This window comes from Macrotis lagotis, chromosome X (genome assembly GCF_037893015.1).
Source record: "Macrotis lagotis isolate mMagLag1 chromosome X, bilby.v1.9.chrom.fasta, whole genome shotgun sequence".
NCBI classification, from domain to species: Eukaryota; Metazoa; Chordata; class Mammalia; order Peramelemorphia; family Peramelidae; genus Macrotis; species Macrotis lagotis.
The window spans coordinates 701287971-701345563 of NC_133666.1; the positions used below are offsets into that span (position 1 = coordinate 701287971).

Genomic DNA, 57593 nt, shown 5'->3' on the forward strand with positions numbered 1-57593 from the left:
ATCTGAGCATGGGGAATAAAGATTCTCATAAATATTGAGAATGGCAACTCTAACAGAAAGAATATACCTAGCCAGAAATGATGGACATTCATGACCTATCCATGAGACTGCTATCTAAAGAAATGTAACTGACTTTAACCCCACTTGGGAGAAAGAATCTAATAACTCTCAGGAATTTTGACTCTATTAAATAGAATATACTGAACTAGAAGTGACAGACACTCAGAATTTTCTATGACTTAGATAGAATGATCTAAAAAACACTACCTCCTTAAAAGGGGGGACAGGAAAGAGACAGGAGGAGGGAGGGTATTGAATGGGGTAAATCTCATTACACTAAGAGGTACAAAAAACCTATGGTAATAAAAGGGAAGAAGGGAGCAGAGGAGAAACACCTGAATCTTCTTCTCATCAGACTTGGGTTAAAGTCAACCTACACATACTCAGTTAACTTATAAAACATCTAACCTTTCAAGTATTAAAAGGAGGAAAGGGGAGGAGGAATGGAGAAAGGGAAGTGGAGTGGGGGAAAAAGGGGGAAATAACAAAAGGAAGGGAAGGGAAAAGGGAAAAAAGGTAAAGGGGAAAGAAAGGGGAGGGCATGATATAGGAGGGCCAACACACTGAAGGGGGTGGTATTCAGAAACAAAATACTGGGGAATATGGAAAAAGAGGGGAAGGGGGAAAAATACAAGGGAAGAAAGCACAGAGGGCAATAAAGAATTAGTAATCATAACCTTGAATGTGAATGGGATGAACTCTCCCTTAAAATGTAAGCAAATAGCAGAGTGGATTAAAAACAAGAATCCTACAATAAGCTGCTTACAAGAAACTCATTTGAAGCAGAGAGATACATATAGAGTAAAGGTAAAAGGTTGGAGCAAAATATATTTTGCTTCAGCTTAAGTAAAAAAAGCAGGGGTAGCAATCCTTATCTCAGACAAAGCAGCAGTAAAAATGGAGAGTGTTAAAAGAGATAAGGAAGGAAACTTTATCCTCCTAAAAGGTACCATAGACAATAAAGTCATTTCAATACTGAATATATATGCACCCAGTGGGACAGCACCCAAATTCTTAGAGAAGCTGAAAGAACTAAGGGAAGACATAGACAGTAAAACTCTACTAGTGGGAGACCTCAACCCACTCTCAGATCTAGATAAATCAAATCATAAAATAAACAAGAAAGAAGTTAAGGAGGTCAATAGGTTTTAGAAAAATTAGATATGGTAAACTTATGGAGGAAACTGAATGGGGATAGGAAGGAATATAGCTTTTTCTCTGCAGTACATGGAACTTATACAAAAATTGACCATGTACTAGGACATAAAAAAACATGATCAACTGCAGAAAGGCAGAAATAGTGAATACATCTTTGTCAGATCACAATGCAATAAAAGTCATATGTAATACTGGTCCAAGGAGATACATTGTTTTTATTTTTATTTTTGCAAGGCAGTGGGGTTAAGTGGCTTGCCCAAGGCCACACAGCTAGGTAATTATTAAGTGTCTCAGGCTAGGTTTTAACCCAGGTACTCCTGACTCCCGGGCTGGTGCTTTATCCACTGCCCCACCTAGCTGCCCCTCCAAGGAGATACAGACCCAGAAAAAGATGGAAACTGAATAACCTCATTTTAAAAAATGAGTGGACCAAAAAACAAATTATAGAAAGAAATAACCATTTTATCCTAGATAATGATAATAATAAAACAACATACCAAAACCTATGGGATTCATTCAAAGCAACTCTCAGAGAATATATTATAGCTTTAAATGCTTACATGAATAAATTGAAGAAAGAGGAAATCAATGAACTAAACATGCAACTAAAAAAAATTAGAGAAAGAACAAATCAAAAATTCCCAATTAAATACCAAATTAGAAATTCTAAAAATTAAAGAAATTAATAAAATCAAAAGCAAAAAAACTATTAAATTAATAAATAAAGCCAAAAGTTGGTATTATGAAAAAACCAATAAAATTGATAAACCTCTGGTCAATTTGATTTAAAAAAAGAAAGAAAACCAAATTGCTAGTATCATAAATGAAAAAGGTGAACTCACCACCAATGAGGAGGAAATTAAAGTAATAATTCAAAATTATTTTGCCCAACTCTATGCCAATAAATTTGATAATCTAAGTGAAATGGATGAATATTTACAAAACTATGAGTTGCACAGGTTAAATGAAGAAGAGATTAAATACCTAAACAACCCTATCTCAGAAAAAGAAATTCAAGAAGCCATTATTGAACTTCCTAAAAAAAATCTCCAGGGCCTGATGGATTCACAAAGTGAATTCTACCAAACATTTAAGGAACAATTGGTTCCAATTCTATATAAACTCTTTGGGAAAATAGGGAAAGATGGAACTCTGCCTAACTCTTTCTATGAAACCAATATGGTGCTATTACCTAAACTAGGAAGAGTTAAAACAGAGAAAGAAAATTATAGACCTATTTCCCTGATGAATATAGATGCAAAACTCTTAAATAAAATCTTAGCAAAACGATTACAACAAGTTATCACCAGGATAATAAATTTTGATCAATTAGGATTTATTCCAGAAATGCAGGGTTGGTTCATTAGGAAAACTTAGTATACTCAATTATATCAACAACAAATCTATCAGAAAACATATGATCATATCAATAGATGCTGAAAAAGCTTTTGACAAAATACAGAATCCATTCCTATTAAAAACACTAGAGTGTGTAGGAATAAATGGACTGTTCCTTACAATAATTAGCAGTATCTATCTGAAACCATCAACAAGCATTATATTCAATGGGGATAGGCTAGAGGCATTCCCAATAAGATCAGGGGTGAAACAAGGGTGCCCATTATCACCACTATTATTCAATATTGTATTAGAAATGTTACCACCAGCAATTAGAGAAGAAAAAGAAATTGAAGGAGTGAAAATTGGGAAGGAAGAAACAAAATTCTCACTCTTTACAGATGACAAGATGGTCTACCTAGAGAATCCCAAGAAATCATAGGAAAAAACTACTAGAAACAATTAGCAATTTTAGCAAAGTTGCAGGTTATAAAACAAACCCTCATAAAACCTCAAATTTTCTATATATGTCTAGCAAGATACAGCAGGAAGAGCTGGAAAGAGAAATCCCATTCAAAGTAACCTCAGACAATATAAAATACTTGGGAGTCTATTTGCCAAGACAGACTCAGAATCTTTTTGAAAACAATTATAAAACACTTCTCACACCAATTAAATCAGATTTAAATAACTGGGCAAATATCAACTGCTCATGGATAGGTAGAGCTAATATAATAAAAATGACAATTCTACCAAAACTAAACTATCTGTTTAGTGCCCTACCAATCAAAATTCCAAAAAATTACTTTAATGAGTTAGAAAAAATTGTAAGTAAATACATATGGAGAAATAAAGTCAAGAATTGCCAGGAGCTTAATGAAAAAAAGTGCAAAAGAAGATGGCTTAGCCCTACCTGATCTAAAATTATATTATAAAGCATCAGACATAAAAAATGTTTGGTATTGGCTAAGAAATAGAGTGGTGGACTAGTGGAACAGACTAGGTGTAAAAGCAGGAGTGGATTATAGTAATCTGCTGTTTGATAAACCCAAAGAGTCCAGCCATTGGGATAAAATCTCACTCTTTGATATAAACTGCTGGTATAATTGGAAGTTAGTATGGAAGAAACTTAGATTAGACCAACACCTCACACCCTTTACCAAGATAAGATCCAAATGGTTACAGGACTTAGACATAAAAAAACAATACTATAGGACAAGAGAGCAGTTCTCCTACTCAAGGTAACCTGGAAAAAAGCAGAAAGGCTCTGGTCCCCGGGGTCAGAGGGGTGGCTGCCAGAGGGGTGGCCCACCAGAGTGAAAAAAGTTCAGCTTCCTGGAGGCAGCCTTAGGGCACAGGGAGCCCAGCTCACAGCAGCGGGGGAGTCTCCTGAGCTACACCCGGGGAGCACCAGACACAAATTGGGGGAACAGTGGGGGGGGGAGGCATGGGGGGGCCTCTGTCAGAGGAGCACAGCCCTCAAGGCACACAGGGAGCAGCCCAGATCCAGGAACAGAAGCAGGCAGAGCCTGTAAGCAGGAGCCCCCAGGGCATGAGCCCATCAAACCTAGGGAGGGGAGTGAAGAGAGACTGCCCAGATCAGGACTCTGGGGCTCTGACCACATTCAGATCCTGATCGCAGTCTAGCCCCCCCCCCCAATAGAACAGCAGGGCCCCACCACCACCTCAGCCCTGTGGCAGAGGGGAGCACATGTGGTCATTCACAGACCAGGAGGGAGGACAGCCTCACACAGAGATCCTTGTGGGAGTGTCCCAAAAGCTCAGGAAGCACCCCAAAACTAGGCTCAGGCTGGGAAAATGAGCAAGCAGAGAAACAAAAGGAAGACCATTGAGAAATATTTTGCATATGATTCCAAGAAGGATCAAAATACTCAGTCTGAAGATGAGGAAGCACAAACTCCTGCATCTAAAGACTCCAAGAAAAAACAGAAATTGGGCTCAGGCTATAACAGAACTCAAAAAAGACTTTGAAAATCAAAGAGGGAGTTAGAAGAAAAACTGTGAAAAGAAAGGAGAGAGATGCAGGAAAAACATGAAAATGAAGTCAGCAGCCTAGTCAAGGAAATCAAAAAAAAAAAAATGCTGAAGGAAATAGCATGCTAAAAACCAGCTTAGGTCAAATGGATAAAACAGTTCAAAAAGTTATGGAGGAGAAAAATGCTTTAAAAAGCAAAATTGGCCAGATGGAAAGAGATACGAAAACTCTGAAGAGAACAAATCCTTCAAAGAATGGAACTCAGGGAGACTGATGAATTTACGAGAAACCAGGATTCATTACTTCAAAACCCAAAAAATGAAAAATTAGAAGAAAATATGAAACATCTCATTGAAAAAACAACTGATATGGAAAACAGACTTAGGAAAGATAATTTAAAAATTATTGGAATACCTGGAAGTCATGATCAGGAAAAGAGCCTTGACATCATTTTCAAAGAATTACTACAGGAAAATTGCCCTGATATTCTAGAAGCAGAGAGCAAAATAGAAATGGAGAGAATCCACCGATCCCCCCATGAAAGAGATCCCAAAAAACCAACACCTAGGAATATTATAGCCAAGTTCCAGAACTCCCAAGTCAAAGAGAAAATATTACAAGCAGCCAGAAGGACACAGTTCAAATATCTTGGAGCTGCAGTCAGGATCACACAGGACTTAGCAGCAACTACATTGGAAGCTCATAGGGCTTGGAATACCATATACTGGAAGGCAAAAGAGCTTAGAATGCAACCAAGAATCAACTACCCAGCAAGGCTGAATGTCCTCTTCCAGGGAAAAAGATGGGCTTTCAATGAACCAGGGGAATTTCAAACTTTCCGGTTGGAATGGCCAGAGCTGAACAGAAGGTTTGATCTTCAGATACAGGACTCAGGTGAAGCATAGAGATTGGAGAAGGGGAAAATATGAGGGACTTAATGATGATGAACTTCATGTATACCTGCATAGAAAAATGATACTGATAATACTCATATGAACCTTCTCAGTTAATAGAGCAGGTAGAGGGAGCTTTTATAGTTGAAGCACAGGAGAAAGCTGAATTCAAAGATAAAATATGGTGTAAAAATGGAGTCAATAGAAAAAAAAAGGGAAATGTAATGGGAGAAAGAAAAAGGACAGGGGGAATAGGCCAAGATATCTTATATTAAGTATTTTATTACAATGAGATATTGCAATGATATGGAAGGGGGGAATGAGGGAATCTTCGCTCTCATCAGAGGTGGCTAGGAGAGGAAACAACATATATACTCAATGGGGTATAGGCATCTGGAGTAAGAAGGGGGGGGACAGGGGGAAGGGTGGGATGTGAGTGATGGATGAGAGGATGGACCATGGTGGGAGAGTGATCAGATATAACACATTTTCCTTTTTACTTCTACAAAAGGGGCTGGTAATGGATGGCCTGTCCAGGACCATAGGGCCAGATGGATGCTCAGCCTAAGGGGTGGTAAGGGGGGCTCGGGGCCTCTTGGCCCCAGGACCAGGGATCTGTCTGCTGCGCCATTCAGCTGCCCTACAGCAGGGTTAGAGTGAAAGGAGAGAGAAAATATTTTACATGGTAGTGGAGAAATACGAAAGGAGGGAATTGCGATCAGCAATGGCAACAGTGGAAAAATAGGGAAGTAACTTTTGCCATGGACTTACCATAAAGAATGTGATCCACCTCCGACAGAGCTGTTGGTGTTGAAACACAGAATGAAGCACATTTTTTATTATCATTATTATTTGGGGGGGTGCACCTTAAACAGGGCTGGGTGGCCTGCCTGGGGCCGCATAGCAGGGTGATCTTTGGGTGTCTGAGGCCGGATTCAGACCCAGGTGCTCCTGGCTCAAGGGCAAATGCTTTGTCTGCCACCCAGCCACCCCTACTATTATTACTATTATTTTATTTTGGGTCTTTTTTTCTTTTTTTTGGTTTTTGCAGGGCATTGGGTTTGGGGTGGCTTGCATGTCACACGGCTGGGTGACTGTTGGATGTATGGGGCCAGATATGGGCTCAGGTGCTCCTGGTTCCAGGGCTGGGGCTCCATCCATTGTGTCACCTGGCCATACCTACAATTATTACTATTTTTTTTAATTTTACTTTTTTTTCTCTCCCCTTTATCGCTCAAGTGAGTCTATATTTTGTGGGGGGAGGGGTATTCTGTTTATTCTTAAACAAGAATATTTTATTAATGTATAAAAAAAGTTTGTACAAGAAGAGAATAAATAAAAATAAAAAAATACTAAGAAGAGGGGCGGCTAGGTGGCATAGTGGATGGAGCACTGGCCCTGGAGTCAGGAGTACCTGAGTTCAAATCTTGTCTCAAACAACTAATAATTACGTAGCTGTGTGGCCTTGGGCAAGCCACTTAACCCTATTGCCTAACAAAAACCTAAAAAAAAAAAAATACTAAGAAATTCAGAGAAATGTGAGATTTTGAATGAACTAATATAATGCAAAATTAGCAATACCCAAAAAGTACAATGAAAGTAAACCAGAGGTTCTTAATTTTTGTATTATGAAACCTTTTCTCAGTCTGGTGAAGTCTACAAACACCTTTCTTGGAATGTTTTTAAATGTTTAAAAATAAAATATAAAGTTAACTAGTTAAAAAAAAACAATACTATAAGCAAATTAGAAGATCAAGGACTAGTTTACCTGTCAGATCTATGGAAAGGGAAGCAGTTTATGACTAAGGAAGAGATGGAGAACATCACCAAAAACCAATTTGATGATTTTGATTACATTAAATTAAAAAGCTTTTACACAGATAAAACCACTGTAACCTAGATCAAAAGAAATGTAGTAAATTCGGAAACAATCTTTACAACTAATGATTCTGACAAAGGACTCATTTCTAAAATATACAGAGAACTGAGTCATTTTTAAAACAAAAAGCCATTCCCCAATTGACAAATGGTCAAAGGATATGCAAAGGCAATTTACAGATGAGATCAAAGCAATTCATAGCCATATGAAAAAATGCTCTAAATCATTAATTGTTAGAGAAATGCAAATTAAAGCTTCTCTGAGGTACCACCTCACACCTCTCAAATTGGCCAGTATGACCAGAAAGGATAATGATCATTGTTGGAAGGGTTGTGGGAAATCTGGGACACCATCACACTGTTGGTGGAGCTGTGAACTCATCCAACCCTTCTGGATAGCTATTTGGAACTACGCCCAAAGGGCAACAAAAATGTGCACACCCTTTGACCCAGCAATACTACTACTGTGTCTATATCCTGAAGAGATGAAAGGGTAAAAACATTACTTGTACAAAAATATTTATAGCAGCTCTGTTTGTGGTGGCAAAGATTGGAAATCAAATGGAATAGCTTAGCAAACTGTGGTATATGTATGTCATGGAATACTATTGTTCTATTAGAAACCAGGAGAGACGAGATTTCAGGGAAGCCCGGAGGGATTTGCATGAACTGATGCTGAGTGAGGTGAGCAGAACCAGAGAAACACTATACCCTAACAGCAACATGGGAGTGATGACCAACCTTGAAGGACTTGCTCATTCCATCAGTGCAACAATAGGGAGCAATTTTGGGCTGTCTGCAAAGGAAGAGTGCCATCTGTTTCCAGTTAAGGAGCTGTGGAGTTTGAGCAAAGTTCAAGGACTATTCCCTTTAATTTAGAAAAAAACAGATATCTTATTGTCCGATCTTAATACCTCTTAGAATTCTTGTCTCTTCTCTAACAATATGATTTCTCTCTCATGACACCCAATTTGGATCAAGGTATAACATGGAAACAAAGACTGACAGATTACTTTCCATGGGGGTGGGGGTGGGGGAGGGAAGTAAGATTGGGGGGAAAATTGTAAAACTCAAATAATATCTTTAATAAAAAATAAAAATAAATAAAAAATAAAAAAGAATTATGGATCAATTCAGGTTATAGTCAGTGGACTGACTTCAAGAACCCTTTCAATTTTTGGATTTTTATTAGTCATTTTGGAATCTCTCTAAGACATATCTAATTAATATCAGTATACTTAGCCAAGAGAAACAATATGCTTCACAAATTTGCATGTCATCCCTGTGCAGGGGCCATGCTAATCTTCTCTGTATTGTTCCAGTTTTAGTATATGTGCTGCCGAAGTGAGCACCAAGAGAAACAATATGGAGAAGTGGACATAGAATTTGCCTCGGAATCAAGGAGATTAGATTATATTCATGTTCTTTGATCTTACCACCTTTAAGTAGATGAAATTCTTAGTATGTACTGGGGTTATGATTCAACCTTAAAAATCTCCTTTAGGGGCGGCTAGGTGGTGCAGTGGATAAAGCACTGGCCCTGGAGTCAGTAGTACCTGAGTTCAAATCTGGCCTCAGACACATAATAATTACCTAGCTGTGTGGCCTTGGGCAAGCCATTTAACCCCACTACCTTGCAAAATCATTAAAAAAAAAAAAAAAAAAGTAAACCACTGGCAGGAATAGATGAGGTGCAATAGCAGGAAACGATTATATTAATCTGTTGTTTGAAAAACCTACCATCCAGCTATTGGGATAAAAACTCTCTCTTTGATAAAAACTGCTGGGATAATTGGTAGTATGGAAGAAACTTAGATTAGACCAACACCTCACACCCTTTACCAAGATAAGATCCTAATGGATACAGGATTCAGACATAAAAAACAATACTATAAGCAAACTAGAAGATCAAGGACTAGTCTACCTGTCAGATCTACGGAAAGGGGAACAGTTTATGACTAAGGAAGAGTTGGAGAACATCATTAAAAACAAACTAGAGGATTTCAATTACATTAAATTGAGTTTTTGCACAGACAACACCACTGTAACCAAGATCAAAAGAATTGCAGTAAATTGGGAAACAATATTTACAACTAATGTTTCTGACTCATTTCTAAAATATACAAAGAATGGAGTCAAATTTTTTTTTAAAAAAAAAAGGCCATTCCCCAATTGACAAATGGTCAAAGGATACGCAAAGGCAATTTACAGATGAAGAGATCAAAGCAATCCATAGTCATATGAAAAATTGTTCTAAATCATTACTTATTAGAGAAATGCAAATTAAAGCTTCTCTGAGCTACCACCTCACACCTCTCAGACTGGCCAATATGACCAGAAAGGATAATGATCATTGTTGGAAGGGTTGTGGGAAATCTGGGACATCCAACATTTCTGGAGAGAAATCTGGAACTACACCCAAAGGGCAACCGAAATGTGCATACCCTTTGATCCAGCAATACCACTACTGGGTCTATACCCTGAAGAGATGATGAAAAAGGGTAAAAACATCACTTGTAGGGGTGGCTAGGTGGCACAGTAAGCACAGGCCTTGGTAGTCAAGAGTACCCGAGTTCAAATCCCGTCTCAAACACTTAATAATTACCTAGCTGTGTGGCCTTGGGCAAGCCACTTAACCCCATTTGCCTTTCAAAAACCTAAAAAAACAAAACAAAAAAAAATCACTTGTACAAAAATATTCATAGCAGCCCTGTTTGTGGTGGCAAAGAATTGGAAATGAAGTAAATGTCCTTCAATTGGGGAATGGCTTAGTAAACTGTGGTATATGTATGTCATGGAACACTATTGTTCTATTAGAAACCTGGAGGGACAGGAATTCAGGGAAGCCTGGAGGGATTTGCATGACCTGATGCTGAGTGAGATGAACAGAACCAGAAAACACTATATACCCTAAGAGCAACATGGGGGCGACGAAAAACTTGATGGACTTGCTCATTCCATCAGTGCAACAATCAGGGACAATTTGGAGCTCTCTGCAATGGAGAATACCACCAGTATCTGTGGAGTTTGAACAAAGACCAAGAACTATTACCTTTAACTTGGGAAAAAACTGATATTTTATTGTCTAATCTTGCTATCTCATATTTTATTTTTCTTCTTTAAGTATATAATTTCTCTCTCATCACATTCAGTTTGTATCAGTGTATACCATGGAAACATGTAAAGACTGACAAATTGACTTCTGTGAAGTGTTGGGGGAGGGAAGTAAGATTGGGGGGGAAATTGTAAAACAAAAAACAAAATCTTTTAAAAAAAGTAAACCACTGGCAAAAAGAGAAACAATAAAATTTGAGAGAGAGAGAGAGAGAGAGAGAGAGAGAGAGAGATTGGTCACAGCACAGTCCAGACTGCAACAGAGTAAATGGGTCAGGGGCAGTGGCAGTTTCCAGACCTCTTAGCCCTGGGATTGTGAAGGACAACTTGGAAGGTCAGCTCTGCTGCAAAGGGTCAGACTGGAACAGAGTCCAGGGCAGGCCTCTGCTGCAGAGATGTAACCCAGGAGACCAGGAGCAGACCCAGGGGATCTAATCAGCAGGGGCACCCTTGTTTTCCCCCTGATGTTACTGGGAATGTTTCTAGCTTATCCCCATTAGATATAAAGCTTATTGATGGATTTAGACAGTTAAGGAAACATTCCATTTATTCCTATGCTCTCTAGGGGTTTTAGTAGAATGCATGCTGTATTTTGTCAGCAGCTTTTCCAGTAATTATTGTGATAATCAATGATTTCTGTTAGGCTTGTTATTGATATGGTCAAATATGCTGAGAGTTTTCCCAATATCAACCCAACCCTACATTTCTGGCATAAATCCTGCTTAATATTTTCTTTCACTGTTTTTTTGACTCTTCTTGGTTTTGGTATCAGCACCATATTGGTATCATAGAAGGAATCTGGGAGACATTGAATGAGTTTTTACACTAGGAAAAGTACTTAAAACAAGGTTAAAAAGAAGGTATAAGTTGGAACACAATTTTCAGAACTAGTATTTCTGACAAAGGATTCATTTCTAAAATATATATAGAGAACTGAGTCAAATGTATTAAAAAAAAAAACCCAAATCATTCCCCAATTGAGAAAAGATAAAAAGATACACAAAGGTATTTCTCAGATGAAAAAATCAAAATCATCTAATTTTATGAAAATCAAACCATATACTCTTCTGAATAATTGCTTTACTGATTAGAAACATGCAAATGCAAGCATCTATGGGGTACCACTTCTCCTCTCAAATTAGCCAATGTGCAGAGAAAGGAAAATGATCAATGTTGGAGAGGATGTGGAAAAACTGGGATACCAATGCATTGTTGGTGGAGCTGTGAACTGATCCAACCTTTCTGTAGAGCAAATGGGAATTCTGCCCAATTAAAATTTACATAGCTTTGAGCCAGCAATACCACTATTGGGTCTATATCCTGAAGAGATCAATAAAAAGGGTAAAAATGCCACATGGACAAAAATATTCAGAGCAGCTCTAAGAACTGGAAATTGAGTGGATGCTCATCAGTTGTGGAATGGACAAAAAAATTGTGGTATATGTATACGATGGAATGGTATTGTTCTCAAAGAAATCACGAAGTGATGGATATTCAGAAAAGTCTGGAAATACTTGTATGGATTGATGCTGAATGAGAAGAACAGAACCGCAACATAAATCACACTTATGACAACATGGGGTCATGATCAATCATGATAGACCTGTTCATTTCTGCAGCCAATAATGCAAGACAATTTATTTAGAAAATCAAAAGAATAAATTTTTTTTAAAAAAGAAAAGAAATGCATTGAACAGAATTGATATCATTTGGCAGTTTTGCTTGTTTACAGTCTATAACACTATTTTGATATATAGTAAGAAGGTGCCTCTGAATAAAAGACTTTCCACATCAGTGACATTCTTAATGTTTCACTGTATTGTGGATTCTCAGATGTACAGTAAGATTGGCCATCTGAGTAAAAGCTTTTCCACATTGATTACGTTCAAAAGGTTTTGCTCCAGTATGGATTCTCTGATGTTTAGTAAGACAGTGCTTCCATGTAAAAGCTTTTCCACAATGATTACATACATAAAGTTTCTCTCCAGTGTGAATTCTCTGATGAACAGTAAGTCCTTTTTTCCATATAAAAAGCTTTTACACATTAATTACATTCATAAGATTTCTCTCCAGTATGTATTCTCTAATGTGCAGGAAGACTGCACTTCCACATAAAAGTCTTTCCACATTAATTACATTCATACAGTCTTCTCTCTGGGGTGGATTCTCTGATGTTCATTAAGACGGTACTTCTGTGTAAAAGTCTTTCCACACTGATCACATTCGTAAGGTTTCTCTCCAGTGTGGAAATTCTGATGCCTAGAAAGATGCTTTTTCTGGGTATAAGCCTTTCCACATTGATTACATTCAAAAGGTTTTTCTCCAGTGTGGATTCTCTGATGTGCAGTAAGACTGAACTTCCTTGTAAAAGTTTTTCCACATTGATTACATTCATACAGTTTCTCTCCAGTGTGGATTCTCTGATGTAAAGTAAGACAGTACTTCTGTGTAAACGTCTTTCCACATTGGTTACATTCATAAGGTTTCTCGCCAGTGTGGATTCTCTGATGTTCAGTAAGACGGTACTTCTGTATAAAAGTCTTTCCACATTGATTACATTCATAAGGTTTCTCTCCAGTGTGGATTCTCTGATGTTCAGTAAGATGGTACTTCTGTGTAAAAGTCTTTCCACATTGACTACATTCATAAGGTTTCTCTCCAGTGTGGATTCTCTGATGTTCAGTAAGATGGTACTTCCGTGTAAAAGTCTTTCCACAATGATTGCAGTCATAAAGGTTTTCTCCTGTGTGGCTTCTCTCATGAGTAGTAAGACTGAGCTTACACTTAAAAGCCTTACCACATTGATTACATTCATAAGGTTTCTCTCCAGTGTGGATTCTCTGATGTTGAGTAAGACTGCACTTCCTTGTAAAAACTTTTCCACAATGATTACATTCATAAAGTTTCTCTCCAGTGTGGATTCTCTGATGATCAGTAAGACTTCGCTTCCATGAAAAAGATTTTGAACAATGATTACATTCATAAAGTTTCTCTCCAGTGTGGTTTCTCTCATGTGTAGTAAGACTGAGTTTATATTTAAAGGCCTTTCCACACTGATTACATTCATAAAGTTTCTCTCCAGTGTGAATTCTCTGATGTTCAGTAAGACTGTACTTCCATGTAAAAGCTTTTCCACAGTGATTACATTCATAAAATTTCTCTTGATTGTGAATACTCTGATGTGCAGTAAGTCTGCTTTTTGATATAAAAGCCTTTCTACATTGATTACATTCATAAGGTTTGTCTCCCGTGTGCAATCTCTGGTGAATATTAAGATGCACTTTCTGAGTGAAAGTCTTTCCACACTGATTGCATTCATAAGGTTTCTCTCCAGTGTGTAATCTTTGATGAATATTAAGATGCACTTTCTTAGTGAAAGTCTTTCCACACTGATTGCATTTATAAGTTTTCAATCCAGGATGGACTCTCTGATGTGCAGTAAGGCTAACCTTCCCTATAAAAGATTTTCCACAGAGCTTACATTCATATGGTTTCTCTCTGGTTTGAATTTTCTCATGTGGAGCACAGAATTCCCTCCTGGTGAAGTCACAGGGACTGTCATTTATGACTCCTTGCTTCTGAGTTTCTTCCACAGAAAGGTTCAGCTTTCCAGTTGTCTCCTTCATCTCAAATCTGATAATTTCCTCTAAAAGAAACAAATATACTCAGACACTTCACGCACATTTATATTTCTATCCTCTTCCCACAATTGGTAGAACTCATTTACTTTTTATTTCCCTAGGTAAAGAAAAAACATACTTCAGCCTTGCCTGGGAAGAATCAATTAATTTTTGATGTCTGTAACTCATATCCAAAGACTTATTTAATTTATGAAGCATTGCAAACACATGCTCAGTGGTTACTGACAATAAACAGGTGATGCTGGCAGGGCCAGCATTCTCATGGCATTCAAACTTGGCCATGAGTTCAGAATGGCCTCTTAACTTGAGGACACAAGCCCTGTGGATGGGCACACTCTGTTCACAGTAATCAACAAATTGAATCCACTTTCAATCTTTCCACTTTCCTTTCATTGTCTGCATTTCCAATACTTTCATTATGGAAACAATGACTCTTGTACAGATACTAAATATTCAAATTATTTCATGATCCACCCTACCTGAATGCATAAAGTAATTTCCCTAGAGATAACTTTTAAATGATTTTTTTTGTTTCAGTATCTGAGATCATGTAGAATGCCAACAACATTTTTATCTTTAACTGAGGTATAAGATGGAATTACCGTTACTTTTTTCTTATTTAAGATTTCATACCATCCCTGCTCCCTAAAGTAGAGAATTCAAAAAATACAAAGAATTTCTTAAATATGAAACTATGCATGTCATAGAGCACATTAAATTTATCATTTTTTTAATAAGGATGTTGACAATATGCTTCACAATTAGTCCTCTTCCCATATGGAAGTTCACATCCCATCAAGAATGGAGACAATAGGGGCAGCTAGGTGGTGCAGTGGATAGAGCACCGGCCTTGGAGTCAGGAGTACCTGGGTTCAAATCCAACCTCAGACACTTAACAATTACCTAGCTGTGTGGCCTTTGGCAAGCCACTTAACCCCATTTGTCTTACAAAAAAAAAACCTAAAAAAAAAAGAATTGAGACAATGTCCCAAGGGATTAGTTAAAAACTTGTGGGGGGGGGGGCAGCTAAGTGGTGCAGTGGATAGAGTACTGGCTATGGAGTCAGGAGTACCTGAGTTCAAAGCCAGCCTCAGAAACTTAATAACTGCCTAGCTATGTGACCTTGGGCAAGTCACTTAACCCCATTGCCTAATATAAAAATAAAATTAATAAAAAAACTTGTCAATGGTAAGTGAAGCAGTAAATAACTGTCCAATTGGCCCACACAGACATTTATACACTGGGACAACAAGTGATTGTATATTTGAATCGTTATAGCTGTGATTCTGCAGTGATTCCAAAGTATCATGATCAGGAAGACACGGCTGAAATGCTGGTATTCTCTAATTTGAACTTCTCCACTGTTTATGTTACTTTTATTCTAAATAGAGAATTCTCAATGGAATTGGTTTGGCAAGAGGAGTTAATCATTCAGTGGAGTTTCAGGGAATGGGCAGCCCATTTATCAGTAGAAGCAAAATGAAATTGCATCTGAAAAAGTCCTTTCAAAAGCTGTTTTGAAAATTAAAAAAAAAACAACCCGTGTCTGCAAATGACCTGCAAGGACATGTGTCAAGTTCACCACTGGTCATGAAACAACAGAAAAATCAATCATTTTAAAAATAATTAGCATATACTTTCAGTAGTCTAAAAGTTTAAAAAGGTTGACTTTCCATTCCTCAGAGGGAACATGACAAATATTATATACATTTTTCCATCTCATATATCTGAGCATTTTCACCATATTCTCTTTAAAAACTAGAATGGAACAAATAATGTAATGAATAGGACGCTTTGTATATGAATATTATTGCATCAGTTTAGCTATCTGTAAAATAGTCATGATTATGGTATTAAAATTTAGGATTCTCATAAGGATAAAATGAGAGAAAATTTATTTACACAAATAGGTGATATAAAAGTTCTAGTTAAATGTTTCCATTTTGATGACTTCCTGCCCATTCTGTTGTTCTTAAACTGTTATCCTTTTCCCTTATTATCCCTTATTTCCCATTTCACTACACGAATTTGCATTCCTGAACATTCTCATTTCTGTGTCTGCTCATTTGGATACGAGATTCTGGGCTCCATGACAGCTTGACTCCTACAACTGAACAGGCCATGGAATCCAACTCCCTCATATTGCAGATGAAGAAACTAAAGTCAAAGGTTTAGTGAGAGGCCCAAGAACGTCCTGCTACGAAATAACTGAAAAAAAAATCCTGAAGTGAGACTTCACATGCCCAAAGGTAGCACGGGATTGATTACAACACACAGAAACCTCTTGTAATCAGGGCTCTCATCCAGCTGCCTCCATCTCACTCACTTCCACAGCAGGTCTTCAGGTCTTCTTCCTGCAGCATCCATGGAGCTTCCTTTTGTTCAAAATAAGAGATCACATCTTGTTTGCTAACTGGAAGTCCTGGGAAGAAGAATCAATTATGAATGAAGATAAAAAGAAACTTGCAATTTTCTAAGGGGTTGTCAATGTAACCTTGCTGCATTTTGGGAACTTCTCCATTTTCTTAATACTTAGGAGTCTGTTATCTGCCTTACATGTGTGTAATTAACCCCAAATAGGAAGTGCTGTTCTGAAAAATGGCCAAACCCTCTGCCCCCAACTCATCCTGTCAAGTGCCAAAGGGTTACTGCACAAGATCATCCTCAAGTCATAGAAACAAGAACCTTGATGATTTGGCTTTTCCCCTGTTGTCTATCCTAAGACTCACTCACTCAATCATATAGAAATCTGTTTACTGTCCCTCTGGGGAGTCTTTGCCTCATTAGTTGAGATTCCACTGCTGGCAAACTCAAGGAATATTCCATTTCTATTTCTTGTCTCTTATTTCTGGCAATTCTTGGAGGACCTAAGAAAGAACCACAGGGTGGTCCCCAGGATTCCTGAAGTACAGTCTCTGAGAATTAATTTGTTGAGTTCTGAGGAGAGATAAGAAAGAACATCATAGAAGATTGGAATCAGGAAATTTGGTTGTGGTGAACCTTCTTCACAGAGCGATGGCCTCATCACACTTTTACCATTATCAAGAAATTAGAGGAAGCAGACAATGCAGTACAGAATCCTGGGCCTCAAGTGAGAAATGCCAGAGGGTAAATCCTACCTTAGACAGTTATTAGCTGTGCACCTTGAAAAACACTTAACCTCCATTTTGCCGGGTTTTTATTTACAACGCCGGCTTCTTAATGCTAGTCCGTCCTCTTACTCACCAGTCCAACGCGTGGTGAGTCTTCGGGGTACCTCCGGCCCCCACTCTTTGATGGGGGAAGAACCAGACAGAGCGCCTGAGGTGGGTCATGAGTCTTTATTCTTCTGTGATCACATTCCCGCTTCTCCCCACCTCTCAGCAGACACTTTTATCCCCCCTGTCCTCCCTCCCATGAACTCTTAAACAATGAGGGGCCGAGTTCTGTAACATTCCTTTATAATGGGATTATTTTATCCCTTCTGTCCTCCCTCCCATGAACTCTTAAACAATGAGGGGCCGAGTTCTGTAACATTCCTTTATAATGGGATTATTTTATCCCTTCTGAGTGACCACCAAGCCTCTTCCCCCCGCCCCCAACATCTCCCCCTTTCTGTTTTACAAGGTTATCACTTGGTGTGACCTTAAGCGGTGCTGAGGTTAGCCTTAAGCGGTGTCATTTCTACTGGCCTCTGATAGCCGGGGGCGAGGAACCCTGTCTTAGGTCATCTCCTTCAACCCAGGACCTTGCCCGTCCTAGGCGCCCGACACCCTCAGGGCCTGTCTTAGGTGGCTGGGTGAGGAGAAGTTGCCCGTCTTGGGGTTTACCTCGTCTTACCCCTAGGTGTCACATGTCATGCATGGCGGCTAGCCAGACTTGGGGATCCTCCCCCGTCTCCATGGCCATGAAGGCTTTCTGAGTAAGAAGCATATAGCCCCTCTGTTAGCTAGGCGGCAGAAACAGACAACAAGTAGGGTGATTCCCAGAATCAGCGTCCTTGTTCACCCTCAAGGGGGTACCCTCCCGCCATCTGGCAATCCCTCCATGGTATGGGATCCTCGATGTCTTCCCCTGTGGCCACACATGAGGGGCCCCACCGAGGCAGAAGGGAGCCCCATCGATGTATTGGTCACTAGCAGGCGAGGGTAGATCGGGGAGTTCTGTGCTACCGGAAGGGGAGAGGGAATAACTCGGAGTATTCCCCATGTCGGATTTCCTTCAGATGGAGCACCTCCAAGGATCCCTACGACGATCAGAAGGCCTGAAAAAGAAAGAAATTCCTCTCACCCCGTAGGGTTGGGCATTAATCAAGGTCTCTTTAACCTCGTTCACAAATGAGAGGGGTGTCTGATCTGCTCTCTGCTTCAGCCCAACCAACTTCTGTGTGGCTCTCCCCCCTTTCATGGCTCCAATCTTATCCCAAGCTGCAACATGTGTTTCTTTAACAGTCTCTAGCTCAAACTGGCCATACTGGGCCTGAACGGCAGGGTCAGTATAGGCTCCAGTTCCACACAGGAGGTCAATGGCTAAATCCAGGGGAGTATAACCCCGGGATTTTGCCTGCTTAGAGGCCTCTCTGCGGGCCTGAGCCTTAAAGCTAAATATGAGGAGGCATCCAGGCACGCGGCTGCAATTTCGTCAAAGTCAGCAGGGGTCCAAGGGTGCGTAGCAAAGAGGTTTTGCATCAGTCTTTTTACATAAGGGGAGCTTGGGCCGTATTTAGTCACGGCCTCCTTAAGTTCCTCAAGCATCTTAAAAGGGACAGGGCGGTAGTCTCGGGCTCCGGTAAGGGGGTCCGTAAATACCGGGTAGAGGCCCCAGTCATCCCAGTCCACCTCCTCCCCTTTCTCTATAGCTATGGAGGCACTGGTGGCAAGTAGGCCGGATGGGCGGAGCCCTTGAGGGGATCTCTGAAGGGCGGACAAGGAACACGGGGGATTTTTTGCCTCTGTTTCCTGGCTGGGCCGCCAAGCCTGGGGCGCGGCAGCTGTCCAATCAGCGCGGACTTCTCCCTCCTCGTCAGCAGCCTCCCGGTCCCACCTACTCACGCTCCTCTTCCTGCCACCCCTGAGGACTGTTTGCACCCCTCCCTTCCCGCGCTCGGAAACTTCCGGCCCTGAATCTTCTCCCTGGGGGCCCCTTTTTCCCCCATTGTTTCTTCTAAGTTCCTCCCACGGATACAGGGGAGGGGGTGGCCTTCCCTCTTCCTCTGAGCCCTCTGAATCCGATCCCGCCAACGAGCTACCCACCTGAGTGCTGATTGTTCGTGCCAAAGTCACCTTCTGGGGATGCAGGGCTGCATCCACTATCTTATACACTGTAAAATCCTTGGGGGTCAGTTTTCCCGGGCAGGTGTCATCATAGGAGGCCATCTGCTGCCCTACCACCTTCCATTTATCTGGTTGGATCCCACTATGTTGCACCCAAGGGCAGATGTTCCAGATATTCTCAACAAAAGCACGGCACGTCTTGATAGGTAATTTACAGCCATGCTTAGCGCAGAGTTTATAAAGCTGCACTGCAACAGCCTCTTTTTCCTCCGGCTCAAAGGCGGGAATACTATTCCGGCCCCCCATGCTGTCTACTAGCCGAGGCTGCAATCCTAACAGGTGGCAGAACTGCAAAGTTCCCGTTCGGCAAAAGAGAAGGAGGAAGCAGGGCACAATCAGACAGGCCAGCACGGCAAGGAGCGTGATTAGAGCAGAAGGAGAAAGGGGAGAGAAAGAAAGCATAGTCAACACAATAGGGGTATGTCCTTCAGGCAATATCTGAGAGTAAACGCCCTCTCCTTCCTCCCGGTCGGAAACGACCGAGGCTGTCTGGAGAATCCGACCAGCGGATTCAGACGTTCCCTAGCAAAATCAGGTCCCGGGTTTCGGCACCACTTGCCGGGTTTTTATTTACAACGCCGGCTTCTTAATGCTAGTCCGTCCTCTTACTCACCAGTCCAACGCGTGGTGAGTCTTCGGGGTACCTCCGGCCCCCACTCTTTGATGGGGGAAGAACCAGACAGAGCGCCTGAGGTGGGTCATGAGTCTTTATTCTTCTGTGATCACATTCCCGCTTCTCCCCACCTCTCAGCAGACACTTTTATCCCCCCTGTCCTCCCTCCCATGAACTCTTAAACAATGAGGGGCCGAGTTCTGTAACATTCCTTTATAATGGGATTATTTTATCCCTTCTGAGTGACCACCAAGCCTCTTCCCCCCGCCCCCAACACCATTTGCCTCAGTTTCCTTAATTATCAAATGGGAATAATAATGACTGAACTTGAAAGGTTAAAATCATGATAAAGTGACATATTGCAAAGAAAGCACGGGGCATAGCAGCTGGCCAATAATAGATGAAAACACATCCTTTCTTTCATTACACACTATCTGTCCTAGATATCAGAAACATTATTAAGGAAGATTAAGGACAAATTTGCTATAAATGGGAAACTGAGAATGGTGAACTACAGATATATTCTTATTGAAAAGGACAATATTCCAAATACCAGACCCATCCGACAGACTCGGGGTTGCACTAAAAAGTTCCCTGAAGAGTCTTCAGACATCTGACAAAACTCATGTCCAAAGAGAAGATAAACTGAACTGTCTCTGAGACTGGTTACATATCAGAGATGCTTCCAAAATGATTTGATCTTTGACTTGAAGCTTCTTAAAACTGGTCAGAGGAAGCTTCAGGAGGAACAAAGCAAGAATCTCAGGTTCCTAGCCAACAATGCAAGGATATTTTCAGGAAACCCAGACTTTTGAAGGAGACAGGAACTTGGCCACAGGAAACATGAACGTTTCAATCTAAATTAATCTAGTGTTCCAAACCAGAAAGGAATGAAGACATTCCCATTGACTGCAGACTCAGGGTTACCAGTGGAAGCATCCTCACCCATGGAGAGCAGGTTCCGGGCATTCTCTAGCATGACCTTCTTGTACAACTTCTTCTGATGAGGGTCCAAGAGACTCCATTCCTCCTGGGTGAAGTCCACAGCCACATCCTTGAATGACACCAACTCCTAAACCATCAAAAGTCATCAAATGAAGAGCTAAAAGACTCCTCAGAACTAAAGAGTCCAGCTCTCATCAATTCTAGGAGGAAACTGAAGCACAGAAAGGGATTTGTCCAGAGGTCAAACCCCACATGAGAGGCAGACAGCTCTGGAAGGCACAGTCAATAAGTGACTGATGGGATTTTGAGACAAGCATTTTATATGTTCAGTGAGAATAAAACTGAGAAATGTCTTGCAATGAAAGGTGTCTCCCTGTGGCATCAGACCACAAATTTGTTTTCTATCTGTGAGGTAGCAGATGAATGTATGGAGGTAAAAGGGGACGGGTGATGGGAAATTCTTCCTTATAAGACCACATACGAGATGTAGTTTCGGACAATGATGGTATAAGTCAGAAAGATAAAAGAAAATTACCCATGTGTGCTAAAATTTTGTAGAAGTTCTCTTTGCAGTGGGAAAGGTACAAAAATATCAGGGATGCCTATCCCTTGAGAATGACTGAACAAGTTGTAGTAGTATATGAAATGTGATGGAACATGGCTGTGCTGTGTGAAGTGATAAGCTCTAAGATTTTGGAAAAACATGGAAAGACTTGCAAGAATAATGAAGAATGAAATGAGCAGAACCAGGAGAACATTGGACACAATACTGTTTGAAAAATGACCTTGACCAAATATAATTTTTCTATTATAAATACCCAAGATAACATAAATGACATATGAATAAAGATGCTATCTGTTAGCAGAGAATGAACTGATGAAAAGGATTCCAAACATCTTGAAGAGTAATTTGGAACTAAAGCTCAAATGGTTAAAAATTGTGCATATCCATTGATCTCGGAATATTACTGCTGGGTCTATTACCAAAAGACATTCAAGAAAGGGAAAAAGATCTGTTTGTACAAAAACATTTATAGCATCTCATTTTGTAGTGGCTGAGAATTAGGAAAGAAGAAGATATCTATCAACTGGGGAATGGAAAAATTACTTTGGTACATGAATGTACCACATGTGAACAAATATTACTGTGGTATAAGAAATAACAGGTTATGTATAAAAATGACTAGAATGGAAATATTTTTCATGATTGCACATATATAGCCCATATCCGATTATCATTTCAGGGAGGGTAGTGAGGAGGGACAGACAAGGTTAGAGTATAGAACTGAAAATTTTATGGGGCGGATAGGTGGTGCAGTAGATAGAGCACCAGCCCTAGAGTCAGTAGGACCTGAGTTCAAACCTGGCCTCAGACACTTAATAAGTACATAGCTATAAGGACTTCGGCAAGCCACTTAACCCCATTTGCCTTGTAAAAACCTAAAAAAAAACCCAAAAAAACTGAAACCTTTTTTTAAAATTATTAAATTCTTTCAAGATATCATTTAGGGAAATATATTTTCAAAAAAGAAATTTTGAGAGTCCTGAGAAGTATTATGTGATCTTGACACACAAGGACAGGAGCAACACCCAGAGGACAGTGTCTGCTCTGAGGACAAGACCACAAAGGACAAGAGCTGTTTCTGCCTTCTGGGTTCTGTCTGTGAAGGGTCTTTTCTGGAACCTTGAGGTGAAATGAGTATAACTTGGTCAAAGAAACCAGAAAGAAGTGGGAATGGGGGTGTGGGGAGAATGTGTGTGTTGCTATGTGTGCCTTTGTGTATGAGAGAGAGCCCCTATGCTAGGCAGGCAGGGAGAGGAAAGACCAGATGTCTAAGAAAGAATTATTCATGAAGTGGTCCTTGAAAGTTAGTTACAATATGGGAGAAATTAAAAATAAACAGGCAGGGCACCAATTTTGAGTGTGGGGGGGGGTCTCAGTGCTCAAGACCCCAAGGCCCAAACGAATCAGTTTAAACCACAGAAGAATGCAGGGCAGTGTGGCGACTCCTGCATTCTATTTCATGATTACTTTTTGGTAAAGGATCAATAAGGAAGGCATTGCCAAATGTCCTAGACCATTCCCCGTGTCTATAGAAATGGGTTGGGTTGCTCCCCTTGTTCTAGTCTGGGGTTAGATTGTACTCACCTGAGGTGGGGTGCTGAGGCTCCCTGGGGCCATTCCCTATGAATCCAGGCTCCCTAGGTAGGCAGCAAAGTAATCAAAGTAATTCCTCTTTCTAATGTTCCTCTACCTTGCCCTTGGTCTTTCCATACCTTGGAGTTCAGCCTCCCCCACACATTGTGGACACAAATGAAACAACCAAAATTCTTACTATGAGAGCTCACACTGAAGCAAGGTTTAATTCTCTGACTTCCCAGTCTGGGAAAGCTCCACCCTTCTAAGAATTAAAAAAAAAAAAACCCAAAACCCACCCCACTCCCCTAGTCTTAGTCCCATGGTGCCCACCTTTGTGTTCATATTCTGGTGATTATTATTGCTGAACCTTTATATTAAAACTGTTCTAACTTATTTTCTACTGTGGGGTCTGCATTTGACTCAGTACCCACTTGGGCCTCTAAAAGCTGAACTGGAAGTTAGGATTCTAGAGAGGGAGAGGCCTTTCCTTCTCTTCTGGAAGGCTAACTAACAGGGATTTATAAAGGGCCAGGCCCTGCCCCAGCATTGAGACTCCAACTTCCAAAGGAAGGGAGTCAAGCAGACAGCAGGGAGGATCAGGTTTGGTAATGAAGATGATCCAAAAAAGGAAGACTACCTCCCACCCTCCTTTTAGTCCTCCCCTTTTTTGCCCCTCCTCTGCCCATCCTCCTACAGACCCATTTAGCATAAGAGGCAGGAAATCTCAGTTGGGATGTGACCAGGCAGAGCTTCACTGACTTCTGGGTCAGGGCTCTCCCTCCAACTGCTCCTTTGCCTTCCCCACATCTCTCTCCCCAGCTAAAGTATACCTGGACCACAGACTAGACAGGAGCCAAGCCAGGGAAGTCTGAGGCTGGTGAAGCTCTGGAATGGAGCCTCCAGAAAATGAGCAGGGGAAGCCAGAGGCTGGGAGGGAAAATCTGGTCTGGAATTCATGCTGAGCCCTCAGAAAGAAGTTGAGGCAGACAGGTAGGAGAGTTGGGTAAGGGGGACCAGAAGGATAATCTGGCAGACATTCTAAAAGACCTCCTGGCTTGAAGTTCAGGGATTGACAGAAGGTTGCAGGTGGACCCTGAGTCTGGGAAGGCAGGAGGATTGTGTCCTGAAGTTTAACAAGGAAGCAGGGAGGCCTGCTGGGACCTCTGGGAGAACCTAGGCTAGGAAACTGGAGATAGAGAGATACATGTACAGGGTCTGATGGGGACACAGTCCAAGAGCCACGGGTTCAGATGAGGAGCTGGAGAATAGGAAAGTACAGAGGACTGGAGCAGAGTGTGATCCATAATCCAGGCTGGACCTTAGCTCGTGCCTGTTCCCCTGGGAATCCTGCTCCAAGAATGCTCCCTAGCAGTTCTCCATGAACCCTAGATGATTTACGCAATGCCAGATAAGGATCCTGAGAACAGAGGGAGTTTCCAAAGCACACGGAAATGGCTATGTGACTTGGGGAGCAGAGTTATCATTCCTTGTGGCCTTTTGAGCAACAAAAAAACTCATGTGTCTTTATTCAGCACCCCGTGAAGCCCTGCCAATGAAGCAGGCCATCCGTGGCAGGAAGGGGCATTGGTTACTATGTGCAAGGTGGGGTCCTAGGGAGGGGAAGGCAAGACTCCTGGATTCAGCAAGGGAGAGGGGTTGGAAGGCAGGACAAATGAATTTCTAACCAAAAGGTGAGGACAGGGAAGCAGGCCACCTGAGTCCTGATAGGAAGGTTATAATCAAACCTCCTGGATTCTTAAGGGCAAAATTCCAAGTCTGGGAAAAGTGTGATCTAATTGAAAACAGGGAGGGTGAGCCAGGAAGTCTGGAAGGGATTAGGTCTCTGGATTACAATTAGGGGCATGGGGGAGGGTGGGCTCATCCCGTAGCTTGGTTGGAGGGAGGGCTGCTCCAGGCAGACCTGGAAGACTCTCAACGTAAAGTTGGATTAAGGAGAATTACACCCAAGGGCAAAAGGAGCCAGCAAAGGCCGGAAAGCAGAGCATTCTCAGTTCAAAGCCCGCCTGCTCCCCCCAGCCTGCTCTGGGAGGGTCTTCCTTGTCCCACGGTGCAGCCTCCGAAGTCCCAGATCCTCTAACCACAGCCAGGGCCAGGGCCCTGCTCTCCATCGCCGGAAATGCCTTTTCTTCTCCTAGAGGACGTGGCGCCTACGAACGTCAGCTGAGTCACAACTACGGCCTTCCGTGGCTTCGAGGCGAGTGACATGGGGCACGGATGATCGCGGGCCCATGGCCAACTCCGGGCCGTCTCTCGGGAATTCAGGCACAGTAACCGCCGGAGAGGCCTCCGTGCACGCGGCTGCAGCCGGCCGGCCAAGGGGCTCGGAGTCCGCCTTCGGGGCGGCCGCCTCGGGCTGCGGCGCCCCGTGCCCCCGGGCCGAGGCCTCCCGGCCCGGCCGCGCCCCCAACGCGCTTGGCTCCTCCCCGGACGCCCCCGGAGCCCCCGAGGCAGAAGCACCGCGGCCGGGCGGCCTGGCCGGCCCCTGGGGGCCACGGGCTGCGGACACCGCGCGGCCCCGCGCCCCGCCCCGGAGAGCCCCGCCCCACGCAGCCCCACTCACGCGCCGGAAGGAAGGCCGGACCGGACGTCCCGCCCCTTTCCTGGGCGCCACTTCCGGCCCCGGGCTTGCCGCCCTCCGGGCGCCCCCGGCTCCGCCGTCTCGGCCGCGCGTTGGCGCCTCTAGGCTCCAAGGGGTTCGTTCTCCGCCGCCGCCCGCGGGAGGCTCGGGCCGGGGTGAGTGGGGGCCGCCTGGAGGGGGCCGGGGAGGAGCCGCGGCCTGGGGCCCGGCCCGGCCCGGCCTGCGGCACTGTGCGGGAGGACGGAAGCTGCGAGTGCGACTGCGCCTGCGTCCTGTGGTGCCGCGCCCCGCCCCGCCCGAGCGGAAGCTTTCATTGGCCAGCCAAGGCGGAGGGGCGGGGCCTGAGAGCCCTGACGTCATTTACCCAGAGGGTAAAACAGTTATTGAAAGAATATATGGGGGGCTAGTTGGCCATAAAGCAGCGGCCCTGGAGTCAGGAGCGCCTGGGTTCAAATCCGGCCTCGGGCACTTAATAATGACTAGCTGTGTGGCCTTGGGCAAGCCACTCAACCCCATTGCCTTGCAAAAACCTAAAAAAAAAAAAAAGAAAAAGAAAGAATATGAAAACGCCAAAGAATATTGTAGCAAAATTCCAGAATGATGAGATAAAAGAGAAAATATTGCAAGTAGCCACAAAGAAACAATTTAAATACCAAGGAGTCACAGAAAGGGTTACACAGGACCTGGCTGCATCAACATTAAGGGATCGAAGGGCCTGGAGTGAGATATTCCTGAAGAGCAAGGGAGCTTGGAATGTAGCCAAGAATCCATTATCCAGAAAACAGAGCCTTCTCTTCCAGGGAAAAAGGTGGATATTTAATGAAATAGGAGACTTCAAACTTTTCCTGATGAAAAGACCAGAGCTTGATAAAAAATTTTGACTTCAAACAGGAGACTCAAGAAAAACATGAAAAGGCAAAAAAAAAAAAACAATGGGGGGGAGAGAAAAAAAAAAGAACTTCTGTTTCATATAAGATGAAATTGGCTATATCCCTACCTGGGAAAAAGACTTTTTAACAACTTGAGAATTGTAGCTCTATTAAAGAGAATTTAATTAGCCAGAAGAAATGGACACTCATGATTTACTCAAGAAACTGTTATCCAATAAGATGAAATGGGCTATATCATTTCCTGGGAGACATTCTAATAACTCTCAATAAATGTAATTCTACTAGGAAAAATATGCTTAGCCAGAAGTGATGGACACTCATGAACTTTTTGTGACTAAGAATAATTTAAAAACAATACCTGGGGTGGCTAGGTGGTGCAGTGGATAATGCACCAGCCCTGGAGTCAGCAGTACTGGAGTTCAAATCCCTCCTCAGACAATTAACTAGCTGTGTAGCCTTTGGCAAGACACTTAACCCCATTGCCTTGCAAAAAAAAAAAAGGATAGTAAAGAGATGGGAGGAGGGAGGAGACTGAATGGGGTATATCTCGTTACATTAAGAGGTACAAAGGACTTATTGCATTAGAGGAGAAAAAGGGAGGAGGTGAGAACCACCTGAATCTTACTCTCTTCAGAGTGGCTTAAAATCAACATAAATACACTCAGTTAAGTTACAAAACTTATCTTGCCTTTAAAGTGTTAAAAGTGGAGGGGGAGGAAAGGGGAAAACAAGAGAAGGAAAGGAAGGAAGAAGGGGGAAAGGGGAAAAATGGGAGAGGGGCTTGGATATAGGAGAGCAAACACACTTAAGGTGGCAGTATTCAGAAACAAAATACAAGGCAATGTGGAGAAAGGGAAAAAAGGGGAAAGGAAGATAACATGAAGGACAATAAAGGGTTAGTAATTACAACTTTCAATGTGAATGGGATGAACTCTCCCTTAAAATGTAAGCAAATAGCAAAGTGGATTAAAAACCAGAATCCTATAATATGCTGCTTACAAGAAACTCATTTGGGGGCAGCTAGGTGGTGCACTGGATAGAGCACTGGCCCTGGAGTCAGGAGTACCTGGGTTCAAATCTGGTCTCAGACACTTAATAATTACCTAGCCGTGTGGCCTTGGGCAAGCCACTTAACCCCATTTGCCTTGCAAAAACCTAAAAAAAAAAAAACAACTCATTTCAAGCAGAGAGATACATATAGAGTAAAGGTAAAAGGTTAGAGCAAAATGTATTTTGCATCAGCTGAAGTGAAAAAAAGCAGGGGTAGCAATCCTTATCTCAGACAAAGCAGCTGCAAAAATAGATAGCATTAAAAGAGATAAGGAAGGAAACTATATCCTCCCAAAAGGTACCATAGGCAATAAAGTGATTTCAGTACTAGATATGTATGCAGCCAATAGTATAGCATCCAAATTCTTAGAGAACATGTTGAAGGAAGACATAGACAGCAAAACTCTATTAGTGGGAGACCTCAACCTCCCACTCTCAGACTTAGATAAATCTAACCAAAAATTAACAAGAAGGAAGTTGAGGTAAATAAGATTGTTAGAAAACCTAGACATAATAGACTTATGGAGGAAATTGAATGGGGATAGAAAGGAATATACTTTCTTATCTGCAGTACATAAAACTTACAGAAAAACTGACCATGTACTAGGACATAAAAACCTATTGATCAACTGCAGGAAGGCAGAAATAGTGAATACATCTTTCTCAGATCACAATGCAATAAAAATCACATGCAATATTGGGCCAGGGTGATATAGACCCAAAATTAATTGGAAACTAAATAACCTCATTTTAAAGAATGAGTGGATCAAACAACAAATTTTACAAATAATTATTGGATAGTCACAATAATGAAACAACATACCAAAATCTATGAGATACACTCAAGGTGACTGTCAAGGATATAGTATATTTTTAAAAGCATATACGAATAAATTAGAGAAAGAGGAAATGAATGAACTAAATATGGAACTAAAAAAATTAAAGAACAAATTAAAAACCCCCAGTTAAATGCCAAATTAGAAATTCTAAAAGTTAAAGGAGAAATTAATAAAATGGAAAGCAAGAAAACTATTGAACTAATAAGCAAAACGAAGTGCTATAAAAAAACAATAAAATTGATAAACCTCTGGTCTATTTGATTAAAAAAAGAAACCAAATGGCTAGTATCATAAATGAAAAAGGTGAACTCACCACCAATGAGGAGGAAATTAAAGTAATAATGCAAAATTATTTTGCCAAAGTCTATGCCAATATATTTGATAATCTAAATGAAATGGATGAATAGTTATAAGTTGCCTAAGTTAAATGAAGATGAAATTAAATACTTAATCCTATCTCAGAAAAAAATTCAACAAGCCATTAGTGAATTCCATATGAAAAAAATCTCCACACCAGATAGATTCACAAGTGAATTATATCAAACATTTAAGAAACAACTGGTTCCAATAAATAGTTGAGGACAAAATTATGCCTAACTTTCTATGACACGAATATGGTGCTGATACCTAAACCAGGAAGACTTAAAACTGATAAAGAAAATTATAGACCTATGTCCCTGATGACTATAGATACAAAAATCTGAAATAAAATCTTAGCAAGAGGACTACAACAAGTTATCACTAGTTTAATACATTATGACCAAGTAGTGTTCATCTCAGGAATACAATGTTGGTTCAATATTATGAAAACAGTTTAGTATAATCAATTACATAAATAACAGACCTAGCAAGAATCATATGATCATATCAATAGATGCTGGAAAAGCTTTTGACAAAATACAAAACCCATTCCTACTAAAAGCACTAGAGAGCATAGGAATAAATGGATTATTCTTTAGAATAAGAAGCAGTATCTGAAACCATCAACAAGCATTATATGAAATGGGAATAGGCTAGAGGCATTCCCAATAAAAGCAGGAATGAAACAAGGATGCCCATTATCACCACTACTATTCAATATTGTATTAGAAATGTTAGCTTCAGCAATAAGAAAAAACTCCACCATTAGATTTTTTTTTAAGATTTTATTTTGAGTTTTACAATTTTTCCCCTAATCTTACTTCCCTCCCCCCACCCCCTATGGAAGATTTACATTGTTTCCATGGTATACATTGATCCCAAATGAATGTGATGAAACAAATCACATCCTTAAGGAAGAAATATAAAGTAAAAGAGATAGATAGCAAGATCAGATAATAAGATATCAGTTTTTTTTCTAAATTAAAGGTAATAGTCTTTGGTCTTTGTTCAAACGCCACAGTTCTTTCTCTGGAAACAGATGGTATTCTCCATTGCAGACAGCCCAAAATTGTCCCTGGTTATTGCACTGATGGAATGAGCAAGTCCATCAAGGTTGACTATCACCCCCATGTTGCTATTAGGGTGTTCTGGTCTGCTCATCCCACTCAGCATCAGTTCATGCAAATCCCTCCAGGTTTCCCTGAATTCCTATCCCTCATGGTTTCTAATAGAACAATAGTGTTCCATGACATACATAGACCACAGTTTAAGCCATTCCCCAACTGAAAGACATTTACTTGATTCCCAGTTCTTTGCCAGCACACACAGGGCTGCTATAAATATTTTCATACAAGTGATGTTTTTACCCTTTTTTCATCATCTCTTCTGGGTATAGACCTAGTAGTGCTATTTCTGGATCAAAGGGTATGCACATTTTTGTTGCCCTTTGTGCATAGATCCAGACTGCTCTCCAGAAAAGTTGGATGAGTTCACAGCTCCACCAACAATGTAATAGTGTCCCAGGTTTCCCACAACCCTTCCAACAATGACCATTATCCATTCTAGTCATACTGGCCAGTCTGAGATGTGTGAGGTGGTACCTCAGAGAAGCTTTAATTTGCATTTCTATAATAAATAATGATTTAGAGCAATTTTTCATATGACTATGGATCGCTTTGATCTCCTCATCTGTAAATTTCCTTTGCATATCCTTTGACCATTTGTCAATTGAGGAATGGCTTTTTTTTTAAAAAAAATTTGACTCAGTTCTCTGTATATTTTAAAAACGAGTCCTTCATCACAAATACTAGTTGTAAAGATTATTTCCCAATTTACTACATTTCTTTTGATCTTGGTTACAGTGGTTTTGTCCATGTAAAAGCTTTTTTTTTTTAGGTTTTTGCAAGGCAAATGGGGTTAAGTGGTTTGCCCAAGGCCACACAGGTAGGTAATTATTAAGTGCCTGAGACCCAATTTGAACCCAGGTACTCCCGATTCCAGGGCCGGTGCTTTATCCACTGCGCCACCTAGCCACCCCTTCCATCTCTTCTTTAATCATAAACTGCTACCCTTTCCATAGATCTGACAGATAAACTGCTCCTTGGTCTTCTCGTTTGCTTATAATATTGTTTTTTATGTCTAAATCCTATATCCATTTAGATCTTATCTTGGTATAGGGTGTGAGGTGTTGGTCTAATCTATGTTTCTTCCATACTAACTTCCAATTTTCCCAGCAGTTTTTATCAAAGAGAGAGTTTTTATCCCAATAACTGGACTCTGGGTTTATCAAACATCAGGTTACTATAATCATTTCCTGCTATTGCACCTAGTCTATTCCATGGGTCTACCACTCTAGTTCTTAGCCAATACCAGATAGTTTTGATGACATGCATTATAATATAATTTTAGATCTAGTAGGGCTAAGCCCCCTTCTTTTGCACTTTTTCCCATTGAATCCCTGGAAATTCTTGACTTTTTATATCTCCGTATGAATTTACTTACCACTTTTCCTAACTCATTAAAGTAATTTTTTGGAATTTTGATTGGTAGGGCACTAAAAAGGTAGTTTAGTTTTGGTAGAATTGTCATTTTTATTTTATTAGCTCGACCTATCCATGACTAGTTGACGTTTCTCCAGTTATTTAAATTTGATTTTAGGGGGCGGCTAGGTGGCGCAGTAGATAGAGCACCGGCCCTGGAGTCAGGAATACCTGAGTTCAAATCTGGCCTCAGATACTTAATAATTACCTAGCTGTGTGGCCTTGGGCAACCCACTTAACCCCATTGCCTTGCAAAAATAAAAATAGTAAGTGCTGGTTGAATAGACAAATTAAAACTGATGAGACTCAAACATGATATTTCAAAAAAGGTAGAGAAATCTGATTTTATTGTTTTTTGTTGTTTTGCAATTGTTTACAAAAAGTTTCTGAGTCTGCCTTAGTAAGCAGACTCCCAGGTATTTTATATTGTCTGAAGATACTTTGAATGGGATTTCTCTTTCCAGCTCTTCCTGCTGTATCTTGCTAGTCATATATAGAAAAGTTGAGGATTTATGAGGGTTTATTTTATATCCTGCAACTTTGCTAAAGTTGCTAATTGTTTCCAGTAGTTCTTTGGATGATTTCTTGGGATTGTCTAGGTAGACCATCATGTCATCTGCAAAGAGTTTTGTCTCTTCCTTCCCAATTCTAACGCCTTCTATTTCTTTTTCTTCTTTAATTGCTGAAGCTAACATTTCTAATGCCATATTGAATAGCAGTAGTGATAATGAGCATCCTTGTTTCACCCTGATCTTATTGGGAATGCCTCTAGCCTATCCCCATTGAATATAATGCTTGTTGATGGTTTCAGATAGATACTGCTAATTATTCTAAGGAACAGTTCATTCATTCCTAAACTCTAGTGTTTTTAGTAGGAATGGGTGCTGTATTTTGTCAAAAAGCTTTTTCAGCACATATTAATATAATCATATAATTTCTGATATGTTTTTTGATCTAATTAATTGTCCTAACAGTTTTCCTAATATTGAACCAACCCTGCATTACTGGGATAAATCCTACTTGATCCTAATGTATTATCCCAATGTTAACTTGTAATAGTTTTGCTAAGATTTTTGCATCTCTATTCATCAGGGAGATAGGTCTGTAATTTTCTTTGTTTTAACTCTTCCTGGTTTAGGTATCAGCACCATATTGGTGTTATAGAAAGAGTTAGGCAGAGTTACATCTTTCCTTATTTTTCCAAAGTTTATATAGAATTGGAACCAGTTGTTCCTTAAATGTTTGGTAGAATTCACTTGTGAATCCATCAGGCCTTGGAGATTTTTTTGGGGGGGGAATTCAGTGATAGCTTGTTGAATTTCTTTTTCTGAGATAGGGTTGTTTAGGTATTTAATCTCTTCATCTAACCTGGACAACTTATATTTTTATAAATACTCATCCATTTCAGGGGCGGCTAGGTGGCATAGTGGATAAAGCACTGGCCTTGGAGTCAGGAGTACCTGGGTTCAAATCCAGTCTCAGACACTTAATAATTACCTAGTTGTGTGGCCTTGGGCAAGCCACTTAACCCCATTTGCCTTGCAAAAAAAAAACAACCTAAAAAAATACTCATCCATTTCACTTAGATTATCAAATTTATTGGCATAGAATTGAGTGAAATGATTCTGCATTATTACTTTAATTTCTAGAAGGGGGGGGGTTTAAGGTTCAATCACAACCCCCAGTGTATATAGATTAAACACCAAGATTTTTACTTATTTACAGGAGGTAAGATCAGAGGGCATGATGATAATCCAGATCTCCTTGATTCTAAGGTAAATTCTATATCCACTTCTGTGTCGTTACTCTTGCTAAGTACATGAATATGTCTAAAGAGAGATTCCAAAATGATTCCTAAAATCCAAGAATTGGACTCTTGAAGGCAATTGAGGTATAACTGACTATAACATGAATTGGTTCCAAAATCCCTTTGATAGAATACTCTCTAGTACCTTTTTGCCTATTAAAATATATTTGAGGGCAGCTAGGTGGCGTAGTAGATAAAGCACCAGCCCTGGAGTTAGGTGTACCTGGGTTCAAATCCGGTCTCAGACACTTAGTAATTACCTAGCTGTGTGGCCTTGGGCAAGCCACTTAACCCTGTATGCCCTACAAAAAAACCTTATATAATATATATATATATATATATATAAATATATGTATGTATGTATGTATATATTTGAATGCTCTGCTTTAGGGAAATTATTTGGAATAATGCTTCAAGGGCTATGATTGTACCCTTTGACCAGCAACAGTATTACCAAGCCTCTATTCCCAAGAGATAAGATAAGAGTAACAATCAGAGCACAATTTCTATTCTGAGAAGACTATAAAGAACAGGAGCTGATTTTGCCTTCTGGGCTCTGGCCTCAAAAGATTTTGTTGGACCTTCAGTTGGTGCTAGTAGAACTTGGCCAAAGAAACAAACGGGGAAGGGGAAAGGATGAAGTATGTGTGTTTATATGAGTGTGTATGTCTTTGTGCATGTGAGAGTGAAAAAGCCACTATGCTAGGCAGGCATTGAGAGCAAAGATAAGATTCCTAGGAAATAATTATTCATGAATGATGTGATGCTTAAAAAGATAGTTGTAATAAGGGAAAACATAAAAACAAACAAGAGGACACCAATTTTGGGTGTGGGGCCCAAGGGTCCAATAATCAGTTTAAACCATAGAAGAAAACGGGGTAGTGTGGTTACTCCTGTGTTAAATTCCATGATTAACTTTTGGTAAAGAAATGATCCCTAAGGAAGACGTTGCCAAGCTACCTGGACCAGTTCCTGTCTTTCAAAATGGATTTGGTTATTCCTGTTGGTCTAGTCTGGGGACAGATTGTACTCACCTGAGATTAGTAGCTAAAGCTCCCTGAGGCCATTCTCTTTGAATCCAGGCTCCCTAAGCAGCTAGTAAAGCAATTAAAGAGACTCCTTTTTCTCAAGATCCTCCATTTTGGTCATTCCTTACCATGGGGTCTTGCTTCCCCCACACTTTGTGAACTCACAAATATAACAGCCAAAGATTTACTCACAGAGCTCATACCTAGCCAGGAAAGGTTTTAAATCCTTGCCTTTCTAATAATGTTTGTCCTTCATTTGTGAAAAAGAGCACAACAGCAGGGAGGTGATGCCCGTGACAAGTACAGGAACTGGATTTGAATAAGGGGATGCTGTACTTAATCACTGGCCTCACTTTCTCCTCCAGAGCCATCTGGCTCCAGTGGCCTGATATGAATCAGCATGCCTGGAGATGGCCCTGGATGAGAAGCAATCAAAATTAAGTGACTTGCCCAAGGTCACACAGCTAATAAGCTTCAAGTGTCTTCAGCTAGATTTGAACTCTTGTCCTCCTGACTGCGCAAAGCCAATGTTCTATCTGCTGTGTCACCTAGCTTCAAGCTTCTCCTTTCTATGAATTAAAAAAAAAAATAACCTTTCCTATCCACAATCTTAGTCCCAGGTAGTCTGCCTCTGTTTTCATATTCTAGATGATGGCTAGTTTTGAACCTTTATAATAAAACTATTCTAACTTTACAACCTTGGTCCTCCATAGACTGAGATGGGGAGTGACAGGGCCTTCCTGGAGACAAGCCTAAACATATTTTATAAGGGGATAGGTCCCAAAGACCTAAGACATGCAAGCACAGAATTGGCTTCCAGGAGGCAGAGTGGTTTCAGCTCAAAGACATTGTGCTTTCAGCCAGTCCCCTCTGGGAGGGTCTTCCTAGTATCAGAAGCACCAATGTGTGCAGCTCTATATCTTGATTTACCACAAATTCTTAACTTCTCAACATATCTGACAGCTATTCTGTAATCCTAGATTATTTATGTTAGGACACTTTATGTTAAGTCATTTACCCAATTTGATCTTTTCTTTGGACATTGTATAAGATGTTGTTTGTATCTAGTTTTTGGCAAACTCTTTTCCAGTTTTCCTAGCAAGTTTTGACAAATAGGTCTTCAATTTACCAAACAATGAATTCTAATGACTAGTCAATGACTAGTGCGTGTTTACCCAATATATCTCATTGCTCCAACATTAGATTTCTTAGCTACAGATTATTTTATTACAGCTTTATAACACAGCTTGAAATCTAATATTTGCAGACTATCTTCCTTCATATTTTTTCCCATTAACTCCCTTAATTTGATTTACATTTTGTTCTTTCAGATGAATGTTTAAATTATTTTTTTCGAGCTCTATAAAAAAATTTTTGCAATTTGATTGGTATATCATGAATTAAATATATTTATTTAGGTTGACTTCTCATTTTATCACACAAGTTCAGCCTACCCCAAGCAAATGATATTTTTTCCAATTGATTAGAATTGTTTTCAAGTGAAAAGTGCTTCTAATTATGATCATATAGCTCCTGGTTTATCCTGGCAGATAGAATTCCAAATACTTCATAGTATTGTCCTAGAATAGGTTCAGCCCAAGAGAGATGACTACAGCTTGGAAAGTATTGGGGTTTCATCAGGTCCAGTGATCAACCACGAAAGATTTGTTCAGAGGCAGCTGGGTGGCACAGTGGATAGAGCACCGGCCCTGGAGTCAGGAGTACCTGAGTTCAAATCTGGCCTCAGACACTTAATAATTAGCTGTGTGGCCTTGAGCAAGCCACTGAACCCCATTGCCTTGCAGAAAAAAAAAAATATAAATAAATAAAGATTTGTTCAACTCAACAGCACAATAATCAAACAAGACAATTTATTTGGAAAATCAAAACAAAATTTTTTTAAAAAGAAAAGAAATGCAGTGAACAGAAGTGATATCATTTGGCAATTGTACAGTAGGAAGGTGCCTCTGAGTAAAAGCCTTTCCACATTGGTGACATTCTTAATGTTTCTTTGTAGTGTGGATTCTCTGATGTGCAGTAACATGGGCCCTCTGAGTAAAAGTCTTTCCACATTGATTACATTCATAAGGTTTCTCTCCAGTGTGAATTCTCTGATGATCAGTAAGATGGTACTTCTGTGTAAAAGTCTTTCCACATTGATTACATTCATACAGGTTCTCTCCAGTGTGAATTCTCTGATGTGCAGTAAGACGGTACTTCCGTGTAAAGGTTTTTCCACATTGATTACATTTATAAGGTTTCTCTCCAGCGTGGAAACTCTGATGCCTAGAAAGATTTGCTTTCTGGATAAAAGCCTTTCCACACTGATTACATTCATAAGGTTTCTCTCCAGTGTGAATTCTTTGATGTTCAGTAAGACTAAATTTCCATGTAAAAGCTTTTCCACATTGACTACATTCATAAAGTTTCTCTCCAGTGTGGATTCTCTGATGTGCAGTAAGACTAAATTTCCATGTAAAAGCCTTTCCACAATGATTACATTCATAAAGTTTCTCTTCACTGTGGATACTCTGATGTCTATTAAGATGCACTTTCTGAGTGAAAGTCTTTCCACATTGATTACATTCATAAGTTTCCAATCCAGGATGGACTCTCTGATGTGCAGTAAGGCTACCCTTCCATATAAAAGACTTTCCACAGAGCTTACATTTATATGGTTTCTCTCTGGTTTGAATTTTCTCATGTGGAGCACAGAATTCGCTTCGGGGGAAGTCACAGGGACTGTCATTTATGACTCCTTGCTTCTGAGTTTCTTCCACTGAAAGATTCAGCTTTCCAGTAGTCTCCTTCATTTCAAATCTGTTCTCTATTTCTGAAAGAAACAAATATACTCACACTCCACACACATTTATATTGCAATCCCCTTCCCACAATTGGTAGAACTCATTTACTTTTTATTTCCTCAAGTAAAGAAACTTCAACTTTGCCTGAGAAGAACCAAATCATTTTTTGATATCCATAGCTCATAACCAAAGCCTGATTTAATTTACAAAGCATTGAACACAAAAGGACAGTGGTTACTGACAATAAACATGTGATGCCAGCAGGGCCAGCATTCTCATGACATGAAAACTCAGGTCATGAGTTCAGAAGGGCCTCTTGACTTCATGCACATCCCATCAGCTGACACTACGACACAAGACCTAGAGATGGGCACACTGTTCACAATACTCAACAAATTAAATCCACTTTTAGTCTTCCCAATTTCCTTTCATTGTCTGCATTTTCAATACTTTCACTGTAGAAACAATGACTTTTGCACAGATATGAAATATTCAAATTATTTCATGATCCACCCCACCTGAATACATAATGTAATTTCCCTAGAGATCAATTTTAAATGATTTTTTTCCCTGTTTCAGTATCTGAGATCATGCAGAATGCCAACAACGATTTTATATTTTACTAAGGCATAAGATGGAATAACCATTATTTCTTTCTTAAGAAATATTTCATATAACCCTGCTCCCTAAAGTAAAAACAGAATTTAAAAAATGCAATGAATTTCTAAAATCTGAAACTATGCATTTCATAGAGCAATTTGAGTTTATCGTTCTTTTATAAGGATGTTGACAGCATGCTTCCTCTTCTGATTTAGAGGTTCACACATATCCCTTGAAGAGTTGAGACAATGGCCCAAGGGATTAGAGTTAAAAACTTGTCAATGGGAAGGGAAGCAGTAAATAGTTGTCCAATTGGCCCACAAGGACATTTATCCACTGGGTCAACAAGTGTTTGGATATTTGAATCTTTACAGATGTGATTCTGCAGTGATTCCAAACTATCACGATCAGGAAGTCACTGCTTTTAGCAATCATGTGGTGATTACATCAAATTCTGAATGTTTCTGACTAAGTGCAATATATTCCTTTACAGTCTCAACTATATCAAATTATTTCCAAACTACCAGGAAGATTGGACATCCACATGTAACAGGTCATGGTCATGCAGAGACCCTCAATGACTATCTATTACATCACCAGAGGAATTCTCCCATTTGCAATTGACCTTTTAACTACATCTTATCAAACTTATCCTCTCCAGATCAAACTTCAGTTTGTATTCTTGTAAGATCAAGGAAAGGCTAATGGAAAAACCACAGTCCTAGGCATGCATAGTAAGAGGCCACTGTGAAAATATCATGGCCCTCCATAACTTTTCCATGAAAACAGACCTTAAAACAAATACCTATTGAAATTCTAAAGTATTCTCTAATTTGAACTTATCCACTGTTTATGTTACTTTTCTTTGGAATGGAGAATTCTCAAAGAAATTGTTTGGCAAGATGAATTAATCATTCAGTAGAGTTTCAAGGAATGGGTGGCCCATTTAGCAGTAGAAGCAAAATTAAATTTTATCTGAAAAGGGGTGTAGTGGATAAAGCACTGGCCTTGGAGTCAAGAGTACCTGGGTTCAAATCCGGTCTCAGACACTTAATAATTACCTAGCTGTGTGGCCTTGGGCAAGCCACTTAACCCCATTTGCCTTGCAAAAACCTAAAAAAAAATTTTTTATCTGAAAAAGTCCTTTCAAAAGTTGTTTGGTTTTTTTTTTAGGTTTTAACAAGGCAAATAGAGTTAAGTGGCCACACAGCTAGGTAATTATTAAGTGTCTGAGGCCAGATTTGAACTCAGGTCCTCCTGACTCCAGGGTCAGTGCTCTAACCACTGAGCAATCTAGCTGCCCCTAAAAGTTGTTTTGGAAATAAATTTTATTAAAAAAAAAAGCTAATTGCAATATACCTGCAAGGACATTCGTCAAATCCACCATTTTCCATAAAACAACAGAAAAATAAACCATTTTAAAAATAATTAGCCTACACTTAAAGTGGTCTGAAAGTTTAAAAAGATGACTTTCCATTCCTCAGAGGGAACATGCTGGGTATTACGTCCATTTTACACCTCATATGTGAGCATTTTTATCAAATTCTCCTTAAAAATCAGAATGGAACTAGTAGTGTAGTAGATAAGGGTTTTTTTGTGTATATACATTATATATTACACATTATATATATATATATATATATATATATATATATATATATATATATATCTGATTTTAAAAAAACAAAAAGAACAACAAGGTAATATTTACAATTGACCTACAAATATATTAGTCAAGTATGCTACCAGTCATGACTATTGAAAAGCAAATGATTTTAACAGTAGTTTAGCAATTAAATTTGATCAGTCTGAGAATTTAAAAAAAATCAATCTTTAAATAGGAGCTTGTCCAATTCTCCAGCCACTTTCTAACTCATGTGTGAAGATTTTATAAATATTCTCTTTCAAAATCAGAATCCAACTGATGGTGCTGTGGACAGAATTCAGGGCCTTGAAACATGAAGAGTTGTGTTCCCAATCCCAACTCAAAAACTTGTTAGTCCTCTGACCTAAGGAAGTCCCCAGAACTCTGCTTGCCTCAGTTTATCTGTAAAATGGTCAAAATTATGGTACTAAAACCTAGGATTTCTTATGAGGATAAAATGAGAGAATATTTATTTTCACAATAGGTGATATAAAAGTGCTGGTTAATTGTTTTTATTTTGATGATTTCCTCCCTACTCTGTTGTTCTTAAACTATTATCCTTTTTCCTTATTATCCCTTATTTCCCATTTCACTACATGAATGTTCATTCCTGAACATTGTCTTTCTGTGCCTCAGCTCTTGTTTGTAAACTAGATTCTAGGTTCTATCATAGCTGACCAAGGTGCATCTAAGGTGATACAGTGGATAGAGAGCACCAGTCCTGGAGTCAGGAGGACCTGGGTTCAAACCCAGCCTCAGACACTTGAAACTAATTAGCTATTTTTCTTGGCCAAGTCACAGGAGCTCTATCAGCAAGTACCTCACCATTTATATGTGGAACCATCGACTACAGAAATGGCGAAGTTCTGAGTGCTATGGACAAATGTACTTATCTTGACATTGTCCTTTCTAAGGAGGTACACATTGACAAAGGGGTCGACGTTCAACTGACAGAGCTGCCTCAGTGTTTGGGAAGCTTCAAAAGAAAGTATAGAAGAGAAGAGGTACTAGACTGACCATCAGACTGAACATCTACAGAGCCATTGTGCTGACCTCATTAAATGTCTGTGAAACTGGACAGTCTACCAGGCCCATGTCAGGAAGCTGAATCGTTTCCATTTAAACTGTCTTAGGAAGATTGTGACAAACACCTCGCAGAAGATGCTACAAACAAATCCTGTCTCAAGCTAAACTGCCTGGCATTCCCACATTACTACAGAGAGGCCAACTACGACTGGCTGGGCACAATGTTAAAATGTCAGGTGTAAGCATGCCAAAAAAAATATTTTATGGGGAACTCACACAGAGCAAGGGTTCAGAAGGGGGTCGAAGAAGTGATACTGAGACACCCTGAAGGTGTCATTGAAGAACTTAATAACTGAATGTTCAGCATGGGAGCTTCTGGCATGAGACCACCCAGCATGGCATGCCCTCAGTAGAAAGGGGTCTGTGCTGTACGAGGAGGCAGAATTGAAGCCACTCAAAAGAAACGTGACAACCCTAAGTTTAGAGTAGCCACCCCAGGTGGTCACGTGGACTATTTATGTCCAACTTGTGGTAGATCATTCCAAGCTCTTGTTGGTTTGACCAGCCACAACGGGATATGCTGTAATTTGTCTCAAACATAGTGATGTCATTTTAGTCTTCTTTGATAACGAAAGACAATAACCAAGGGTGACACTGTTCTCTACGGTGTTACTTCTACCATATTCATAAAGAATATATTCTTTCTCCCCAAACTTCCCAGCTGCTCATATTTTTAATGTTTTATCTAAAGCATATCTCCCAAAAGTCCAGGCTCAGAAATGGAATCCTATGCCTCTTCATAAAATCCCACACATTCCTACTCCTGACATACACACATACAATCTGTGGCAAACTCCTCTTGATTTTTTCCTTTCTGCCTTCTTTCACATCTATGTTTCTCTCTCAACACTGTCAACTGTCTTGGTTCAGACCCTTGTCTAGCTCATGCTGAGATATTGTTAAGAGCCTGATGCTTGGTCCAGCTGCCCTGGTCCTATCATTCCTCTAGTTGGCAAACTCTTTCCAAAGCTCTCATCTGATGTAATCTCCTACTCAACAGTAGCTCAGAAACAAAAAGATTAAATATAAAACTCTATCTAGGATAAAGCACCAGCCCTGGAGTCAGGAGTACCTGAGTTCAAATTCAGTCTCAGACACTTAATAATTACCTAGCTGTGTGGCCTTGGGTAAGCCATTTAACCCCATTTTTCTTGCAAACAAAACCTCTATCTAGAGCTCTTAAAGCACTGAATCACCAACCTTTCTTCTGCTGTGCCAATCATCTTTCACCCTATTCCTACCATATATGCTACAGTTTAGTGATACCTTTCTCTTCTGGGAACAGGATGGTCCATTTCTAGGCTCAGTGATTTTCCCTTGCCATCCCTGTTACCTAGAATGGTCTCTTTGGTTGCCCGGATGCATCATCTAGAGATCACCTTCTCCAATAAGCTTCTACTAGTTCTACTTAAAATTAATGGGCTAGGGGCAGCTGTATGGCAGAGTCAGGAGAAACTGAGTTCAAATCCAGAATCAGACAATTGATAGTTTTTAGTTTTTTGACATTGGACGAGTGAATAAACTTGTCCACCAAAGAAACAACAACAACAAAAATTGCCTAATCTCTCCTGAGTAGCTCCAATTGATCTTGTCCATACTGAGTTTCTACAACACTGTTGGACTGTTTTCTTTCCCCAAAACACAAGGAGATCCATGGCTGCACGCAAAGTTCCTTGCATCTATTTCTAAGTTTGGTGCTTTGCACAGGGCCTGGAATATCATAGGTACTTAGATGTTTGCTGATCTGAAGAAAGCCTAGGAAAGAGTTCAGATGGGATAATCTAAACCCCTTTTGTACTTTCAGAAGAAGTTCCTGCCCCCAAATTCAAAATAATGCCTACTTTTAGCATCATCAATTGACTCCTGGAGCTGAATAGGCCATGGAATCCAACTCCCTCATATTGCAGATGAAGAAACTAAAATCAGAGGTTTAGTGACAGGCCCAAGAAGGTCCTGCTATGAAATAACTGAAAAGAAAATCCTAAAGCGGGACTTCACGTGCCCAAAGGTAACACAGGATTGATTACAACACACAGAAACCTCTTGTAATCGGGGCTCTCATCCAGCTGCCTCCACCTCACTCACCTCCACAGCAGGTCTTCAGGTCTTCTTCCTGCAGCATCCATGGAGCTTCCTTTTGTTCAAAATAAGAGATCACATCTTGTTTGCTAACTGGAAGTCCTGGGAAGAAGAATCAATTACGAATGAAGATGAAAAGAAACTTGCAATTTTCTAAGGGGTTGTCAATGTAATCTTGCTGCATTTTGGGAACTTCTCCATTTTCTTAATACTTAGGAGTCTGTTATCTGCCTTACATGTGTGTAATTAACCCCAAATAGGAAGTGTTGTTCTGAAAAATGGCCAAACCCTCTGCCCCCAACTCATCCTGTCAAGTACCAAAGGGTTACTGCACAAGATCATCCTCAAGTCATAGAAACAGGAACCTTGATGATTTGGCTTTTCCCCTATTGTCTATCCTGAGTCTCACTCAATCATAGAGAAATCTGTTTACTGTTCTTCTGGGGAGTTTTTGCCTCTTTAGTTGAGATTCCACTGCTAGCAAACTCAAGGAATATTCCATTTCTATTTCTTGTCTCTCATTTCTGGCAATTCTTGGAGAACCTAAGAAAGAACCACAGGGTGGTCCCTAGGAATCCTGAAGGACAGTCTCTGAGAATTAATTTGCTGAGTTCTGAGAAGAGGTAAGAAAGAACATCATGGAAGATTGGAATCAGGAAATTTGGTTGTGGTGAACCTTCTTCAGAGTGATGGACTCATCACACTTTTACCATTATTAAGAAATTAGAGGAAGCAGATAGTGCAGTAGAGATTTCTGGGTCTCACGTCAGGTATTCCAAAGCCTAAATCCACCTATAGTTAGTTACTAGCTGTGTGTCCTTAACCTCCATTGACCTCAATTTCCTTAATTATAAAATGGAGATAATATTACCAAACTTGAAAGGTTAAAATCAGGATAAAATGACATATAGTAAAGAAACCACATGGCATATCAGCTGGCCAAAACCAGATAAAAACAAATGCTTTTTTCCCTTTCTTTCATGACCCATCATCTGTCCTAGATTTCAAAGTCAATATGAAGAAATATTAGGGACAAATTTGCTCTGAGCTATACATTCATGCATGTTGAAAAGGAAAGTATTCCAAATAATAGACCCATACAACAGAGTCAAGGTTGAAATAAAAAGTTCCCTGAAGAGTTTTCAGGGATTTGGTAGGGAAAAAATCAGGTCCAAGGAGAAAATAAACTGAACTATCGAACTATCTCTAAGATTGTCTACGCATCAGAGATACTTCCAAAATGATTTGATCTTTGACCTGAAGCTTCCTAGAACTGGTCAGAGCGAGCTTCAGGAGGAACAAGGCAAGAATCTCAGGTTCCTGCCCAAAAATGCAAAGATATTTTTAGGAAAACCATCCTTAGGAAGGACCCAGGAACTTGGCCACAAGAGACCAGCACTATTCTCTCTAAATTGATCAGTGTTCTAAATCAGAAGGGAATGAAGACATTCCCTTTGATTGCAGACTCCGGGCTACCAGGGAAAGCATCCTCACCCACAGAGAGCAGGTTCCGGGCATTCTCTAGCATGACCTTCTTGTATAACTTCTTCTGATGAGGGTTCAAGAGCCTCCATTCCTGCCAGGTGAAGTCCACAGCCACATCCTTGAATGACACCAACTCCTAGACCATCAAAAGTCATCAAATGGAGAGCTGAAAGACTCCTCAGAACTAAAGAGTCCAGCCCTCATCAATTCTAGGAGGAAAGTGAAGCACAGAAAGGGATTTGTCCAGAGGTCAGACCCCATATGAGGGGCAAAGCCACCTCTAGAACTCAAAGTCATTAAGAAACTGATGGGATTTTGAAATAAGCATTTTATATGTTCAGTGAGAATAAAGCTGAGAAATGTCTTCCATTGAAAGTTGTCTCCCTGTGGCATCAGATCACAAGGTTGTATTCTATCTGTGAGGTGAATGGAAGTAAAAGGGGAAGGGTGATGGGAAATTTCTTCCTCATAAGATCATAAAGGGGATGTAGTTTGGGACAGTGGTGGTTTAAGTCAGAAAGATAAAGGAAAATCACCCATGTGTGCTAAAATTTTGTAGAAGCTCTCTTTGTGGTGGGAAAGGTACAGAAATGTCAGGGATGCCTATCCCTTGGGAAGGACAGGACAAGTTGTAGTATAAGAAATGTGATGGAACATGGCTGTGCTGTGTGAAGTGAAGAGCTCTAAGATTTTAGAAAAACATGGGAAGACTTGCAGGAATATAAAGAAGGAAATGAGCAGAACCAAGATAACATTGGATACAGTAACAATACTGTTTGAAAAATGACCTTGACCAAATATAATTTTTCTATTATAAATACCCAAGATAGTAGAAATGACTTATGAATAAAGATGATATCTGTTAGCAGAGAATGAAGAAATAAAAAGAAAGATGTTTACAATAACTGTATCCAAACATCTTGAAGAGTAATTTAGAACAGAAGCCCAACTGGTTAAAAATTGTGCATATCCGTTGATCTAGGAATATTACTGCTGGGTCTATTGCCTAAGGACATTCAAGAAAGGGGAAAAGCTCTGTTTGTACAAAAAAATTTACAGCATCTCCTTTTTGTAGTGGCTGAGAATTAGGAAAGAAGCAGATACCCATCAACTGGGGAATGGAAAAATTACTGTAGTACATGAATGTACCACATGTGACAGACTATTACTGTGCTATAAGAAATGACAAACAGGATGACATGGATAAAAATGAATAAAATGGAAATATTTTTCATGATTGAACATATATAGCCCTTATTAAGATTGCTTATCATTTCTGAGGGTAGTGAGGAGGGACAGGCATGAATAGCCTATAAGAACTGAAAACTTTAAAAGAATTTAAAAATTGCTTCAAGATATCATTTAAGTGGGGAAGCTAGGTGGCGCAGTGTAGAGAGCACGAGCCCTGTTGTCATGAATACCTGAGTTCAAATCTGGCCTCAGACACTTAGTAATAATTACCTAGTTGTGTGGCCTTGGGCAAGCCACTTAACCCCATTGCCTTGAAAAAAAATGAAAAATAAAAAAAAAGTCATTTAGGGACATATATTTTCAAAAAAGAGATTATAAAAAAAGTCCTGAGAAGTATTGTGTGACCAGAGGCACAAGGACAGAGCAACATCCAGAGCGAAATTATCTACTCGAGGCCAAGACCATAAAGGACAGGAGCTGTTTCTTGCCCTCTGGGCTCTGTCTGTGAAGGGTTTTTTCCCCCGTGGACCTTCAGTTGATACTAACAGAACTTGGTCAAAGAAACCAGAAAGAAGTGGGGATGGTGGGGGGCAGGGAGAGAGTGTGTGTGTGTGTGTGTGTTTTTCAATGTCTGCCTTTATGTATGAGAGAGAGCCCCTATGCTAGGCAGACAGAGAGAGGAAAGACTGCATCTCCAGGAAACAATTATTCATGAGTGAAGTGGTCCTTGAAAGTTAGTTACAATATGGGAGAAATTAAAAACAAACAGGCAGGGCACCAATTTTGAGTGTGGGGTCTCAGTGCTCAAGACCCCAAGGCCCAAATGTATCAGTTTAAACCACAGAAGAGTGCAGGGCAGTGTGGCGACTCCTGCATTCTATTTCATGATTACTTTTTTGGTAAAGGATCAATAAGGAAGGCATTGCCAAATGTCCTAGACCATTCCCTATGTCTATAGAAAAGGATTGGTTTGTTCCCCTTGGTCTAGTCTGGGGTCAGACTGTACTCACCTGAGGTTGGGTGCTGAGGCTCCCTGGGGCCATTCCCTCTGTATCCAGGCTCCCTAGGTAGGCAGTAAAATAATCAAAGTGATTCCTTTTGCTCAAGTTCTTCTACCTTGGTCTTGGTCTTTCCATACATTGCGGTCCTGCCACCCCCATACATTGTGGTCAGAAATGAAAACCAAAATTCTTACTACCAGAGTTCACACCGACGCAAGGTTTAATTCTCTGCCTTTTGAGACTGGGAAAGCTCCTCTCTTCTAAGTACTAAAAAAAAAAAAAAAAAAAACCCAAACCAAAATCCAGTCCACCCCACCAAGTCTGAGACCCAGGCTAACCACCTTTGTGTTCCTACTCTGGTGATCATTATTGCTGAACCTTTATATTAAAACTGTTCTAACTTATTTTCTACTTTGGGGTCTGGATTTGACTCAGTACCCACTTGGACCAGGCCTTGGGCCTCTGCAGGCTTAAATGGAAGGTAGAAGGATTTCAGAAAGAGAGAGGCCTTTCCTTCTCTCCCAAAAGACTAACCAACAGGGATACATAAAGGGCCAGGTCCCCTAGACTCTCAGCTTTGAGATGCCAACCTACAAAAGGGAGCTAGGCAGGCAGCAGGGAGGATCAGGTTGGGCAATGATGATCTAAAAAGGAAGACTACTTCCCTCCCTCCTTTTATTCCTCCCCTTCTTGCGCCTCCTCTGCCCATCCTCCTACAGACCCACATAGCACAAAAGGCAGGAAATCCCAGTTGGGATATGACCAGGCAGAGCTTCACTGACTTCTGGGTCAGGGTTCTCCCTCCAACTGCTCCTCTGCCTTCCCCACATCTCTCTCCCCAGCTAAAGTATATCTGGACCACAGACTAGATAGGAGTCAAGCCAAGTAAGTCTGAGGCTGGCAAAGCTCTGGAATGGAGCCTCCAGGAAATGAGCAGGGGAAGCCTGAGGTCAGAAGACAAAAATCTAGGCTGTAATTCATGCTCATACCTTGGAGAGAAATTGAGACTTAGGTAAAGGGGAGCAGGAGGAAAATCTGGGAGAGAAGACATTCTAAAACAGCTTGTGCCTTGGAATTCAGGGATTGACAGAAGGCTCCAAGTGGACCCTGAGTCTGGGAAGGCAGGAGGATTGTGTCCTGAAGTTTAACAAGGAAACAGGGAGGCCTGCTGAGACCTCTGGGAGAACCTAGGCTAGGAAACTGGAGATAGGGAGACACATGTATAGGGTCTGATGGGGACGCAGTCCAAGAGCCACGGGTTCAGATGAGGAGCTGGAGAATAGTAAAGTATAGAGGACTGGAGCAGAGTGTGATCCATAATCCAGGCTGGACCTTAGCTCGTGCCTGTTCCCCTGGGAATCTTGCTCCAAGAATGCTCCCTAGCAGTTCTCCATGAACCCTAGATGATTTATGCAATGCCAGATAAGGATCCTGAGAACAGAGGGAGTTTCCAAAGCACATGGAAATGGCTATGTGACTTGGGGAGCAGAGTTATCATTCCTTGTGGCCTTTTGAGCAACAAAAAAACTCATCTGTGTCTTTATTCAGCACCCCGTGAAGCCCTGCCAATGAAGCAGGCCATCAGTGGCAGAAAAGGGCATTGGTTACTATGTGCAAGGTGGGGTCCTAGGGAGGGGAAGGCAAGACTCTTGGATTCTCCAAGGGGGAGGGGTTGGAAGGCAGGACAAATGAATTTCTAACCAAAAGGTGAGGACAGGGAACCAGGCCACCTGAGTCCTGATAGGAAGGTTATAATCAAACCTCCTGGATTCTTAAGGGCAAAGTTTCAAGTCTGGGAAAGTAGGACCTAATTCAAAAAAGGGTTGGTGAGCCAGGAAGTCTGGAAAGGATTAGACTCTGGAACAGAATTAGGGGCATGGGGAAAGGTGGTCTCATCCTGTAGCCTGGCTTGAGAGGAAGGGTTGCTCCAGGCAGACCTGGAGGACTCTCACCATAAGGTTAGGTTAAGGAGAATCACAACAATGGTAAAAGGAGCCAGCAAAAACCAGGAAACATGGCTAAGAGAAGAAAAATGTATTTGAGCTTCAGGGAAAGCAGAGCATTCTCAGTTTCCCCCAGCCTCCTCTGGGAGGGTCTTCCTAGTCCCAGAAGCACCACATACTGCAGCCTCTGAAGTCCCAGATCCTCTAATCACAGCCAAGGGCCAGGACTCCAGAACCCTGACCTCCTCTCCTACCTAAGCCCTGCTCTTCATCGCCTGAAATTCCTTTCCCACTGCAATGATCTCTTTTTCTAGAAGACATGGCATCTACAAATCTCAGTTAAATCAAAAGGTAAATGAGAACTAATTTCTTCCATTGTTTAGAAGTGAAGGTGTGAGCTTATGACACCATGTTCTTCCATTCCTATTATAAGTATGGTCCATTTCTCAATATCAGTAATATGAAGCACAGAGATGATCCCAGGCATCATGACCAACTCATGTCAGTCACTCAAGAATTCAGACAGAATAATTGATAAGACTAAGATGAGGAAAGATAGAGACAAATTGATAGACAAGTTTTTCAGTCACAAACTGGAAATTCTGCATATCAAAGGAGATTTATCATTTTGAATAATATTTTATCTTTCCTATTATAAATAAAAAAAATTAACATCCTTGGCTTTTAAATTCCGAATTCAAACTTATTTCCTTAACCCCTTCCCTTCCAACTTCCCTGAAACAGTAAACATTTTTACAGCCTACACATAGGCAATCCTGCAATACATATTTCCATTGTAAGTCATGTTTTGAAAGAAGACACAGGAGAGAGAGAGAGAGAGAAAGAGAGATCATGAAAACAATCTACCATCAGCCTCCCATCAGTTCCGTCTCTGACAACAGATATTTTTCATCATTATTCCTTAGTTCTTGTCTCGGAGCTTCATAATACCAAGGATCGATGTCACTCACAAGTGAACTCAGTACAGTATTGCAGTTACTGTATACAATGTTTTCTCAGACTTTCTACCTTCACTTTGCATCAGTTCATGGAAGCCTTTTCAGGTGTTTGCTGAAATTATTTTGCTCATCACTTCTTACAGTAAATTGATGTTCCATTGTACTCATAAACCACAACTTGTTTAGTCATCCATCAACTGATGACTAGCCCCTTCATCTCCTGTAATGAATATTTTGTAAATATAGGTCTCTTCTCCCTTTTAGAACAGATTTAATTGTGCCATTTCTAGAAAGATATGCACAATTTTAAGTTCCAAATTGCTCTCCAGAATAGTTAGATCAGTTCAAAACTCTTCATTTCCCCACATCTTCTCCAATAGATATCTTTCCTTTTTTTGTCATATTAGCCAATCTGATAGGTGTGAGGTGGTATCTTAGAGTTGTTCTAATTTGCATCTCTCTAATCAAAAGTCATTTAGAGAGCATTGTTCACAAGACTGTAGAGAACTTTGATTCTTCATCTGAAAACTGCCTGTTGACATCCATTGACCATTTATCAGTGGGGGAATGACCTGCATTGTTGTGGATTTGATTCAGTTCCCCACACATTTGAGTGTTTTGTTTTTTAACTTCAGCTGAAGCATAAATGAGCATCACCAAGAGCACAATGTACACAGTAACAGTTACATTGTGTGATGATCAACTATGATAGGCTTAGCTCTTCACAGCAATACAATAAGCCAATACAATTCTAATAGACTCATGATGGAAAATGCTATTTCTACCCAGAGAATGGATTATGTAGTCTGAATACAGGTCAAAGTACATTATTGTGCTTTTGCTGGTGCTTTTTTTTCTTTCTCATGATTTTTCCCTTTCGTTCTAATTCTTCTTTCACAACATGACTGCTGTGGAAACATAATTGATATGATGTTCATGTATTATCCATATCAGACTTCTTGTGTTAGGAAGAAGAAAGGGGAGGGTAGAGAGAAAAATTCACAACTCAAAATCTTAGAAAAGCGAATACTGAAAGCTATTTTACATGTAATTGGAAAAGGTAACATGCCATTTATTGGAAAAATATTTTAATTGCTATAGGACTGCGAATTCATGTAAAACCATTTTACTTCATTAACAAAACTTAACCACAACAGTGAATGTCAGTTCAGTTATTCCAAACTTTATTTCTCTAAAGAGGTTTACCAATCATGCTTTTATATTTTGTCTCAAAATATCAACTTTCTTTTCATTCCTTCCTAGCCTTTAGTAATTTAATAAAGAAAAGGCAATGATCTGGGGCATGTCTCTGTGTGTTTGTAAATTACATGCACCATCAGGTCCATTCATTCATATTCTTACTCATCACAATTTTCTTACTGAAACATCAAAAATACTGATAAACTAAATCTTCTTAGATGAAGTCTATACATTTCATTAGGTTTTGACATTATTGTTGTATTATACTTACTATTACTATCATGCTATTTGGCTTTATTATTACTATTGTTAGGATTTCTAGTAACAAAAGTAGATTGCTTGATATATTTCCATTTTTGTTGGTGCAGTTTCTCTTTCACTCTAGAAATTTATTGTTATATAATGCTGATGCTATGATTTTGCTTACATTTTAAAAGACCTTTCAATTCCTTGAGAAATATTTTCTTAAACCTTTTTTTATATATCAGTTTTTCCCTTTTTTGAAATACTTGTTTTACTATCGATTATTTTAATTGTTTTCCTTATGTAGACTTGTTTTTATATTCCCACCATGTTTATAAATTGGCAATAGTCTCTTATTTTGTGAAAATAATCACTGTAATCTCTTTAAAAGGATTTTGTCAAAAATTTTGCATCAATCTTGAGCTTTAGTTAGTTTTTGACTTTTGCCACCAGATTTGAGCAGTTCTCACACTGCAATACTCATAGGTTTTTTAATGACTCAATTTATTTTATCTTTGAACACTCAGAATTCTCCAATCAATATCTTACATGACAGTATGACATCATATGACATTTGTGATGTAATCTGAATTCAACATTTCTTCCATGGTCTGATATTTTTTCTTCAAAGACACAATTCTGAAATTGAGATCCAACAAAGAAATTTCTCATAAAAAATTTTGAGTACCTAATACCCTATGTTAGAAAAATTACATTTCTGAACTGAAGGTCAGAGGAAACTTCGGATTTCTAAATTTCTCTTCATTTTCCTCATGCTGAGTTTTAAATTCCATTCATGACAAAAAAATTATGTCAGCGTAATTCTTTTTCACTGCAATTATATTTCTTTTCTAATTAGACATTCCTAGCTCAAAAATCCACTTCTGATAGGAAAATCTGAATTCTCAAAATGATTTCTTAAATGAAATTTTGAGTTTCTCCCAGCAAACCTGTAGGAAATTCACGTCTCTGAAAGGAGGGTCTATCAAAGTGTTTGATTTACAAAATTCTGGTCTGTTTTCACCTTCTGCCATCGAGTTCCACAGATGAAGGTGCTTTATGAGGTCATAATGTATTTATGTCACAAAGCAAATTCAAATTCAAAATCTAATCTAACATTCTATGTTTCCAAAACTGATACAAAAATTAAAATTTAATCCTTTCATTTCCTGAATGAAATTATATGTTCTTAAATATCTCCAAATTTAAAATTCTATTTGGGGAGAATAAGGTCATATGAAATCTTTTGATGTCTCCATTTGTTTTATCTTTGAACATTCTGAGTTGTCCAGTCAATATGACATGACGTTACACCGTCATATCGCAACTATCATGTAGCAAACACTCAAAATTGTTGCCATGGTTTGATATGCATTCTGAAAAGCCCCTTTTCTGAAATGAAATCTGAGTTTCATAAAACAATTTCTTAAAGTAAATGATGGGTTTCTACAACCCTATAGTTGATAAATGTCAGAACATTGCAATTTCTAGATTTGCTTTCATTTTCCTCCTCGTGAATTTTTAATTCCATTCAAGATTTAACATTAGATCAGTATAATGCTTTGTCATGAACTATTACTGTTCAAATCAGAGATTCCCTGCTCAGATATCCACTTCTGATAGGAAAATCTGAATGTGGTAAATGATTTTATAAATGAAATTTTTTGTTTCTTTGAGAAAACTTGTATTAAATATATGTCTCTGCAAGGAAGGTCTCCCAAAGTGTTTTCTTTAGAAATTTCTGGTCTGTTTCGGCATCCTGCCTTTGAGTTCCACATATGAAGGTACTTTATGAGGTCATCATACATTTATGACATCACAATGAAAATTCAAATTCAAAACCAAATCTGACATTCTATGGTCAAAAAACTGATACAGAAAATTATCATTATTCAGTCTATTTCCTGAATCAAACAGGGTGTTCCTAAATGTCTTCCATTTAAAAACTATCTTTGCTGAAATTAAGCTTAAACCAAAACTTTTAATAACTCAGTTTATTTTGTCCTTGAACAGTTCTCCAGTCAGTATCTGACATGACATTAATATATCATATTGCACTTGCAATGTAGAATCTTAATTCAAACTTTCTGTCCTATCTGATCTGCTTTTTTTTTAAAGATTTTATTTTGAGTTTTACAATTTTCCCCTAATCTTGCTTCCCTCCCCCCACCCCCCCTCTGAAAGCATTGTCAGTCTTTACATTGTTTCCATGGTATACATTGATCTAAGCTGAATGTGATGAGAAATATTCTTAAGGAAGAAACTTAAAGGATAAGAGACAGCAAAATTATATAATCGGTTTTTTCCCCCCCGAAATTAAAGGGAATAGTCTTTGGTCTTTGCTCAAACTCCACAATTCTTTCTCTGGATACAAATATATTCTCTATCACAGACAGCCCCAAAATTGTCCCTGATTTTTGCACTGATGGAATGAGCGAGTCCATCAAGGTTGATCACCACCCCCATGTTGCTGTTAGGGTGTACAATGTTTATTGTTCAGCATCAGTTCCTACAAATCCTTCTAGGCTTCCTGAAATTCCAATCCCTCCTGGTTTCAAATAGAACAATAGTGTTCCATCACATACATGTAAAAGTTTATTAAGCCATTCCCCAAATGAAGGATATTCACTTAATTTCCAATTCTTTGCTACCACAAACAGGGCTGCTATGAATATTTTTGTACAAATGATGTTTTTACCCTTTTCCATCATCTCTTCAGGGTACAGACCCAGTATTGGTATTGCTGGGTCAAAGCATATACATTTTTATTGCCCTTTGGGCTTAATTCCAAATTTCTCTCCAGAAAGGCTGGATGAGTTCATAGATTCACCAACAATGTATTAGTGTCCCAGATCTCCCATATCTGTTCCAACATGGATTGTCCCTTCTGGTCATATTGGCCAGCCTGAGAGGTGTGAGGTGGTACCTCAGAGATGCTTTAATTTGTATTTCTCTAATAAGTAATGATTTAGAGCAATTTTTCATCTGACTGTGGATTGCTCTGATTAGTTCATCTGTAAATTGCCTTTGCATATCCTTTGACCATTTGTCAATTAAGGGATGGTTTGTGTTTTTGAAAATTTGACTCAGTTCTCTGTAGAGTTTAGAAATGAGTCCTTTGTCTGAAAAACTGGTTGTACGATTTTTTTTCCAATTTACTCCATTTTTTTATCTTGGTTAGTGGTTTTGTCTGTGCAAAAGCTTTTTAATTTAATTTAACCAAAATGATCTAGCTTGTGTTTAATGATGTTCTCTATCTCTTCCTTGGTCATAAACTGCTTCCCTTTCCATAGATCTGACAGGTAGACTAGTCCTTGATCTTCTAGTTTGCTTATAGTATTGTTTTTTATGTCTAAGTCCTGAATCTATTTTGATCTTATCTTGGTGTTGGTCTAATCCAAGTTTCTACTATACTAACTTCCAATTTTTGCAAGTTTTTATCCCAATACCTGGACTCTTTGGGTTATCAAACAACAGATTACTTACTCTAATCATTTCCTGCTATTGCACCTAGTCTATTCCACTCATCAGCCTCTGTATTTCTTAGCCAATACCAGGCAGTTTTGAGGACTGATGCTTTATAATATAATTTTAGATCAGGTAGGGCTAAGCCCCCTTGTTTTGCACTTTTTTTCATAAAGTCCCCGGAAATTCTTGCCTTTTTATTTCTCCATACGAATTTACTTACACTTTTTGTAAGAGGTAAGTAATTCTTTGGACTTTGGATGGACGGGGCACTACTTAGCTCGGCCTAGCCATGGGCAGCGGACGTGGGATTTCACTCGTGTGAGGAGTTTTGGGGCAGTTTTCCCAGGCCCCCTGCCTTGGGCTCGCGCTTCCCAGCTCTCGCGGCTTCAGTCCATGTCCTGCGCCCCCCCCCCCCCCGGGCCCTGCCGGGAGCCCCCGCACGTGCTGGGGCCCGGCTTTCCTCGGGGGGCTCCTCCCCGGACCCCCCCCCCCCCGCCTCAGGGCCCGCATTCCCAGAGGCCTCTGCGGCCCCCGCGGCGCCCCGCCCCCCGCTGGGGCCCCTGCGGGCGGCGGGCGGCGGAGGTCGGGGGCTCCGAGGCCGCAGCTTCCCTCCGGGGCGGCCTGTCCTTCCTCTCGGGGCCCTGCCGCGGAATCCTCGCTCCCACGGGCGGGGACGCCGCATGGCCGCCCGCTTCCGGACGCTCCCGCGTGGGGAAGGAGAGCCCCGCCCCCCAAGCAGCCCCACTCACGCGCCGGAAGGAAGTCCGGGGCAGCTGGCCGGACGTCCCGCCCTTTTCCATGACGTAACCTCTGGCCTCGGACCTTCTGCTCTCCGAGCATCCCTCGCTCCGCCGTCTCGGCCGCGCGTTGGCGCCTCTCGGCTCCGAGGGGTTCGTTCTCCGCCGCCGCCCCCGGTGGGCTCGGGCCGGGGTGAGTGGGGGCCGCCTGGAGGGGGCCGGGGAGGAGCCGCGGCCTGGGGCCCGGCCCGGCCTGCGGCACTGCGCGGGAGGACGGAAGCTGCGAGTGCGACTGCGCCTGCGTCCTGTGGTGCCGCGCCCCGCCCCGTCGGAGCGGAAGCTCCCATTGGTCCGCCAAGGGGGCGGGGCTGGGCCTGAGCGCCAATCGGGGGGCGTCGCTGCCACGGCTGGTCCCACCCCCGCTCCTTCTGCCCCTCCCCCCAGCCTGGGGCCTCCGGAAGCAACTGTTGTGGGGGGGGCACGGGCATGCGTTCCGGGGTCGGGCCACGCCGCCCCCTCCTCCTAGAAGCTGGGGCCACCCCCGAGCCCCCCCACTAGTACACTGTCGGTGCCTACTAAGTGTGTGCTGGCCCCGTGACGTCACGGGGGGCCCCTGGCATGGGGGACAGCGCCGGAAGCCACGGGAGGGCAGCCTGGGGCTGGGGGCCCGGGCGAACCCGGAGTCTGCGGGGGGAGCAGGAGGGTCGCGTGGCCCCTCCTCTGCGGAGGCAAACCCTTGGTAGAGCCCTCAGTGGGCTGGTTCCTCACCTGGGCGGGGGGCACCTCGCTGCGGGCCACACGTGGTGGCACCCCTCGCGTTGAGCAGCCCATTAATGAAGAGTGTGGCCTTGGGGGCAGTAGATAGGCCCCATGGACCTGGATTGAGTGAACTTCCAGGGGAAGCTTCGTTTCTGGGTAAAGGAAGGAGAGGGAAGGTCTTGGAGTGACCGGGTCTGGGGGGGGGGGAGCATTCCAAGCACCCCACTTCAGCTCAGGAGCCCCAGGAAAGAGGAGAAGGCCCCGTGCGTTTGCCATCGTGGCCAAGCTGTGGAACAAAAGAAAATTACCATCCATTACGAAATTTCTTTTAAATCTAGTGTTGTAGCCTTAATGCATTGAAATATTGGAACATCTTTCCTCGTGATTAAAAAATTGGATTTAGGGACACTGGAAAAAAGTCTGAACTAATAAGAAATGGGGTAAAGATTTCATTTGAAAAATTCCCACAAAACCAGCATTGTAAATAAAAATAATTTTGAATGCCAAAAAACCTCTTGGTTAGTTGTGCTCACTGTTGCAAAGAATGATGACAGAGTTCAGGATTCTATTTTCAATGCTGTCATGGTTGAATGCCCTTCAGTAGCCCCATTAGCATATTTGTGTACTTCTGAAAATTCCCTACATTATCCGTTATTAAGTTGGCGTCACATTTTTGGTTTAACACTGATAGTTCTTTAGTCTTTCATTAATACCCATCAGGCATACAATGTGGACATTTGGAAGCTTCTTTCATCACTCTTTCCATCTAGAACTTAAGAAGCTTTCTCTGAATCAGGGAAAATTTGAGAGCTTGCAGGGAAAACTTTAATTTTGCTGTGCGGTTAAGGTTGAATCCCATTAGTTCCCTGTCATCTAAAAGAAATGTTACAGTGATCCTTGAAGTAAAAGACAAAATAGACTTTTTAAGAAGGATAATCATCAAAGAGTTATACTGTAATAACAGAAAACAGAAATTTCCATTTGTGATCATCTCATTCTGGGGTCATTCCTTTCCCCTCTCCTACTATTAAAGAACAGTCATCATTGCTTCCTAGAACCTTCACTTTTCACTCAAAGAATGCTCAACATTCCTTTTATTGAAAGAAGCATCATTTGGGAAAAGAAACCTGAGAGTATTACTTAGATATAACATGCAGAGGAAAGACAGATAATGTGCCAGTGCTTAGAACAATGAATCAATATTGAAAACAAATGGATTATAGTCCCCAAATCTCCCATCAATTATATTGGAGACTTTGGGAAAACTGTTTCATCCCCCCTGGAGCACAAAGACTTTTTTTGGGTAATGGGAATTAGGCCTTTAAAGTCTCTAGTGTTCCTTCACAGGATAGAAGTCCAGTGACATTGAATATGTCCTTGATAATAAACGGGGTGCAGTGCTCAAGAGCAGTCCCACTCTCTCCTGTGTGGAGGTTTCAGAATTGTACAGATCATGTCATTGGTGTAGGTCCAGGAAAAAATATAGTTTCTACTAACATATGGCAGCACCTTCTCTGACATTTATAGAATCTGAGAGAACTGACAAGTTAAGGGTCTGTGCCAAGGGCATACATCTAATTTGTGACAAAGGTAGCTTTTTAAATTTGGGCCTCCTGACTCCAAGGCCCAGTCTATATTCATTGCATCATACTACGTCTCAGGAGCCTGATGAAATCTCAGAAAGTGTCTGGGGCAGTCTTACTCACCTGTGGATACTTTGAGAATTCGAGTCAAGTCCCCATCTGGACAGACAGCTGAAGTGCATTTGTCCTAGGCCCTGTAGCTGTAGTTGGGGATGTACCCTGGTCAGACAACCACTGCTGGGAGCTCTCCAAGGCACCTTAGTCAATGTAGTAGAGAGGTAGAATCCAGGGTAAGATCAGGTAAGGGTAGGGTTTTTGTCCATCTCCTCTACAACAAACATGATGGTCAGTGCTCCTTGGTCATTTTTGTACAGCAACCTAAAGTAGAGAGAAAAAGAAATGGTTGACAAAGCCTTTGAAAAGAATTCTTTTAAAGGAGGAGGATTTTTTCACACATGAGGTTCAAATGTATGAACTCATTTTGAGTGTATTAATAACAGCCCGGCTTGTTCTTATGTTGCATCTCTCTTGCAATTACTAGAATGTGAAGGACTATTTTTCTTTGAATTCCTAGTATGGATTTGTTGGCCAGAGACTGTCACTCATTCC

The 57593-nt window shown here is 40.6% G+C and overlaps 2 protein-coding genes and 1 non-coding gene across 3 annotated transcripts; all 3 read right to left on the reverse strand.

The window, feature by feature from the left end:
* Positions 1 to 8568: 8568 nt before the first annotated feature.
* Positions 8569 to 8675, reverse strand: LOC141503608 (U6 spliceosomal RNA). The gene has a single exon (XR_012472954.1). It is a non-coding gene; the product is annotated as a U6 spliceosomal RNA (small nuclear RNA).
* A 3711-nt stretch (positions 8676 to 12386) lies between these two features.
* Positions 12387 to 55027, reverse strand: LOC141497221 (uncharacterized). Its single transcript, XM_074199869.1, is given in 6 exon segments — positions 12387 to 13971; positions 36167 to 37034; positions 42422 to 42517; positions 43910 to 44036; positions 46102 to 46154; positions 54728 to 55027. Coding segments are annotated over 6 exon segments (2802 nt in total). The 5' UTR covers positions 54990 to 55027; the 3' UTR covers positions 12387 to 12575.
* LOC141497210 (putative KRAB domain-containing protein ZNF788) lies at positions 16812 to 25618 on the reverse strand. The gene is made up of 3 exons (XM_074199857.1): positions 23098 to 25618; positions 20949 to 21075; positions 16812 to 17015 (listed from the first exon to the last, which is right to left on the reverse strand). Exons 1-3 carry the CDS (start codon positions 23128 to 23130, stop codon positions 16921 to 16923), a joined length of 255 nt encoding a protein of 84 aa, XP_074055958.1. The 5' UTR covers positions 23131 to 25618; the 3' UTR covers positions 16812 to 16920.
* Positions 55028 to 57593: the final 2566 nt, after the last annotated feature.

Bases quoted from the DNA above. Each gene is read 5' to 3' on its own strand.
- LOC141497210 (XM_074199857.1), bottom strand. From the start codon at position 23,130: ATGGCCCCAGGGAGCCTCAGCACCCCACCTCAG. The intron at 21,076-23,097 runs GTGAGTACAATC...TTGATGGTTTAG, and splicing joins GCCTCAGCACCCCACCTCAG to GAGTTGGTGTCATTCAAGGA. The intron at 17,016-20,948 runs GTGAGGATGCTT...ATCTCTCCTCAG, and splicing joins CCGGAACCTGCTCTCCATGG to AACTCAACAAATTAATTCTC.